This window comes from Rattus norvegicus, chromosome X (genome assembly GCF_036323735.1).
Source record: "Rattus norvegicus strain BN/NHsdMcwi chromosome X, GRCr8, whole genome shotgun sequence".
In the NCBI taxonomy this organism is placed as follows: domain Eukaryota; kingdom Metazoa; phylum Chordata; class Mammalia; order Rodentia; family Muridae; genus Rattus; species Rattus norvegicus.
The window spans coordinates 42,890,146-42,962,234 of record NC_086039.1 but is presented as its reverse complement, the minus strand read 5'-3'; positions in this window follow the sequence as shown (position 1 = coordinate 42,962,234).

Below are 72,089 nucleotides of genomic sequence, written 5' to 3'. Positions count from 1 at the left end.
CATTTTTAGAAGGAACATATTCCTTCAGTACTGTACATTTTAAGGTACTACTTATTTCCTTACACTATAATCCTTATTCACTTCCTCATGTAAAGAAATGACTTGTTATAGCTATGCTCTTTTTAGAGTGGTATGACCACTGTATTCTTGCCCATATCAATTAAATAGATAATGAATGAACACCATATTTAAATTAAATTAAACCTGATTTACAAGGATATGCAGTTGAAGTTGAAACATTATAGCCCAATCTAGTCTGATCCCACTAATAGAGCTGATTTCTATTGTATGCCTAGAGAAGTGGTAAAAGGTAGTTATTTTTTATTGGAAACTAACTTCCCACCAGAAGTGGATACTTGAAATGTGTTGTCTCTGAATCCTTGTCTTGCTCATTGATTCTCATTTGTGAAGAAGTATAAAATAACCTTGACACAAAATTCTGTTGCCATGATGTTAATTCCAAATAATGGGTCCAATCAACCATGGTTTATACTCATTGAAACAGGAGGCAAAAGAAATCCTTCTTCCTTTTAAGTCATTTCTGTAAGATATATGATCATGGTAAAAAGAAAAGTGACTAACTTAGAAAGGCAATTTGTAGTAGAAGAATGGAACAGATATGCTGAGACAAACAGTGGTCAAGAATATGTATAGTACTGACTGAGACTAAAACAGTATTTTCCTAGAGTAGTATAGATGAAAATTTTCCCACAGCCTCATAGAAATTTACACTATTAGGAGCTGTGGCCCTACTGGTGTATGTATGGCTTTGTTGAATGAAGTGTGTCACTAGGAGTACAATGTGAGGTTTCAGAAGCTCAAGGCAGGCCTGGTGTCTCCTTCTATCTTCCTGATGTCTTCTGATCTAGATTTAGAGCTGCCTTTCTAGCCCCATGCCTGCTTCTATGTTGCCATGCCTCCCACAATAATGATAATTGACTTGGCCTCTGAACCCATAGGCTAGCTCCAATTAAATGTTTTCTTTTACAAGAGTAGCCACGGCCATGTTGTATCTTCATAGCAATAAAACTCCAAGACACCTACCTTTAGTGATAAATACACAAACAAAAGCATTGTGCTCTTAAATTTGTAGCTTATGGTACTGAAAAATCCATTGACTTGGCCTTATAATTCATAAAGAAATGATTAAAATATCTATAATTTATAGCTAATTAAATCAATGTTAAGGCTTTTATATAACTTTCTTATGTTCATATGTAACTAGTTTTAGATTGCTAAATTGATTTATACTCTGAACTTCTGATTTCTGAAGCTATGACTTTAACTATTGCCCTTGTTTTGAATCTGTAGCCAGCAATTTTGATATTTTAAATGTGAATAAAGATTTTTGTTCTTTTTACACATGAACAATAAGTACAGTTTACTCTGTATACTCCATAATATTCTGAAATGTGAATAAATAAAGCATACATGAAAGAAGTCCGTAGTTATTCTGGACAAGTATTTAGCAAAACCAGACAGGAATTTTTTGCCAATGTACATATATGGCTGTGTACATATGCACTTGCATGTGTATGTTTTAGAAGAGTCAATAAGTGAAGATGTTTCTACAAATAGAAAATATGCACAATATTTAATTATCATCATTGTACACTCTTGTCCATGGCAGAAGAAAGTTTGAATGAATATCATGTGATGCTTCAAAAAGAAGTTTGAATGGCTATAAAATGGTATTTCATAAAATAAGGTTTTACTGAATATACTTCATAAAATATCCAAATGATTATCATATGGTGCTTCATATGAAAACTTTGAATGGATATTATTTGATTCTTTATAGAAAAGTATAGGTGGATGTACTTATGCAGGTGAAGGCAGAGATAAGATAAAACAAAGCCTGTTATTGACTGAGAAGAAAGGGAAGTGGGAACAGAGGTTTTAGAAGGAGAAGGGCGAGCAGAAGGGGACAAGCAACATGTAGGTAAATGTAAATGATTCATGCCATGAATCTCTACATAGATACAGATTGTTATGAATATTTCTTAAGGGATGGATTTCTATAGGCAAATTTATCTTATTTAGGTTGGTGGTTTACATCCTTATCAACTGGTTGTAAGTTAATTGTGTGGATGTATTGTACATTGAGTATTTAACATGTTACTCTGGTTGTTAGGTTATACTCTGTTGAGTTATGATTTCACTGGGTTGTTGGGAGTGCGAGCAGAGTCTGTGACAGGAAACTGTGCTAGGTTACAGAATTCTTAGGGCTAGCATGGCATAGCCTGCAGAACTCGATGTGTGTGTTAGGCATCATACCAACCCGCCAAGGGGACAGTGTATGAAAGCAGCTGGCAGAGAAACAGCTAGAGTACACGTGTAGATCTGTATGGAGTGGGAACTTGCAGGAACCAGACATGCACCATTTTATTAATTTTACCACAACAGAAAAGTACAATGAAATTGTGTGTGTGCTTCAACTACAGTTTACAATAGAGCCCCAAACACATAGGAATATTTTTTACTGGGAGTTCACCATGAATTGTAAATCTTAGAAGATTGAACCGATTTTATTTAAGCTGAGTAAACAATACTGCAGATGATTTGCCATGCTGAAAGTACTGGATGAAATTACTTAGATTGCACTAGGAGAGTGTTGTTGCCTTTCAAGGTAACATTTATATGTGATAGGAAAACAATGACACCCTTTAGGCTGGAGGTGAAGGGATGCATCAAAGCTTCCGTTTATTTTGTGAAGTGGAATGGCAAGTTTTGGCAGTAATTAGGAAATGAATTGGAGGAGTCATCACAAAGACAAGACCAGCCATTCTCACAACTTTCCACTTAATTATAGATTCTTATCCAATCAATACACCATGAAATCTTGAGTTACCATTCTTTTTTTAAGGGAAAGGCACTTGACTTATAAGGGGGAGAGAGACTTTTGTGTTGGTGGTGATTTGTTTTCTTTTGTTTTCTAAGGGAAGGGCACTTGGCTTATAAGAAGGAGGGGGAGAGAGATTTTTTTTCTGATGTTCTCAATATTGTTGTGAAAGTACTTGTTCTTTGCTTTTTGATAACTGGGTTTTTTTCAAGATCAGGTAGGAAAATAAAATAAACCATTTGTTCATCTCCCATATCCTCTTGTGTCAAAGGACTTTTCTGATTGTCTTGTGGTCTGGAGAAGATTCTTGTCACTTCAGGCTATGTGTCTCTATTAGGTTCTGTTGTTAACCCTGAGCTCCTTGAGGTTGTTTATTGCAATACATTCTTTGGTTGGCTACATTTCACATCTGTCAAATCCAGTAATTGCCTTAGGTAGAGCCAAGTATAAATACTCTTAAAGCTTTCTGCTTAGATGACCTTCATATTGGATTTTTTTAAAGTGTTGCTTGAATTTTATACCCTGTTGCTTGCTCACTTTTTCTCTAGTTGAGGCTGATTATTCACAAAATGGACTTATTTGATATGCTACCAATTTCTATAAAATTACAGGAATTCCTTATAGGATCCTGCAAGTTTAGTGTCCCTATAAACAAATATGCAGGGAAAGAGTTTAATTTGCTTATATTCAAATTTCAACTTGGCAAAGTAGACCTCATCAGACTGTCTCCATTACTGAAAATTTGCTACCTTGACAGAAGGTATATTGTGAATATATTCCCACTTTCCCCTTAATATAGTGCAACCTACTGGTAATATAACAGTCATTGTTTGGTCAAAGCACAATATTTCAATATGCGACATCATATGTGGATGATTCTTATATATGTTGGTTAAGTTTGCTGTAGATAGCACCTATAAAAGATCAGGTAAAATAGAAAGGCTAGACAGAAAGTCTTTCTGACTGCACTTTAGCCCTGACTCTGACACCTGTGAAAGAGAGGGAGGAAGGAAAGAGACCTGAGTTTGAGAAGCGTAAGTCTACAATGGACATTTGAAACATTAGAGGCCACCAAATAAGAGTTGTGTTGCAAAATGGGACCCATAAAAGTCTCAAATGTTGGATAAAAATTTCTGGGAACTGCTCGATCTGGAGTTCAGAGTTGATGTGGATCCTCAACTAGATTATTTGTAGGTTGGGGAATATCAGGTAATATCCTTCACTCCTGCTGAGCAACAAGCTCTTTTGATCGAAAGTATGAGCTGCACATATTCACAGAAGTCATATAGAATTTAATTCAGTGGCTCAGGTGTGCCATCCAGAATCAATGTCCTTTGCAATTTTCCTTTTAGATATGTTTAATATCCTGTAACCCTTAATTTCCTCACAAAACCAACAATACCAACCAACCAGGGCTCCGAGGGACTATTCCCCCATCCAAAGACTAAACATGGACAGACCCATGGCTCCAGTTGCATATGTAGCAGAGGATGGCCTTGTCTGGCACCAATGGAAAGAGAAGCCCTTGGTTCTGCGAAGGCTAGATCCCCCAATGTAGGGCAATGTCAGGCTGGGAATGGGTGGGTGGTTGGGTTGGGAAACACCCTCATAGAAGAAGGGGGAGGGGAATTGGATAGGGTGCTTACGGATGAGAAACCAGGAAATGGGATAACATTTGAAATGTAAATAAAAAAACATAAAAAATGACATCATAGCCTCATATTTTCATGCTATAAAGTATAAGAACATGACTAGCCTTTCAGATAAGGAAAGTTAGCTTTTCCATAACTTCCAGACATATTTTCTTGTTAATATTATCATGATCAAGCTTTGTGTCATATGCCTATGCCTTAGTCTCAAGAATGCATAAGAAAATGACATTTTGACTTCTTAGTTTAGATTTTATTGTTGTGAGCAGATAGTGTGACCAAGGCTCCTCTTATAAAGGCAAACATTTAATTAGGGCTGGATTATAGTTTCAGAGGTTTAGCCTGTTATCATCCTGGATAGAAGTATGGTCGCCTGCAGGTAGACATGGTGCTAAAGGAGCTAAGAATTCTCCATCTTGATCTGTAGTCAGGAGAAGACAGAAATTACGTACTGGGTGGAGCTTGAGCATAGAAAACCTTAAAGCCTGTCTCCCACAGTACTTCTTTCAACAAGGCCATACTCCTTAATAGAGCCACTACCTATGGGCTAAGAATTCAAACACATGAATATATGGGGGCCAAGCCTATTCAGACCACAACACTTACAGTATCAAAATATGCCAGCTAGTAAGAAGGAAGGAGGTAGTGGGGATGGAGATGGATGTTGAGTAAGAAAACCATTAGAATGTTAATGTTTAAATATTGCTAACGTAACACTTCATAATTTTGTTCCAAGAAATTCAGAAGTTTGAAGTTATATATCGCTTATTGAATTTATGACTTGTTATACTGGCAAGGTTTTTGCTTATTTTGTTCTGCCCAAATATTATCACCAATTTCTCACAGCCAGGAACTTGAAGGTTTTACTGCAGTTTTTTTTTTCCTGAAACCGTTTCTTTTCTTTTGATTGTTGTTATGCCTCATATTTTACTAAGTGCCTAAGTGCACAGATATCCAACCAGCCTATTTAGCCTAATCTTTTCGAAGTGCTTGTGAAAAGTCTGATTATTCACTGACTGTTATTCTTTCATTTTAAACTGTCAGTTTAGCATGAAGTTTTCTCAGTTGCTAAAAATGGCAAATGCTATAGTCCTAGGATGAATAAAAGCAAAAACACTACATAGTGTAAAAATCTGTACACAAAATAGATTTTCATATATTCTGAAGGTATATTCTGTAGATTTTATCCTTTTGTGTTTTTCTTTGTTTTTCTTTCTATTTTGTGATAAAATACAAGGCTTTTGTATGCTATTAAAGTGCTCTGACACAGCCACATATACATCCTATGGCATCATTATTAAATATGTTCTTTTCATCCCTAGATATTTACTCATGTTTTTGAACATGTAAAATCAACATGACCTAACAAGGTATCAGTCTCCTAATCTTCAAAACAAAATAAAAATATCCCTTCATGTGAGTGGCATGTGTAAAATGCGCAAAAGACATATACCCTTCTTTATCTCTTTATGGTAAAGTATACACTAAAAATGACATTGGGTAAAAAAAATCAGAAATGGAAAAGTTTACTTTTTCAATACATGTAAAATGTAAATTTATTTTGATACATTCAGATATTTAATATGCTTCTACATGCTGCAGCTATCATTTCTAGCACTGAATATTCAGTAATAGAAAGGGAAAATTTCCTATTAATGAATGTATATTTTAGTGTGGAAAGAAAAAAGATAATTTAATTTTGAACAACTTCAAATGCAAGGCTTAGGAAATGAATATTCCAGCAAAGCTGTCACACAGATACTTTTGAAAGTATAATTTTTAAATTATGTTCAAGATTTTATTTATTATAATAAAAGAATTTTCAAAATTTTTATAAAGTAAGCTAAAGATAAAAGCTACCCATACTGTAATAATATAGAAAAATATTGTTACCATCAATGTGTATATGTATTATTTCATTTATTTTGTCTATGTAGGTATATGAGCCAGTGCAATTGTCTAAAAAGTAAAATTCATGTTCCTCTATGATCATAGTACCCTTATTTATTATAGTCAGAAGCTGGAAAGAACCCAGATGTCTTTCAACAGAGAAATGGATGCAGAAAATGTGGTACATTTACAAAATGAAGTACTATTCAGCTTTTAAAAACAATGACTACATGAAATTCTTGGGCAAATGGATTGAACTAGAAAATATCATCCTGAGTGAGATAACCCAATCACAAAAAACCACACATGGTATGCACTCACTGATAAGTTGATATAAGTCCAAAAGCTTGGAATACCTGAAAAAAATTCACAGATCATATGAAGGCCAAGAAGGAAGACCAAAATATGGAAGCTATATTCCTTCTTAGAAGGGAAAACAAAATACTCATGGGAGGAAATCCAGGGACAAAGAATGGAAGAAGGACTGAAGGAAAGGTCATACAGAGACTGCCCCACCTAGGGATCCATCCCATATGCAGCCACCAAATCCAGTCACTATTGCTGATGCCAAGAAGTGCTTGCTGACAGGAGCCAGATATGGTTGTCCCCTGAAAGGCTCTGCCAGAGCCCTACTGATGATACAAATGACGATGGTTGCAGCCAACCATTGGACTGAACAAGGGGACTTCTATGGAAGAGTTGGAGTAAAGATTAAAGGAGCTCAAGGGGTTTTTAACCCCATAGGAAGAACAACAATATCAACCAACCAGCCCCCACCAGAGCTCCCATCGATTAAACCACCAACCAATGAATACACATGGGGGGGACCAATGACTTCGGCCTCATATGTAGCTGAGCATGGCATTGTCCAGCAACAATAGGAGGAAAAGCCCTTTGTCTTTTGAAGGCTTGTTTACCCAATGTAGGGGAATGCCAGTGTGTTGAGATTAGAGTAGATGAGTGGGAGTAGAATTCTCATAAAAGCAGGAGACAGGTAGAGAAGGTATGGGAGAGGGGGAAAAGAGGATAACATTTGAAAGATAAGTACATAAAATATACAAGAAAAATAAAATTAAATAAAGCAGAAAAAAAGAAAAATGCATTTCCCTCATACCTTAGAATATCATTTCTATTATTCAAAAAATCAAAAATGAATGTGCTATATTTACTTAATTACATTAATATTGAACTTTGTGAGGTTTTAAACTTTCAAATATTAACTTAATGAGCTGAATACTCTGTTTCTTGATGTAGGTGAGACTTGTTTTATTTAACTGATGACTCTGCCTCCTAATATGAACATCAGGGTTCCTGGAATTCTTTCCACCACACTTTTCAGCCTTTTCTTCATCATTTTCATTCCTTTGTGATACTATCTGTCTACAGAAACACTCTGCTAGGGACTCTGAGTGACCACACTAAGATGAAACTCAAGTAAGTGATCTCTCTTATCCTTCTTGTCTTCCATAACTATATCTTTAGACTTTTAGTCCTACTACAAATTGCCTGCAGGAGTCCCTTATTTCCTCCCTCTTGTGTTCCCTAAGGATTTCACCTCTTTCTGCCCATCCAGCTTAGCTCTTCTCTCCAGACCCTCCCAATTCTTCCTACTAGCCTGCCTCCATGGCTTTGTGGAACCTGCCGACCCCTAGAAACATTATCTATCAATGATCCCATGACCATTACAGAGTAACTACAGAACAGAACCTCCACCAAACAAAGGGGAAAACAGATTATCTACTCGAAGATACACTTCAAACATAACTCTAGATGCATAGATCCCATCACAAATGTACAGCCATCAGCAGTGAAGACAATATACTTCCTCAAATGCTAACAACTCTTACAGTTATAGGCTCTGACAAAGTCGTTAGTTAATGTATAATGAATCATGAACAGGTTCAATAACTTTAAAGATATAAATAAATGGCTTAATGAATACTACTACTACATAAATAGGTGGTTCAGTGTTACCTCTTTGTTGATATAAACTAACATAATATCAATGTCAGCATTATCTCCATGGTAAATGGGTTATGAAAGTTTTAAAATAAAGGGGAACAAATAGGAGACTGGTGTAATGGAAAAAATCTTACAATGTCCCTTTGACCCTGGGAGATTCCACTTAAATTGTTATACCTTTGTGTGCTGTTATTCATGAAGAAAATTAAGCCCACCAGAAAAATGTGCTGGCTGACCATGGCCGAGTTACATATTCTGCAGCTATTATTTTCTCATATATAGCTTGAGGATAATTAATACCAGTTTCAGATCTTTATTGTGAAAACTAACAATTTTATAACATTGGAATGTTTATAAAAACAATTAGATTTGTCAGAAAGAAAAGAAAAAAATGGGACTTCCAAATGAAAGAAACAACCCTATCAATACCATACCAAGAATATCAAAGAAACATTATCTATAAGAGGTTAGATTGCACAGAGGTAATGGGATCCACTCTGGGTTAAATGGCTACTAAATTATGATGCTAAGGATATCATAGTAATAACTCTGAAGTCAGCTGCCTTTTGACTCCGGTGTCAGTGCATGTTCAGGGCCTTGATGTTAACCTGATCCTATATACATAAAAAAACCAACTTTATTTCTTTGTGCTTCTAAAAACTAGCCCATTCTTACAAATAGTTTATTAGTTAAGGTATAGTACAATGAAGTACATGTTATTGACCTCCCAAATATTTTGGACTGAAAACTTTTTACTGAGAGCTGTTGCTCTGTACATTACATGCTGAATATTCCTGACTTCTGACCTCCTGCCATTTATAGCAATCTTGAACTATGGTAGGAACATTTTGAAATATTTCTAGACATTTCCAAGTCTCACTGTTGACTTAGATGATTCAGTTTTATTTGATAAAATAGATAATACCAACAAATTGATGTTTATAGAGGGTTTATATGGCACAGAGATCCACATAAAATGTCCATTTATACTTAACTCCCTAAAATATTTGTTTTCTTTTGTTGGTCTTCTTTTTATTTTGTTTGGTTAATCTATCACATGATTTATCAATTGTTTAACTACTAAGGTTTTAGGGCAAATCATCCTTTGTTGTATTGGAGAGGAAGTTTCCTATGTAATGTAAAATGTTTAATTTCAAAGGACGAAAGGGCTACCAATGCCACCGTGCTCAAAGTTGTGAAAGCAAAGTCTGTTTCTAGAAAACAGACCATGAAGGAAACCACCAATAAAAAATGTATCAAAAACAAGAAGATTATAGCATTTGCTTCTTTGAAACCCATAAAATGTGACTTAGAAATATTTCAGTTTTATTTTCTTTGAAATCTCTAGTTGGTAATTATTCCATTGTTTTTGGTTAATTTGTGTCACATATGCTTCTTCAAACACTCTCTATATTTTTTAACTTTTTTGCTAGGTGGGACTGTCCTATATATTAGCATGTGTAGCAGCCATGTTAGCATGTTTAGCTCCTTCCTGGGAACCATTAGCATCTTACCCCTTAACCAAAGTTGGATCAAAGATATTTGAGAAACAATTGTCAATGGTTAAGAACTATTGTTCTGTTTCTATTTACTTTGCTCCATATTCTGGGTCTTCTATTATTTTAGAAGAAAAGCACACTTATTACTTAGAGACATTCAGTGATAATTTTTGTTGCTATTTTACCATAATTGAAAAACCTTACTCTATTTTATGAGGCTTAATTTCTGCATTTTTCAAATAAATGTACCATTGCCCCTAACAGGAATTATTGCAACTAACATGTTCTACCATGCAGTGCATTAATCATTTTTCCTTGAGTGAGCAGCAAAGGACATTTGAGATTCTATTAGAGGTTCTGCTATAGATTGATTTTGTCTTAAAATGAATTCAAATATAATTCATTTCACTATACCCAAACTCATAGGCAATCACAAGATAAGCATATAATTTACAGCATAGTTACTGTATTAAATGTAAAGGATATATCTTTTGGAAACAGGCATTTCTGAGCTAAACTATGGTTTAATTCCTCTTTAATAAGATTTAGTGACCTTAGAAAAGTTAACTCTTCTCATCTTATTCATTATGTATAAACCAGAGGTAAGATTACCTTCTGAATGTTTGCTTAATACTATAAATCATTAGTGTACAAATGGGACACTTACTACTGACCATTTGGAAGTGTTATTTACTACAATTCTCAGGCAATATTTCAATCTACATTAAAAATCTTAAAAATTAGCCATTAACTTTCAAACATCTCTATTTAAACACCATTTCCTTAATTTTGGACTTATTTGTGTATATACCTAGGACAAGCTGGGAAAGACAGTGTTAAATTAATTTTTTCTTTATTTTCCAGAAACTGTACAGTCTGAGCACTACAGTATAAATCATTATCATGAAGAGTTCATTTTGCAATAGCTAGTTGTATATTGCTTCTCAAATAGGCATCAGAGATAGAATTACAGATAAATTAGAAATAGTTTTAGTGAAATTGGTTCCTATGTCAAAAGCATTAGCTTATTGTGTTTATAATATTTTCCCTAGGAAATAAGATAGGCTTTCTTTTATTTCCCATATAATATATAATATATGTTATATATTATATATGATTTTTAACATTTCAAGAACAATTGAATTTTAAAGTATGTGAAAGTAAAACCTGTAAGAAATATTATAAAAATCAAACTATTATTTCAGTCACTTCAAATGCTTTCCTTTCAATATGCCATAAAGATTCAACTTCCCGTAGCAGTACAGAACAGATATCAGGCTTGGTGCACTGTTTTAATCATAGAATTTTAGCAGTAAAGGAGACTGCAAGATTATCCAATATATACATTTTATAAGCAAATAAATTGAGATAGAGAAAAAGCAGATTACAACTACAGGTGTGTTAGCCCAGAGTATCAACATTAATGTATGGATCTGATTACCATTGGGAATAATACTCTGCTCTGTTGGTTTCATATATCTGATAAAATCAAACAGTGGAAAATTCGAATCTTCTAATAGACTATGATGGTTTGACCATGGGAGAAGTGCTATTAGGAAGTGTGGCCCTGTTAGAATAGGTGTACCCTTTTTGCAGTTAGTTTGTCATTGTGAGCATGGACTTTCAGACCATCATCCTAGCTCCCTGAAAGATATAGAACTCTCAATACTTCCTGCACCATGCCTGCCTAAATGCTGCCATACTCCCTCCTTGAGAATAATGGACTGAACCTGTAAACCAGCCCAATTAAATGTTGTCCTCATGGTGGCTCTTCAAAGCTATGCAAACCCTAAGACATAGACTCACCAATATTTTAGTGTACTAAAAAATAAAAATAAACAAGGGAATGGTAGTGGAGATATTTTTAGGGTTTATTATGTCACCAACAACCTTGGGGAAACAATAGTATTTTAATTGTAATAAAATCAATGAAAACTGATATTCAATCAAACCTAATCTTTCAAAGCAAGAAAAAAAAACATGGTTGCCATCCACCTTGTTTTAGAGAATATAAACAATCATGTCATGATTTTAAAATAATGAAGAATTTATCTAATGTCTAAAATTAAAAAAATTCCCCTTATAACCCCTTGTCAGTAATTTTCAATTTGTTTTTTTAAGTACCATGTACAACATTGGAAGCTCAGCAGTGTTTTTAAAGAATTGGTTTTCTTCAAACTGCCAGTGTTTTCTAATACTGTCTGTCTATATTAAGTAGTGCATATCAATAATATACCCAGAGTCTCCTTGTAGTCTTGGAGGCAGTTTAATATAAACATTAATAAAACACATTGTGTTTTCTTTGATAACTTCTAGGGATTCTTTTTTCTTCATACAGTGTTTTTTAAATTTATGTTCCTCTGTCAGGAATACAAGATATTCTGTGATACTCTTATTTTCTTTTTCTTGCTATGTCCTGGTCTCTAAAGTACACATTTTGTCCCTTCTCTGGAAATTATTTGTTGAGGACATTGTGTATTCTGGTGCATAAAGCTAAAATCCTAAATAGTCAGGGTAGGCAGAGATGACCTGATGAGTACTATTAAGGCCTTTTCAGTGAGTGTGGCAGTTTTGCAAACTCACTCTAAAAATTCCTAAGACACAGATTTGCTCACAGTAATGTAATGGACATTTAAGTCCATTTTCTTTTATTTTATGTTTAGTTTGGTGAATCTATTATAATCTGTCTAACTAAAATGTTACATATTATATTTATTCCATAAATTCTGTCAATTTATATATCTTTTTAAATACATAATGATTATTTTCCCATATGTTATTTACTAGGGTCGAACTTTGTGACAATTTAATGTCCTTCTCATTTTTTTTTCTCTTCAATCAAAGCTGTTAACAAAAATTGAATGTGGCTCAAAATGGGTTAGAGGTTGGAACAAAGCTTCTCTACATCCACACATCTCTAAAAAATAACTTTTAGAGAAAATAAAATATCGTTAGCCAAATATATTTGAGAAATATAATACCTGTGATTTCTATTCTAATAACAGAGTTTATTGGGTATCCCCCACATCCTGACAATTAAGAGCCTTGATAAAATGAAGTGCTTAACTCTAAATTTTTCAAAGAAGACTTTTAATAAATTAGCTCTTGCATATTTCAATAAATATTTTAATAAATATTTTGTCATTATGCTTTGTTCACATTTGCTCATCCATCAGCTGCCCAAATTCCCCCTTTCCCATTTGCCTACTAGCTACAGCTTGTCCCTTCCATCTTATCAAATAATCTCTTCATTTGAATCGAGGATGAACAACGGAATCTAAATTCTCTATTTAAGCAAACATATGTATTATTTTGTCTTTTATTCGTTATTATCCTAACTTCTCCCCCTTTTCTGCATTATGTCCCTCATTCCTCCAAATACTCTGATTCTACATTCATGTTACATATAAATTACACGTATATTGTCATAGATGTATGTTCTTAAACTTACACTTAAAATACAAGGGAAAATGTCTAAAACTGACTTTCTGAGCCCAGATAATTTATTCAACATGGCAATCTTAAATTCTGTCCATTTCCCGACAACAGTGACAACATTTACTTTTGAAGCTGAAATATATATATATATATTATATATATATATATAATATATATATAAATATACTCATTAATCTGTTGATGAGCACCTCAGCCAGTTACATTGCTTGCCTATCATAAATAGTGAGGCAATACACAGAAATGGTGATCTATTTATTTGATAAGATTATTTGACTTCCTTTTGGTAAATACCAAAGAATGGTATATATGGCACTTCTATTTTTAGTTTCCTGAAGAACCTTTTTACTGGTTTTCATTTGGCTGCAGAATTTACATGTGTGTGAACTGAATTTAAGGATACCTCTCTACATTTGACTTCGATAGAATTTCTTTTCATTTGTTGTCTTGATGATATCCACTAAGAAAATAAAAGGAAAAAAAATACAAATAAAAGACTGAGAGACGGAATCTCAACATACTTTTAACAGCTAAGTATATTGAACATATTTTCCGTATATTAACTGATGTTTTCATTTCTCTTCTGAGGAACTGTTTATTACATCCATTTGTCTATATATTTATTGGATGATTTGTTTTACTTAGCTCTTGATTTTTCTTCTAATAAATTTTAAATAGATATTTAATTTCAAATAACTTAAATATATACAATAGTGCTGAGAGTGCTCCTATGAACTTAACAGTCTGTTTATCCTAAACACAACATCTCTTAATCCCATTATGTGTTGATGAAGTACAGGAAATTGCTATAGTATTGCTATGAATATGCTTCCAGACCTAATGCCTTCAGTTGATCATCAATACATTATTTTATATTGCAGGATCCATCCCAGAACCTAACACTGCATTAATTTGACATTTGTGAGAGTTTGGGGGGCTTTCTTTATTCTTTATAACTTTGTCAGTTTTGAAGAATAATTATCAGGCATTTGTAGAATGTCCTTTAAATTGGGTAAGTCTGATGTAATTTCTCATGATTAGATGAAGGTTATGAGATTTTTGAAGAACTATAGCAGAGGTGAAGTGCCCTTCTCATCACATCTTTTTAGAGACATGGCTGCCTGTTATCACCATGACACATTATTCGTAAATTTAACCTTGGTCACTTGGTTAAGTGGTGTTATTCAAACTTTCTCCATCATAAAATTATATTATATTTTTTTCACTGACTTACAAAGTCCAGAAAGCCCTCAGCATCTATTTTCCATTTGTATGCAATTCATATGTATATTTTGTATGACCAGTAGTATTTCTGGCAATATTGTGCTGGTTCGGTGTAAAGTAAAATTTTTAGTTAGTCACTGAATCAGATGTACTCTTACCAAATGAAAACATAATGCTGATGAAGTTTTCCATGAATGGAAGTAGGAATTTTGAGGCATTCTCCAAATATATTAGTTCATAAATTATTTCAAAGGGAAATTTGTTTAGTGAAATGTGTTTTACTTATCAGAGGATATCTTACATCTTTCTGTTTTTCAATTATTAAGCATTCAGTTTTTTTTTCGATTTTCATGAAGACTTTTAAATTTTATTGTGTGTATCTTTGTTTTCAAATCCAATGACTTTAAGTTCAATATAGGATATTTGATTTTAATTACAGTTGCCACTTTTGTTTATCAGGTGGAGTAGATCTCATTTTCTCATCTGCTGAATTCATAAAACATGTAATTACAGTTTGGCTGTACTTTATATTCCCTTTTTTTTTTATTAACTTGAGTATTTCTTATATACATTTCGAGTGTTATTCCCTTTCCCGATTTCCGGGCAAACATCCCCCTCCCCCCTCCCCTTCCTTATGGGTGTTCCCCTCCCAACCCTCCCCCCATTGCCGCCCTCCCCCCATAGACTAGTTCACTGGGGGTTCAGTCTTAGCAGGACCCAGGGCTTCCCCTTCCACTGGTGCTCTTACTAGGATATTCATTGCTACCTATGGGGTCAGAGTCCAGGGTCAGTCCATGTATAGTCTTTAGGTAGTGGCTTAGTCCCTGGAAGCTCTGATTGCTTGGCATTGTTGTACTTTTGGGGTCTCGAGCCCCTTCAAGCTCTTCCAGTTCTTTCTCTGATTCCTTCAATAGGGGAACTATTCTCAGTTCAGTGGTTTGCTGCTGGCATTCGCCTCTGTATTTGCTGTATTCTGGCTGTGTCTCTCAGGAGAGATCTACATCCGGCTCCTGTCGGTCTGCACTTCTTTGCTTCATCCATCTTGTCTAATTGGGTGGCTGTATATGTATGGGCCACATGTGGGGCAGGCTCTGAATGGGTGTTCCTTCAGTCTCTGTTTTAATCTTTGCCTCTCCCTTCCCTGCCAAGGGTATTCTTTTTCCTCATTTAAAGAAGGAGTGAAGCATTCACATTTTGATCATCCGTCTTGAGTTTCGTTTGTTCTAGGGACCTAGGGTAATTCAAGCATTTGGGCTAATAGCCACTTATCAATGAGTGCCTACCATGTATGTCTTTCTGTGATTGGGTTAGCTTACTCAGGATGATATTTTCCAGTTCCAACCATTTGCCTACGAATTTCATAAACTCGTTGTTTTTGATAGCTGAGTAATATTCCATTGTGTAGATGTACCACATTTTCTGTATCCATTCCTCTGTTGAAGGGCATCTGGGTTCTTTCCAGTTTCTGGCTATTATAAATAAGGCTGCGATGAACATAGTGGAGCACGTGTCTCTTTTATATGTTGAGGCATCTTTTGGGTATATGCCCAAGAGAGGTATAGCTGGATCCTCAGGCAGTTCAATGTCCAATTTTCTGAGGAACCTCCAGACTGATTTCCAGAATGGTTTTACCAGTCTGCAATCCCACCAACAATGGAGGAGTGTTCCTCTTTCTCCACATCCTCCCCAGCATCTGCTGTCACCTGAGTTTTTGATCTTAGCCATTGTCACTGGTGTGAGGTGAAATCTCAGGGTTGTTTTGATTTGCATTTCCCTTATGACTAAAGATGTTGAACATTTCTTTAGGTGTTTCTCAGCCATTCAGCATTCCTCAGCTGTGAATTCTTTGTTTCGCTCTGAACCCCATTTTTTAATAGGGTTATTTGTTTCCCTGCGGTCTAACTTCTTGAGTTCTTTGTATATTTTGGATATAAGGCCTCTATCTGTTGTAGGATTGGTAAAGATCTTTTCCCAATCTGTTGGTTGCCGTTTTGTCCTAACCACAGTGTCCTTTGCCTTACAGAAGCTTTGCAGTTTTATGAGATCCCATTTGTCGATTCTTGATCTTAGAGCATAAGCCATTGGTGTTTTGTTCAGGAAATTTTTTCCAGTGCCCATGTGTTCCAGATGCTTCCCTAGTTTTTCTTCTATTAGTTTGAGTGTGTCTGGTTTGATGTGGAGGTCCTTGATCCACTTGGACTTAAGCTTTGTACAGGGTGATAAGCATGGATCGATCTGCATTCTTCTACATGTTGCCCTCCAGTTGAACCAGCACCATTTGCTGAAAATGCTATCTTTTTTCCATTGGATGGTTTTGGCTCCTTTGTCAAAAATCAAGTGACCATAGGTGTGTGGGTTCATTTCTGGGTCTTCAATTCTATTCCATTGGTCTATCTGTCTGTCTCTGTACCAATACCATGCAGTTTTTATCACTATTGCTCTGTAATACTGCTTGAGTTCAGGGATAGTGATTCCCCCTGAAGTCCTTTTATTGTTGAGGATAGCTTTAGCTATCCTGGGTTTTTTGTTATTCCAGATGAATTTGCAAATTGTTCTGTCTAACTCTTTGAAGAATTGGATTGGTATTTTGATGGGGATTGCATTGAATCTGTAGATTGCTTTTGGTAAAATGGCCATTTTTACTATATTAATCCTGCCAATCCATGAGCATGGGAGATCTTTCCATCTTCTGAGGTCTTCTTCTATTTTTTTCCTCAGTGTCTTGAAGTTCTTATTGTACAGATCTTTTACTTGCTTGGTTAAAGTCACACCGAGGTACTTTATATTATTTGGGTCTATTATGAAGGGTGTCGTTTCCCTAATTTCTTTCTCGGCTTGTTTCTCTTTTGTATAGAGGAAGGCAACTGATTTATTTGAGTTAATTTTATACCCAGCCACTTTGCTGAAGTTGTTTATCAGCTTTAGTAGTTCTCTGGTGGAACTTTTGGGATCACTTAAATATACTATCATGTCATCTGCAAATAGTGATATTTTGACCTCTTCTTTTCCAATCTGTATCCCTTTGATCTCCTTTTGTTGTCTGATTGCTCTGGCTAGAACTTCAAGAACTATATTGAATAAGTAGGGAGAGAGTGGGCAGCCTTGTCTAGTCCCTGATTTTAGTGGGATTGCTTCAAGTTTCTCTCCATTTAGTTTAATGTTAGCAACTGGTTTGCTGTATATGGCTTTTACTATGTTTAGGTATGGGCCTTGAATTCCTATTCTTTCCAGGACTTTTATCATGAAGGGGTGTTGAATTTTGTCAAATGCTTTCTCAGCATCTAATGAAATGATCATGTGGTTCTGTTCTTTCAGTTTGTTTATATAATGGATCACGTTGATGGTTTTCCGTATATTAAACCATCCCTGCATGCCTGGGATGAAGCCTACTTGATCATGGTGGATGATTGTTTTGATGTGCTCTTGAATTCGGTTTGCCAGAATTTTATTGAGTATTTTTGGGTCGATATTCATAAGGGAAATTGGTCTGAAGTTCTCTTTCTTTGTTGTGTCTTTGTGTGGTTTAGGTATAAGAGTAACTGTGGCTTCGTAGAAGGAATTCGGTAGGGCTCCATCTGTTTCAATTTTGTGGAATAGTTTGGATAATATTGGTATGAGGTCTTCTATGAAGGTTTGATAGAATTCTGCACTAAACCCGTCTGGACCTGGGCTCTTTTTGGTTGGGAGACCTTTAATGACTGCTTCTATTTCCTTAGGAGTTATGGGTTTGTTTAACTGGTTTATCTCTTCCTGATTTAACTTCGATACCTGGTATCTGTCTAGGAAATTGTCCATTTCCTGAAGATTTTCAAATTTTGTTGAATATAGGTTTTTATAGTAAGATCTGATGATTTTTTGAATTTCCTCTGAATCTGTAGTTATGTCTCCCTTTTCATTTCTGATTTTGTTAATTTGGACGCACTCTCTGTGTCCTCTCATTAGTCTGGCTAAGGGTTTATCTATCTTGTTGATTTTCTCAAAGAACCAACTTTTGGTTCTGTTGATTCTTTCTATGGTCCTTTTTGTTTCTACTTGGTTGATTTCAGCTCTGAGTTTGATTATTTCCTGCCTTCTACTCCTCCTGGGTGTATTTGCTTCTTTTTGTTCTAGAGCTTTTAGGTGTGCTGTCAAGCTGCTGACATATGCTCTTTCCTGTTTCTTTCTGAAGGCACTCAGCGCTATGAGTTTTCCTCTTAGCACAGCTTTCATTGTGTCCCATAAGTTTGGGTATGTTGTATCTTCATTTTCATTAAATTCTAAAAAGTTTTTAATTTCTTTCTTTATTTCTTCCTTGACCAGGTTATCATTGAGTAGAGCATTGTTCAATTTCCACGTATATGTTGGCATTCTTCCCTTATTGTTATTGAAGACCAGTTTTAGGCCGTGGTGCTCCTATAGCACGCATGGGATTATTTCTATCTTTCTGTACCTGTTGAGGCCCGTTTTTTGACCAATTATATGGTCAATTTTGGAGAAAGTACCATGAGGAGCTGAGAAGAAGGTATATCCTTTTGCTCTAGGATAGAATGTTCTATAAATATCCGTTAAGTCCATTTGGCTCATGACTTCTCTTAGTCTGTCAACATCACTGTTTAATTTCTGTTTCCATGATCTGTCCATTGATGAGAGTGGTGTGTTGAAATCTCCCACTATTATTGTGTGAGGTGCAATGTGTGTTTTGAGCTTTAGTAAGGTTTCCTTTACGTATGTAGGTGCCCTTGTATTTGGGGCATAGATATTTAGGATTGAGAGTTCATCTTGGTGGATTTTTCCTTTGATGAATATGAAGTGTCCTTCCTTATCTTTTTTGATGACTTTTAGTTGGAAATTGATTTTATTTGATATTAGAATGGCTACTCCAGCTTGCTTCTTCTGACCATTTGCTTGGAAAGTTGTTTTCCAGCCTATCACTCTGAGGTAGTGTCTGTCTTTGTCTCTGAGGTGTGTTTCCTGTAGGCAGCAGAATGCAGGGTCCTGTTGCGTATCCAGTTTGTTAATCTATGTCTTTTTATTGGGGAGTTGAGGCCATTGATATTGAGAGATATTAAGGAACAGTGATTATTGCTTCCCGTTATATTCATATTTGGATGTGAGGTTATGTTTGTGTGCTTTCATTCTCTTTGTTTTGTTGCCAAAACGATTAGTTTCTTGCTTCTTCTAGGGTATACCTTGCCTCCTTATGTTGGGCTTTACCATTTATTATCCTTTGTAGTGCTGGATTTGTGGAAAGATATTGTGTAAGTTTGGTTTTGTCATGGAATATCTTGGTTTCTCCATCAATGTTAATTGAGAGTTTTGCTGGATACAGTAACCTGGGCTGGTATTTGTGTTCTCTTAGGGTCTGTATAACATCAGTCCAGGATCTTCTGGCCTTCATAGTTTCTGGCGAGAAGTCTGGTGTGATTCTGATAGGTCTCCCTTTATATGTTACTTGACCTTTTTCCCTTACTGCTTTTAATATTCTTCCTTTATTTTGTGCGTTTGGTGTTTTGACAATTATGTGACGGGAGGTGTTTCTTTTCTGGTCCAATCTATTTGGAGTTCTGTAGGCTTCTTGTATGTCTATGGGTATCTCTTTTTTTAGGTTAGGGATGTTTTCTCCTATGATTTTGTTGAAGATATTTACTGGTCCTTTGAGCTGGGAGTCTTCACTCTCTTCTATACCTATTATCCTTAGGTTTGATCTTCTCATTGAGTCCTGGATTTCCTGTATGTTTTGGACCAGTAGCTTTTTCCGCTTTACATTATCTTTGACAGTTGAGTCAATGATTTCTATGGAATCTTCTGCTCCTGAGATTCTCTCTTCCATCTCTTGTATTCTGTTGGTGAAGCTTGTATCTACAGCTCCTTGTCTCTTCTTTTGGTTTTCTATATCCAGGGTTGTTTCCATGTGTTCTTTCTTGATTGCTTCTATTTCCATTTTTAATTCCTTCAACTGTTTGATTGTGTTTTCCTGGAATTCTTTCAGGGATTTTTGTGTCTCCTCTCTATGGGCTTCTACTTGTTTATTTATGTTTTCCTGGAATTCTTTCAGGGATTTTTGCGATTCCTCTCTGTAGGCTTCTACTTGTTCTCTAAGGGAGTTCTTCATGTCTTTCTTGAAGTCCTCCAGCATCATGATCAAATATGATTTTGAAACTAGATCTTGCTTTTCTGGTGTGTTTGGATATTCCGTGTTTGCTTTGGTGGGAGAATTGTTCTCCGATGATGCCATGTAGTCTTGGTTTCTGTTGCTTGTGTTCCTGCGCTTGCCTCTCGCCATCAGATTATCTCTAGTGTTACTTTGTTCTGCTATTTCTGACAGTGGCTAGACTGTCCTATAAGCCTGTGTGTCAGGAGTGCTGTAGACCTGTTTTCCTCTCTTTCAGTCAGTTATGGGGACAGAGTGTTCTGCTTTCGGGCTTGTAGTTTTTCCTCTCTACAGGTCTTCAGCTGTTCCTGTGGGCCTGTGTCTTGAGTTCACCAGGCAGCTTTCTTGCAGCAGAAAATTTGGTCTTACCTGTGGTCCTGAGGCTCAAGTTCGCTCATAGGGTGCTGCCCACGGGCTCTCTGCAGCGGCAGCAACCAGGAAGACCTGTGCCGCCCCTTCCGGGAGCTTCAGTGCACCAGGGTTCCAGATGGTCTTTGGCTTTTTCCTCTGGCGTCCGAGATGTGTGTGCAGGGAGCAGTCTCTTCTGGTTTCCCAGGCTTGTCTGCCTCTCTGAATGTTTAGCTCTCCCTCCCACGGGATTTGGGTGCAGAGAACTGTTTATCAGGTCTGTTTCTTTCAGGTTCCGGCAGTGTCTCAGGCAGGGGTCCTGCCGCTCCTGGGCCCTCCCCCACGGGAGCCCAGAGGCCTTATACAGTTTCCTCTTGGGCCAGGGATGTGGGCAGGGGTGAGCAGTGTTGGTGGTCTCTTCCGCTCTGCAGCCTCAGGAGTGCCCACCTGACCAGGCGGTTGGGTCTCTCTCTCACCGGGTCTGGGAGCAGAGAGCTTCTGCGGGCCGGGATCCGCGGGTGTGGGACTTCTGGTAAACACAGAACGTGCCCGGTCCTAGAGAAATTCTGCTTCCGTGTGTCCCAAGCTCACCAGGCAGCTTTCTTGCAGCAGAAATTTTGGTCTTACCTGTGGTCCCGAGGCTCAGGTTCGCTCGTGGGGTGCTGCCCAGGGGCTCTTTGCAGCGGCAGCAACCAGGAAGACCTGTTCCGCCCCTTCCGGGAGCTTCAGTGCACCAGGGTTTCAGATGGTCGTTGGCTTTTTCCTCTGGCGTCTGAGATGTGTGTGCAGGGAGCAGTCTCTTCTGGTTTCCCAGGCTTGTCTGCCTCTCTGAAGGTTTAGCTCTCCCTCCCATGGGATTTGGGTGCAGAGAACTGTTTATCCGGTCTGTTTCTTTCAGGTTCCGGCGGTGTCTCAGGCACAGGGGTCCTGCCGCTCCTGGGCCCTCCCCCACGGGAGCCCAGAGGCCTTATACAGTTTCCTCTTGGGCCAGGGATGTGGGCAGGGGTGAGCAGTGTTGGTGGTCTCTTCCGCTCTGCAGCCTCAGGAGTGCCCACCTGACCAGGCGGTTGGGTCTCTCTCTCACCGGGTCTGGGAGCAGAGAGCTGCTGCGGGCCGGGATCCGAAGCCTTCAGTTTTTTATTAATTAAATGATTAATTTGCTTTACATTCTAACAGCTTCCCTTCCTTGTTCTCCTTCATGCCCTTCCTTCTCTTCTCCCACCTCACTCCTCCACTTCACCTGAGAAACTGGGAGACCTCCCACAGATATCAACAAGCTTTGGCATATCAAGTTACATAAGCACATCTTCTATCGCTCCTGAGAGACACAGCCAGAATACAGCAAATACAGAGGCGAATGCCAGCAGCAAACCACTGAACTGAGAACAGGACCCCCGTTGAAGGAATCAGAGAAAGAACTGGAAGAGCTTGAAGGGGCTCGAGACCCCATATGTACAACAATGCCAAGCAACCAGAGCTTCCAGGGACTAAGCCACTACCCAGACTATACATGGACTGACCCTGGACTCTGACCTCATAGGTAGTAATGAATAGCCTAGTAAGAGCACCAGTGGAAGGGGAAGCCCTTGGTCCTGCTAAGACTGAACCCCCAATGAACGTGATTGTTGGAGGGAGGGCAGCAATGGGGGGAGGATGGGGAGGGGAACACCCATAACGAAGGGGAGGGGGAGGGATTAGGGGCATATTTGCCAGGAAACCGGGAAAGGGAATAACACTCGAAATGTATATAAGAAATACTCAAGTTAATAAAAAAAAAAAAAAAAGAAAGAAACAAATGCCGGTACGATCAACCAATTTTCAGTTATGTTGTCCTATAGAATTTTGATGAATTTGAATTGCAAATTTAATTATGTTATATATTGTATATTAGTTTTATTAATAGGTGTTTGTCTGTACATGCTTGTGTATATCCCTTCTTTCTTGGTTTTCTACTTTGTCTTGTTGATAATGTCACCCCTTAATATGATACTGAACTGAAGTATTAGATCTTTATTTTTAAAAATCTTTACATTAGGTAATGCTTCATTTTCAACTTTGTTCATCAGTATTTTTGTCTGTATGAGTTGTTCATATTTATATAAAACTTTATTATGAACTTAAAAAAAAAAACTAGTCAAGCCAGTTCAGTTAGGGAAAGTGATCCAAAGGCAGGCAATAAATTCAGAGACAGCCCCTGCTCCTGCTTTAGGATTCCTATGTGAAGACTCATCTGCACAACTCTTAAGTGTGTGCAGAGGACCTAGGTTTATCCATGCATGCTCTCTGGCAGTTCAGTCCCTATGAGCCCCCAAGGGCCCATATTATTTGATTCTATACGTTTTCTTACGGTGTCCTTGAGCACTTTGACTACTAAAATACTTCCTTCCTCCCCTTCTTCCTCAGGATTTCCCACGCACTGCCTAATGTTTGGCTATGGGTCTATGCATCCGTTTTCATCAGATGTTAGGTGAAACCTCTATGATGTCATTTGTGCTAAGTTCTGCTCTGCAGGTATGGCAGAATATCATTAATACTGTCAGTAATGCTACAGAATTCTAAAAATATAAAACAAATCAGAGGTTATCATATATTTATTAGTCACAGAAGAAATGAAGCTGAGGTCCTTATGTTTTTCTGAACTTGACAAAGTCCAAAATGTTTCAGAAAAATCACTGAGAGTATAAATCATAAACTCTTACTTCTCTAGTATTAAGTGCTTTTCTTCTCTTGTTTACTCTGGTGATATGAAAGAATAAAAGAAGCTCTGAAGGTGAAATGAAGGTTGATCAAGTCTTTAAGGAGATGCCATTGTAAAATCTATGTCTAGAATAGAACTGAGGAACATTTCTCTTTCAGAGTCATTTGTTCATTACTATGGCTAGACTTATTGGTTAGAAAAACATGGTATATTGCATTATTTGCTGAAGATATCTTTAAAATACATATATGTGTTTTACTTGAAATGTTTTCACTATATATAGCTTCCTATAGCTTATGACTTGATACTTATCCATATGCTCTTGAAAACAATGGAGACCAAAAATAATGTTAATTTCTTGCTAAATGAATTATTTTGGATCACCTGGCTAAAAAGTTCTGCAGGTTAAAGGGAAAAAAATAAAGAAGAGTTTACCCTTCTGGTAATGTGTGACTATACCTAGTCACAAAGTTAATAGAAAGGTAATGCAGTGAAAGAAAAAAGTATGTTTAAGATAATTTTCAGCATTCAGTTTAGTGTATTTCCTATAACCTTTTAAATACTACTAAGAGAATGAAATATTATAGACAGTATATTTTACCAAATTCCACAGAACTCTTCTGTATAATAAATAGTTAATGCTAGTACCCTCAAATGTCTAACAGTGGAAATGTCTTTGGAATCATCTTGACAGTATTTCATTTAATAAATCCGTGTTTATCTGAGGCAAACTTTACTTGTGATTTTTTTATTAGTTCTTTGAAGATTTTGTGCAGCATATTTAATCATATTCACCCTGCTCCTGACTACCCTAATATGCAACCCACTTTCTCTACCCACAGAACTTTCTCGCTTTTAGAAAACCCAAGGTTGGGAATTTAGCTCAGTGGTAGAGCGCTTGCCTAGGAAGCGCAAGGCCCTGGGTTCGATCCCCAGCTCCGAAAAAAAGAACCAAAAAAAAAAAAAAAGAAAGAAAACCCAAAAAATTTCAATTTGTCTTGACTATATATATTCTCACATATGTGGTCTTCCACGGAAGTGTGGCCAACCCACCAAAGACAGCTGCTATACAAATCTAACTCTCATGCTCCCAGCTTCTATCAATTGCCAATAGCTCATCAGTTAGTGCTGGGACTTCATTCCCATCTTTGCTCTCCAAGCTAGGTTTTTTTATGGCTTAAGTTGTCATAGGTCTTATGCATGCTGACTTAACCATTGTGACTTTGTATATGCACCTTCCCTGCTGTGTCAAGGAAAACACTGCTTTCTTGTAGTGATATTCTGCCTCTGCCTCTTTCATTCTTACTGTCTCTGAGTGCTCTTCCATGTTCTATAAATCAAGAATGTGATAACTTCAGCAGGAGTGTGTTATAAATGTCATATTTAAGGCTGAGAATTTTCTATCCTCCTATTTTCTAGATATTGACCATTATAGATCCATTTTTTAAAAAATGTCATCAACTTCAAATGTAATTGTTTTCTGATGAAAGTTGGAAGATAAATTAGTATTAGGGTATAATAATGTTATCAAGAGTTTGTTTAATATGTCCATTTATCTGAGTGGGTTCTTTCCTAAGCTTATGATCTATCTGGTTGCAGATTCTTACCCAGACAATGGTGCCAGGTATAGATTTCATCTTGTGGAGTAGTATTAAAATCCAATTCAAAAGTTATTAGTTATTTCCATGATGTTTATGCCACTATTGGACCAGTAAGCACATCTTGCCAGGCCACTTATTATTATAGATCACAGGGTTCACTTAACAGTAAGACCCTATTGCTGAAATTGTCATACTTCTTAGTTATTGAACATGGAAAACACATGCAAGAATGTATAGGCAGTACAAATTGAAATCTGTGAGTTTTCTGTCTCTTTTCATTTACAGTCTTCTTTTTTTATTGGATAGTTTATATATTTACATTTCAAATGCTATCCCCTTTCCCAGTTTCTGCCCTCCAATCTCTCCTGGCCCTGCTTCTATGAGGAAGCTCCCCCTCCAACCCATCCACTCCCATCTCAACACCCTGGCCTGGCACTCCCCTACGCTGAGGAAAAGAGCCTTCACAGGACCAAGGGCTTCCCCTCCTATTGATGCCAGATAATGCAATCCCCTGCTACATATGCAGGTGGAGCCATGAGTCCCCCACAAATGTACTATTTGGTTTGTGATTTAGTCCCTGGAAGCAGTAGGAGGTCTGGATGGTTGATATGGTTGTTCTTCCTATGGGGTTTCAAACTCCTTCAGTTCTTCCAGTCCTTTCTCTAACACCTCCATTGGGGACCCCATGCTAAGTCTGATGGATAGCTAAAGAGAGTAAGACTGGAGATTAGTTTTCTCCTCCAATACCATGCATAACACCTTGCAACACTATAAAACCTAGCTATATCAATAACAGCATGGTTTTCCATGTTCTATAACTCAAGAACGTGATGACTTCTGCAATAGGGTCTTTATGTCAGGATTTGGAGGGTAAGCAGTAACAGTAATAACCTGTAATGTTTAGAGGAACATCACTAGCTAACAATTCCAAAAGGCATAACCTATTATTCATAATTTGTTAGGGACATTATTGTTTAGTTAAAGTATAAGTCCATTTCCTCTTATTTTATATTTGATAAAGCTTAATCCATTTGGGATTGACCTTTGTACACAGTCTAGTTTCATTCTTCTATACATGGCCAAAGAGTTTTAGCTACACCATTTGTTGAAGATGCTGTCATTTCTCCAATGTACGTTTTTGGACACTTTGTCAAACTCAGGGGATTTTAGAAATGAAATTATTACTAGAATTAATTATTGTAATAGTTATTACAATTTAAAATGGCTGCACACAAGGCAACTGAGTGCCAGCTAGTCTGCTCCCCTGAAGACACTGCAGCCTAAAGACATTCCAGGTGTTCCACTGCACACAGGGCAACTAGTAAGGGACTATCCCTAAAGCCCACAGCTGCTTTTGGGAACCCAATGAATTCGGGACCAATCACTTCCCAAAACACCCACCCAAAAATTCCATTACTCATCTGGCCTTCACATTCTGCCTAAGCAGATTGCCAGCTAGTCTACTCCCCTGAAGACACCACAGCCTGAGGTCATTCCAGGAGTTCTGTTGCACACAGGGCAACTGGCACCACAATCTGAAGTCATTCCAGGAGCTCTATTGCAAGCAGGTCAATAAACCCAACAGTCTGAAGGCCTCCTGAGTTCTTCCACACACAGGAAAACAGAAACTGCAGCCCAAGTTCCTCTCTCGAGAATAACTACACACAGGGCAACATCTTAACTGTTTCTCTGAAGACCCAACAGTCTGAAAGCCTCCCAGGAGATCTGCTGCAGCCAGCACAATAGATCAGCAGCTTCTCTGGCCCTCTGAAGACTCCACAGTCTGAAGGCCTCCCAGAAGAGCCACTGTTACGAGGGCAACAAGCCACCAGTGTACATATCCCTCTGGAGACCCCAAATTGGAAGGCCCCCACAGGAGGTCTGCAACAGCCAGGGCCACAGGCCTACCAGGAGATCTAAAGTAGCTGAGGGTCAAAAGAAGCAGGCTCTAGACAGAGTCATCAGAACAGTAAAAACCAGGGATAACCAGACAGTGAGACACAAGTACAAAACCATAAGAAACAAAAGCCAATAAATGTGGGCATTTTCAGAACCCAATTCTCCCAGCACGACAAGCCCTGGACACACCAACACACCTGAAAATCAGAAAGCTGACCTAAAATCCTAGTTCAGGGAGGTAATAGTCCTTTAAGGAGGATATAAATAACTCACTGAAAGAAAGACAGGAAAATAGGTAGAAGCCATTAAAGAGGAAAGAAATAAATCCCTTAAAAATACAGGAAAATACAACTAAATCTGTGAAATAATAGAACAAAATGATACAAGATCTAAAAGTGAAAGTAGAAACAATAAAGAAAACGCTGATAGAGGCAAACATGGAAACAGAAAACCTAGGAAAGAGGTCAGGAATTGCAGATATAAGTATCACCAACAGAATACAAGAGATAGAATAGACAATCTCAGGTGTAAATGATACCTTATAAGAGATTGATACAACTGTCAAAACATAAAAACTACTAAACCAAAAATATTCAGGAAATCCAGGATAAAATGAAAAGACCAAATCTAAGAATAATAGGGATAGAGGAGAGTGAAGATTCCCAGCTCAAAGGACCTGAAAATATCTTCAACAAAATCATACAAGAAAACTTCCCCAACTTAAAGAAAGAGATGGCCCTAAATGTACAAGAAGCCTATAGAACACCAAATAAATTGAACCAATAAAGAAAATCTTCTGGTCACATAATGATCAAAACACTAAGTGCACTGAATAAAGAAAGAATACTAAAATCAGCAAGTGAAAAGGGCAAAGTAACATGTAAAGGCAGACCTATCAAAATTACACCTGACTTCTCAACAGAGAAAATAAAAGCCTTAAAAGCCTGGACAGAGGTCATGCAGACACTACGAGAACACAGATGCCAGCCTAGGTTACTATATCCAGCAAAACTGTCAATCAACATAGGAGGAGAAACCAAAATATTCCAGGACAAAACCAAATCCAAACAGTATCTATCTATTATTCCAGCCCTACAGAGGAGTATAGAAGGAAAACTACAACAAAAGGAGAGTCCATACACAAAAGAAAAATATATTATCACAAAGCAAAGCCAAAAGGAGAGAACCACATGCACACCATGATACCTACAAAAACAAACATAATAGGAACTAATAATAATTTGTCTTTAATGGAACAACTAATCTATTAAAAAGACATAAGCTGACAGACTGGATATGCAAACAGGAACCACCATTTTGCTACATCTAAGAAACATACCTAAATAACAAAAGCAGACACTACCTCAGTGTAAAAGGCTGGAAAAGAGTCTTCCTAGCAAATGTTCCCAAGAAACAAGCTGGAGTTTCCATCCTAATATCCAATTAAGTAGACTTTCTACCAAAAGTTATCAGGAAAGGAAACTTCATATTTGTCAAAGGAAAAATCCATCAAGAGGAAGTCTCAATTCTGAACATCTATGCCCCAAACACCCACACTCACAAAAGAAACTTTACTAAAGCTCAAAACATACATTGAATGCCACACAATAATAGTGGGAAACTTCAATACCCCACTCTCACTAATGGGAAGGTCATTATAATAGGAACTAAACAGAAACACAGTGAAACTAATATGGATTTAACGGCTATCTACAGACCATTGCACCCTAAAACAAAAGAATACACCTTCTTCTCAGCACCTCATGGTACCTTCTCCAAAATTGACCATATAAGCAGTCAAAAAACAAGCCTCAACCAATACAAGAAAATTAAAATAATCTCATGCATCTTATCAGATCACCATGACCTAAGGCTGGTCATCAATAAAAACAAAAGCCCACATATATGTGGAAACTGAACAACTCTCTACTCATTGATAATTTTGTCAGGGAAGAAAAAGGAAAGAAATTAAAGACTTTCTGGAATTAAATGAAAATGATGACACAGCATACCCAAACTTATGTAATACAATGAAAGCTGTGCTAAGAGGAAAATTCGTAACAATAAGTGCCCTCATAAAGAAATTGGAGAGACCCTACAGTAGCAACTTAAAAGCATACCTGAGAACTCTAGAACAAAAAGAAGCAAGCATACCCAAGAGTAGTAGAAGGCAGGAACCAGCTAAATAGAAACATAGAAAATTATAAAGAGAAACAATAAAACCAAAAGCTAGTTCTTTGAAAGAATCCCCTAAATAGATAAACCCCTAGCCAAATTAACTGAAGAGCCCAGAGTTAATATTGAAATTAACAACATAAGAAATGAAAAGGGAGAGATAACAACAGAAACAGAGGAAATTCAAAAGTATAATCAGATCCTACTACAAAAGTCTATACTCAACAAAACTGGAAAATCTAGATGAAATTGATAAGTTTTTGGAAGATACCACATACCAAAGTTAACTCAAGACCAGGTAAATTACCTAAAAAGGCCCATATCCCCTACTGAAATAGAAGTCATTAAACATCTCACATCCAAAAAAGCCCAGGGCAGAATGGCATTAACGCAGAATGCTAACAGACTTTCAGAGAACACTTAATACCAATATTCCTCAAACTATCCCATAAAATAGAAACAGAAGGACCATTACTTAATTCATTTTATGTAGACAAAATTACTCTGACACCTAAACCACACAAAGATGCAACAAAAAGAGAACATTATACCAGTATTACTTATGAATATTGATGCAAAATTAGTCAATAAAATTCTTACAAACTGATTTCAAAAATACATCAAAACTATCATCCATCATGATCAAGTTGGATTTATCCTGTGAATGCAAGAATGGTTCAATATGTAAAAATACACTAATGTAATCCACTATAAAATCAGACTCAAAGAAAAAAATCACATGATCATCACTTTAGATGCAGAAAAAGCACTTGACAAAATATAACACCCCTTCATGGTAAAAGTATTAGATCAGAAATTCAATGCCTGTGCCTAAATATAATAAAGGCAATTTACAGCAAACCAACAGTCAATATAAAATTAAACAGTGAGATAATTGAAGCAACCCCACTAAAATCAGGGACAAGACAAATACAACAACAACAAAAAAACATCAAGGGGATAAAATTTGGCAAAGAAGAAGTAATGGTATCACCATTTGAAAGTGATAGGGTAGTATACATAAGCAACCCCAAAATTCTACCAGAGAACTTCTCAATCTGATAAACAATTCTAGCAAAGTGGCTGGGTATGAAATTAGCTCAAATAAATCAATAGCCATTCTTTATACAAATGGTAAATAGGCTGAGAAAGAAATTAGGAAATCACTACCCTTCACAATAGACATAAAAATATAAAATATATCGGAGTAATTCTAACTAAACAAGCGAAATATCTGTATGACAAGAATTTCAAGTCTTTCAAGAAAGAAATGGAAGATCTCAAAAATTGGAGAAATCTCCCATGCTCATGGATTGACAGAATTAACCTAGTAAAAATAGCCATCCTTCCAAAGGCAATGTACAGATTCAACAGAATACCCATCAAAATCCCAACATATTTATTCAAAGATATGAAAAGGAGCATTCTCATATTCATCTGGAAAAGCAACCAACCCAGAATAGTGAAAACAATTCTTTCTTTTCTTCTTCTTCTTCTTCTTCTTCTTCTTCTTCTTCTTCTTCTTCTTCTTCTTCTTCTTCTTCTTCTTCTTCTTCTTCTTCTTCTTCTTCTTCTTCTTCTTCTCCTTCTCATTATATTATTATTATTATTATTATTATTATTATTATTATTATTATTATTTTGAGGCTCAAAATTTTATGTATGTTTTTATTTTTACTTTTTTAGATTTTATTTAAACATTTTTTATACTCCCAGATTTTAGCCACCTCCCAGGCTACCCTCTGATTGTTCCACATCCCAAACCTCCTCTCTTCCACAGTCTCCACAAGGAAGTTCCCGTACCTCTACCCACACATCCTACCAGACCTCCCATTCCCTGGGGCTTCCCAGCCCCTTGAGAGTTAGGTGAATCTTCTCTGACTGAACTTAGACCCAGACTATATATGTGTTGGGGACGTCATATTAGCTGCTATATGCTGCCTTGTTGGGGAGTCTAGTGTTTGAGAGATTCCAGGGGTAAAGGTGAATTGAGACTACTAGTCCTCCTATAGGGCCTCCTTCCTCCTCAGCTTCTTCCAGCTTTCCACTAATTCAACTGCAGGAGTCTGCAGCTTCTGTCCATTAGTTGAGTGTAAATATCTATATCTGACTCTTTCAGCTCTTTGTTAGATCTTTTGGAAGGCAGTCATTATAGGCTGCTTTCTGTGAGCACTCAATAGCCTCAGTAATGGTGTCAGATCTTGGGACCTCCCTTTGAACTGGATCCCTTGAGCCTGACTCTGTACCTCCTTTTCCTCAGGTTCTTTTTTTCATTTTTTTTTCTGTGCAGTTCTTTCAGACAGGAACAATTATGTGTCAGAGTTTTTGACTGTGTGATGGCAACCCCATCTCTCACCTGATGCACTGTCTTTCTGTAGAAGGATTGTTCTAGAATTTCCCTCTTCGTACTTTGGGCATTTCATCTAAGGTCCCTCACTTTCAGTCCTGAGTGTCTCTCAGCTCCCAGGTCCACTTCTGGGGGAAACACCATCCCTCACCTCAAGCTATAGTAATAAAAACTGGTCCTCACTGGTACCTGTATTGGTACAGAGATAGACAGGTTGATCAATGAAATAGAATTGAAGGTCAAGAAGTAAAACCACACTCTTATGCACACTTGATCTTTGACAAAAAAGCAAAAACTACACAATGGAAAAAGAAAACATCTTCAATAAATGGTGCTGGTTTAACTCACTGTCTGTATGTAGGAAAAAATGAAAATAGATCATTATTTGTCACCTTGTACAAAACTCAAGTCCAAGTGGATCAAGTACCCCAAGAGAAAACCGGAAACACTGAATCTGACTGAAATGAAAGTGGGAAAGAGCCTTGAACTCATTGGTTCAGGGGCTAATTTCCTAAACAGAACTCCAGTGGCTCAGGCTCTAAGATCAAGATAAATGGGACCTCATGAAACTTGGAAGCTTCTGGAAGGCAAAGGACTTAGCCAATATGACAAGTCAGTAACTTAAGGATTGGGGGAAAAATCTTCACTAATATCACATCTGATACAGGGCTAACATTCAAAATATATAAAGAACTCAAGGAGCGTCCAACACGAAACCAAACAACCCAATCAAAAAATGGGGTATAGAACTAAACATAATTTACAACAGGAATCTTGAATGGATGAGAAGCACTTAAAGAATTGTTCCACTATGTGCATAGTAGTCTTATTTGTGATAGCCAGAAGCTGGGAACAACCCAGATGTCCCATAACAGAAGAATGGATACAGAAAATGTGTTTTATTTACACAATTGAATACTACTCAGCAATTAAGAATGAGGATATCCTGAGATTTGCAGGTAAATGGATCGAACGATAAAATATCCTGAGTTAGGTAACTCAGACCCAAAATGACATGCATGGTATGTACCTACTAATAAGTGGATATTAGTCAAAAAATGTAAAGAATTCTCAGGATATATGATCAGGTATTAGGTGGGGCAAACAGGACTGAAACTTTGAGGGCCAACAGAATGAATGGAAACAGACAACCTCAGGAGGTAGGAGGTGGGGGACCTTTTAGAATATACCAGAGACATGGGAGGTGAGGGACTGGAACCTTGGAGGAAGTTCTCTACACTGGACATGGGGAACTTGTAAAGTCCACCTCCAGTGGAGGGGCAGGAGATAAAGTGGAGGGATGTGGTTGTCATCCCAAAATCAAAAACTCTGACCCAGAATTGTTTTTGTCTGAAGGAAATGCAGGGTCAAAAATCAAGAAAAGCATGCAGAAAGAAGGTACAGCAACAGACCCAAATTGGGATCCAGCTCAAGGGGAGGCCCGGTGCCCTAAAACTGTTACTGATGCTCTTGTGTGTTTGCAGTTAGGAGTTTAGCATGGCTGCCCACTGAGAAGTCCAACAAGCAGCTGAGTCAGATGCAAATTCTAGCACCTAACCTATGGACAGAAGACTGAGACCCTTGTGGATGAATTGGAGAAAAGCTGGAAGAAGCTGAAGAGGAGAGCAGCCCCACAAGAAGACCAGCTGTCTCAACTGACCTGGACCCCCAAGATATCTCAGACACTGAGTCACCAACCAGGCAGCATACACCAGCTGATGTGAGGCCCTCAACATATATACAACTGAGGACTGCTGGATCTGTACTCAGTAAGAGATGATTCACTTAATCCTCAAGATATTGGAAGCCCCAGGGAGTTGGGAGATCTAGTGGGGTAGGGGTAGGGGTAGGGTGGAGTGTGGAAATATCATCTTTTAGATGGGGGTAGGGAGCAAGTATGGGATATGGAACAGTCAGAAGGTGGAGGGGGATGGAGTCTTGAATATAAAAAATAAGATAAAATAAAATAAAAACAATTTAAAGTTTACAAATCCACTTTTTAAAAGTAGTCTCCTTGGAAATTTGTGTGGTTAGTCATTGCTCTGTTCAGCAGACATGTGGAGCAAGGCTTCTAAGAAACAAAGCTTTCATGGATAGTTTATTGCAACTGTTCTCTTAAGAATTCAGTGACTTAATGTGTCAAGACATGTTGGTACCCATTGCGGGACTTTGATTTCTCTTAGGAGAAGGGGAGGGAAGGGCTCATGGTGGAGGAATATGTGAGGATGAAATAGAGGGAGAGTGAGGGGGCTGTGATCAGGATCAAAACTGTATGAATAAATAAATAAGGTAAAAAGAATCCAGTGAGTTTCAAGAAACTTTTCATGGATATTAGAACACAATGAATTTTACTAATATTTGGGAGAATGAAGGACAAGGGAACACATCATAAGGATACACAAACAGTCATCAGTAGTTTCAGAAAAGGAAACCTGTTTTAAGGGAGGGAGAAGAGTTCTCAAAGTTCTTTAAATTGCATTAGTATGCTATTTTTTAGCTATGCATTAAACTTTATCAAATTGAATACATTTATCAGAGAATGAAGGAATTCATTATTTAGGTATATGAATAAGTAAGACTTGTGAGATAATTAATTTTTGTTCCATCACAAAAATTAAAAATTAAAGATAATTAGCACTTATAATAAGTTGAGGAAAATTCTTTCTTACCAACTACTTCCTATGGAAATGTTAGCATAATGAGTTTATTTTAAAAATAATAAATAATAAATTTTAATAATCCCTTATCCCTTTTGAGGTATTTTGTATGCTTTCTAGGATGATTTCTTGTTTTAATTTTATTTTCCTTGGATATTTTATGTATTTACATTTCAAATATTATCTCCCATTCCCTGTCCCCTTCTGACTGCTTCTATGAGGATGTTCCTATTCCCACCCAACCACTCCTACCCCAGGGCCCAGGCATTCCACTACTTTGGGGAAATGAGCCTTCACAGGACCAAGGGCTTCTCCTCCTATTGATGCTGGACAATGGCATCCTCTGCTACATGTCGAGCTGGCATCATGGATCCCTCCACGTGTACTCATTGGTTGCTGGTTTAGTCCCAGGGATATCTGGTAGGGTCTGGTTGGTTGATATTGTTGTTCTTCCTATGGGGTTGAAAGCCCCTTCAGCTCCTTCAGTCTTTTCTCTAACTCCTCCATTGGGGTCCCCTTGTTGAGTCCAATGGTTAGCTGCAACCATCTTCATTTGTATCAGTAGAGCTCTAGCAAAGCCGCTCAGGGGACACCTATATCTGGCTCCTGTCATTGAGAAACTCTTGGCATCAGCAATAGTGACTGGGTTTGGTGGCTACATATGGGCTAGATCCTCAGGTGGGGCAGTCTCTGGATGATCATTTTTTTCAGTCTCTGCTCTACTCTTTGTCCCTGTATTTTCTCCAGTGAGTGTTTTGTTCTCCCTTCTAAGAAGGAATGAAGCACTCACATTTTGATCTTCCTTCTTGAGCGTCCTAAGATCTGTGATTTTTTTTCTTAGGTATTCCAAGATTTTGGGCCAATATCCACTTATCAGTGAGTGCATACCTTGTATGTTCTTTCATGACTGAGTTTCCTCACTCAGGGTGATTATTTTCTAGTTTCATCCCTTTGTCTAAGAATTTCATGTAGTCATTGTTTTTAAGAGATGAATAGTACTCCATTGTATAAAAGTACCACATTTTCTGTATCCATTCCTCTGTTGAAGGACATCTGGGTTCTTTCCACCTCCTAGCTATTATGCATAAGGCTGCTATGAACATAGTGGAGCATGTGTTCTTCTTATATGTTGGAACATCTTTTGGGTGTATTCTCAGGAGTCCTAAGATAGTACTTTCCCCAATTTTCTAAGGAACTGCTAAACTGCTTTCGAGAGTAGTTGTACTATCTTGCAATTCCACCAACAATGGAAGAGTTTTCCTCCTTCTCCACATCCTTCCAGCATCTGGTGTCATCAGAGTTTTTGAACTTAGCAATTCTGACTGGTGTGAGGTAGAATCTCAAGGTTGTTTTGATTTGCATTTTTCTGATGACTAAGGATGTTGAACATTTCTTTAGGTGCTTCTCAACCATTTGGTATTGCTCAGTTGAGAATTCTTTGTTTAGCTCTGTAGCCCATATTTATTAGGATTATTTGATTCTCTAGAGTCTAACTTCTTGAGTTCTTTTTATATATTAGATATTAGCCCTATATTGGATATAAGATTAGTAAAGATCTTTTACCAATCTGTTGGTAAACTTTTTGTCCTATTGACTGTCCTTTGCCTTACAGAAGCTTTGCAATATTACGAGGTACCATTTGTTGATTCTTGACCTCAGAGCATAAGCAATTGGTTTTCTGTTATGAAATATTCCCCTGTGCCTACATGTTTGAGGCTCTTCCCCACTTTTTTATATTAGTTTCATTGTATCTGGTTTTATGTGGAGTCTTTGATCCAGTTGGACCTCAGCTGTGTACAAGGAGATAAGAATGGGCCAAATTGCATTCTTCTACATGCTGACCTCCAGTTGAACAAGCACCATTTGTTGAAAATGATGTCTTTTTTCCATTGGGTAGTTTTAGCTCCTAGGTCAAAGATCAAGTGACCATAAGTACATGTGTTCATTTCTGGGTCTTCAATTCTATTCCATTGATCTATCTGCCTGTCTCTATATGCATACCATGCAGTTTATTGCTCTGTAATACAGCTTGAGGTCACAGATGGTGATTCCCCAAGAAGTTCTCTTATTGTTGAGAATAGTTTTTGCTATCCTGGGTTTTTTTTTGGTTTTACAAATGAATTTGCAAGTTGCTTTTTCTAGTTATATGAAGAATTGAGTTAGAATTTTGATGGGGATTGCATTGAATCTGTAGATTGCTTTTCCCAAGATGGCCATTTTTACTGTAGGCATTCTGCCAATTCATGAACATGAGGGATATTTCCATCTTCTGAGATCTCCTTTGATTTCTTTCTTCATGGACTTGAAGTTCTTGTACAGATCTTTTACTTTCTTGCTAAAAGTCACACCAAGATATTGTATATAATTTGTGACTATTGTGAAGGGTGTCATTTTCCTAATTTCTCACCCTGATTATCCTTTGAGCAGAGGAAGGCTACTGATTTGTTTGAGTTAATTTTATACTCAGCCACTTTCCTGAAGTGGTTTATCAGGCTTAGTAGTTCTCTGTTGGAAATTTTGGGGACACTTAACTATACTATCATATCATCTGCAAATAGTGATATTTTGACTTCTTTCTTTCCAATTTGTATCCCTTGATTTCCTTTTGTTTTCTGATTGCTCTGGCAAGGACTTCGAGTACTATATTGAATATTTAGGTAGAGAGTAGACAGCCTTGTCTAGTCCCTGATTTTAGTGGGATTCCTTAAAGTCATTATAACTAGCTTTTCTGTTGGTAAGTATTAAGAGTATCAGTATAAGTTACATAGTTTCATAATGTTTAAAGAAATCAATTTTTTTTAGAATTACAAGATTTAAGATTTTTAAACCTATGTTATATTTCTTTGAACTTGCCAATATTCAAATGATAGACCCAATATCTCAAGTAGCTTTCTATCAAAAGAAATATGGAACAAAGTATAGATGCAATTTTAAAAAATAATTTCTACACTGTTAATAATTAAAGAAAAATATAATTTTAAACCAGTGATCCAAAGTAAGAGTAGTTTAACAAGGAAGTGACATTTTAGCATAAACCTCTATATCCATAAAGAATTAAACCAAACCAGAAAAATCTCTCATGCTCCTTCCCACTTCTCTCCCAAAAACAGCAGACAAGAAGCCTAGATTTCTACTTGTATTCATCCATAATAGTGCTTCTCTCTTTCCTGATTGGAAAATGTCTAAAGAGACCAAATAAAGACACTGAGTTTTTAGCACTTCAAGGAGAAAATCTGATATCTCTGTTTACCAACTCCTCTATTGTTAGCACATACTCCATGGGCACCTTCAACTTCTGTTTACTAGGAATGAGCTACAACTGTCCTTTTATACAATGTAGGTGAAAACTAAATGACAAGTCCAGACTTTTACATCTTCTTACCGCCAATGTGGCAGGATACACATCCCTAACAAATATGGTTTTAATGAAGACCAAAAATAAGTTCGAAGAAAACTCCAACCTTTCAAAATTTTAAATATGTAAGATATAAGTGAAATATTTCAGCATGTCAAAAACAGTGTAATCATAATTTAAATAAGAAACCACAAGTAAAAGGCATTAATATTTAGTCAAGAAAGACATAAAAAATCTTTTAAGATGACTTAAAAGTACTTTTCAATGACTTTATTGGGAATCCATGGATGTGCTTGAAACAAATTAGAACCAGAGACTCTTCTCAAGCAATAGAAAATATAATGTAACTAATACAAGTTCTACAAGTGAAAACTATAAAATTACCCCAGTAAAATGACTCAAATGAGAAAGGAATGGAACAATGAACTTCAAAATAGAATATTATGGATGAACTAACCTTAACAGACTATAGACAGAAGAAAATTGTAACATCAATAGTAAGTCAAATATTCATGTCATTGGGCATTCAGGAGAAGGGAAAGAACAAAATAAACAATTAATAATTACTAGGATTTTCCAGTTTGATGAAAATTATAATCTTTTAGATTAAGGAATATCAACAAACCACAAATATAATAAGCCAAATGAAGAATATGATGAGGCATATCATAGTCATACTTCTGTAATTAAAAATGAAATATTACTGAAGTAGCTATTGGGAAATTGTATATGAACTATTGCATGGAAGCATATCAACTGGTAGTAGCTTGCTCTATAGAAACCGTAGAGTCCAGAAGGCTGATGCATGGGATTTGTTAGATTGGATTACAAGCTACGGCTTTACTACTCTAATAATGGCTAGCCCTTTACAAAATCTCCAAGAATCCAAGAGTTATGTCATGACCGTGGATATCTCAGCTGGCCTTTAGTATATATGAGAAGGTCAAAGAAGTAGGGCTCTAATACTAGTGATAAAAGAACTTGCCATCAAAAATGAGAGCATATACTCTTCTTCCATGTCCCTTATGTAGGCCATCACTAGAAGGTGCAGCCCAGATTTAAGGTCGTCATCCCACCTCAAATAATCCAATCATGAAAAAAAAACTCTTTCAAATGTACCAGCATCTTGAGATTCAGTTAACTGTAGATGTAGTTAAGCTTAATAATCAAGATTAGCCATCACAATCACATATAGCACAATAATTTCCAAGCAGACAAAGGTAAACAATACCAACTAAGAATTCTGCGTAAATGAAAATACCTTCAGAAAAATAAGTGAGATTAAGCTATTCCCAATGATGGCAAACTAAGAGACTTTTTCTTAGTAGATCTACTTTAAAATAATTGCAAAATGACATTGTCTAAATGAAAAAGAAATGATGCAAGGAACAGTGGATGAGGAATGAGGAAGGGAAACAATAAACCTGGTTGTGAATGAATGCAATAGTCCAATGTTTTGGGGTTTTCTCAAGTTTTTAAATTGATTTAAAAATTACAACCATATCCAATGTGGTTTTGAGCTACTGCTAAAATATTTAAGATAATTATAAATGGAGGATGGTTAGAAGCATAAAATGGGATAGATTATATATTTCATCAAGCCACAAAATAGTGACACTAGGAAACATATTCTTTATACACACACACACACACACACACACACACACACACACACAGTTACACCTCGATCAACTACTGGAAATGCCACTACAAAGTCCCATAGGTAAATAAAAATAAAATTTTAAAATAATAATTATAACTAACACCCAGTGAATCATGAAATTAGAAATGAGAAATGCACAAAATTTAAAACAATAAAGAATAATAAATTTTCAGAGTGAAATGGTAATAAATCAATAATTAATTTAAATTTAATGTAGTTTAAATGTATACCATTTCAAATTATCAAATACCATAGCTGGAGATAGAGTTCAGTTTGATACATGCTTATTTGCAAGCTTGTGGACCTAGTTTAGTCCATAGAACTAACATAAAATTTTCCTTAACTTACTTGCAGACCCAGATTGAATGGCAGAGACAGTCAGATACCTAGGACTTGTGGACCATTTTACTCTTCTCAGCAAGTTTTCTAGGGAATCAAAGATACCCGCCCCCCCCCAAAAAAAAAGTCCCACAGAATGAATTATTACAGCTCATAGATGCTCACCAAGACCAAAACTACAATCAGGGAACCTGTGTGAGGCTGAGGAAGGTTCTTAGTATGTTTTGGTTGTGTAGTTTGATTTTCTTTTTCTTTTTCTTTTTTTTTTCTTTTTTCTTTTCTTTTTTTTTACAGAAGGATTCTCTGAAATATTCAGAGTCCTTAGAGATTAGATTAAGTCCCTGGGACTTCTGAACCCTTAGGAGTCTTCAAACTATTTCCAGGGGTTTCTTTTTTTTTAATAATTTTATTTTTCTTGGCTATTTTACATATTTACATTTCTTTTTTTTATTTTTTTATTAACTTGAGTATTTCTTATTTACATTTCGAATGTTATTCCCTTTCCCGGTTTCCGGGCAAACATTCCCCTAATCCCTCCCCCTCCCCTTCCTTATGGGTGTTCCCCTCCCCACACTCCCCCCATTGCCGCCTTCCCCCCAACAATCACGTTCACTGGGGATTCAGTCTTAGCTGGACCAAGGCCTTCCCCTTCCACTAGTGATCTTACTAGGATATTCATTGCTACCTATGAGGTCAGAGTCCAGGGTCAGTCCATGTATAGTCTTTAGGTAGTGGCTTAGTCCCTGGAAGCTCTGGATGGTTGGCATTGCTGTTCATATGGGGTCTCAAGCCCCTTCAGCTCTTTCAGTCATTTCTCTGATTCCTTCAGCGGGGGTCCCGTTCTCAGTTCAGTGGTTTGCTGCGGGCATTCGCCTATGTATTTGCCATATTCTGGTTGTGTCTCTCAGGAGAGATATACATCCAGTTCCTGTTAGCCTGCACTTCTTTGCTTCATCCATCTTATCTAGTTTGGTGGCTCTATATGTATGGGCCACATGTGGGGAGGCTCTGAATGGGCGTTCCTTCTGTCTCTGTTTTAATCTTTGCCTCTCTATTCCCTGCCAATGGTATTCTTGTTCCCCCTTTTAAAGAAGGAGTGAAGCATTCACATTTTGATAATCTGTCTTGAGTTTCATTTGTTCTATGCATCTAGGGTAATTCAAGCATTTGGGCTAATAGATACTTATCAATGAATGCATACCATGTGTGTTTTTCTGTGATTGGGTTACCTCACTCAGGATGATATTTTCCAGTTCCAACCATTTGTCTATGAATTTCATAAAGGCATTGTTTTTGATAGCTGAGTAATATTCCATTGTGTAGATGTACCACATTTTTTGTATCCATTCCTCTGTTGAAGGGCATCTGGGTTCTTTCTAGCTTCTGGCTATTATAAATAAGGCTGCTATGAATATAGTGGAGCACGTGTCTTTTTTATATGTTGGGGCATCTTGTGGGTATATGCCCAAAAGAGGTATAGATGGATCCTTAGGTAGTGCAATGTCAAATTTTCTGAGAAACCTCCAGAGTGATTTCCAGAATGGTTTTACCAGTGTGCAATCCCACCAACAATGGAGGAGTGTTCCTCTTTCTCCACATTCTCGCCAGCATTTGCTGTCACCTGAGTTTTTGAACTTAGCCATTCTCACTAGTGTGAGGTGAAATCTCAGGGTTGTTTTGATTTTCATTTCCCTTATGACTAAAGATGTTAAACATTTCTTTAGGTGTTTCTCAGCCATTCGACATTCCTCAGCTGTGAATTGTTTGTTTAGCTCTGAACCCCATTTTGTAATGGGGTTATTTGTCTCCCTGCAGTCTAACTTCTTGTGTTCTTTGTATATTTTGGATATAAGCCCTCTATCTGTTGTAGGATTGGTAAAGATCTTTTCCCAATCTGTTGGTTGCCATTTTGTCCTAACCACGGTGTCCTTTGCCTTATAGAAGCTTTGCAGTTTTATGAGATCCCATTTGTCGATTCTTGATCTTAGAGCATAAGCCATTGGTGTTTTGTTCAGGAAATTTTTTCCAGTGCCCATGTTTTCCAGATGCTTCCCTAGTTTTTCTTCTATTAGTTTGAGTGTGTCTGCTTTGATGTGGAGGTCCTTGATCCACTTGGACTTAAGCTTTGTACAGGGTGATAAGCATGGATTGATTTGCATTCTTCTACATGTTGACCTCCAGTTGAACCAGCACCATTTGCTGAAAATGCTATCTTTTTTCCATTTGATGGTTTTGGCTCCTTTGTCAAAAATCAAGTGCCCATAGGTGTGTGGGTTCATTTCTGGGTCTTCAATTCTGTTCCATTTGTCTATCTGTCTGTCTCTGTACCATGCAGTTTTTATCACTCTTGCTCTGTAAATATTGCTTGAGTTCAGGGATATTGATTCCCCCTGAAGTCCTTTTATTGGTGAGGATAGTTTTAGCTATCCTGGGTTTTTTGTTATTCCAGATGAATTTGCAAATTGTTCTGTCTAACTCTTTGAAGAAATGGATTGGTATTTTGATGGGGATTGCAGTGAATCTGTAGATTGCTTTTGGTAAAATGGCCATTTTTACTATACTAATCCTGCCAATCCATGAGCATGGGAGATCTTTCCATCTTCTGAGGTCTTCTTCAATTTCTTTCTTCAGAGTCTTGAAGTTCTTGTTGTACAGATCTTTTACTTGCTTGGTTAAAGTCACACCGAGGTACTTTATATTGTTTGGGTCTATTATGAAGGGTTTCATTTTCCAAATTTCTTTCTCGGCTTGTTTCTCTTTTGTGTAGAGGAATGCTACTGATTTATTTGAGTTAATTTTATACCCAGCCACTTTCCTGAAGTTGTTTATCAGTTTTAGTAGTTCTCTGGTGGAACTTTTGGGATCACTTAAATATACTATCATATCATCTGCAAATAGTGATATTTTGACTTCTTCTTTACCAATCTGTATCCCCTTGATTTCCTTTTGTTGTCTGATTTCTCTGGCTAGAACTTCAAGAACTATAATGAATAAGTAGGGAGAGAGTGGGCAGCCTTGACTCCTAAACAGTGGAGTCGTCAGCTGTCTCTGACCGTTTTGCCTCATTTGGAAACTTTTCCCTTCTACTTGGTTGCCTCACCCAGCCTTGATATGATGTTATATCTAGTGTTATTGTATCTCTGTGAGGCCTTCTCTTTTCCAAAGGGAAATGGAGGAGGAATGAATCTGGGGGAGAGGAGATGGACCGGAAAGAAAGGAGAGAGAGGAATCTGAAATCAGGATGTAATATATGAAAGAAGAAGAAATACATGAGTGGAAGTAGTTATCAAATAAAGTGGCTGATACAATATTTTATATAGACAGTCCTAAACAATTTAGCAGGAAGTTTCTAGAATTTATGGACCAGGGTAGTCAGCTTTCAATATACAAATAACATTTGTCATATTTTTATATATGAATAATGTACCCATCTGAAATAAAATGTGAAAAGTTATGTATAATAGTATAGAAAGAAGGAACTACAGAAAACATTTGAGATGACACTATGAGGTATACAGTGTAAAAAATCATAAAAATAAAAATTAAATATACCAGAAGTTCATGAATCAGAACACAGTAAGCCTATTCAGATTATAGTGCTCCTCAATTCATCAATAAATTCAATACCTCTTTAAGAATCTCAGATAACTTTTTAGTAGAAACTGAAAATCTGATCCAGAAATTTGCATGGAGGTGCAAGACCTGAAGTGTGTGTGTGTGTGTGTGTGTGTGTGTGTGTGTGTGTGTGTGTGTGTGTGTATTAAATATACAATTTGAAAAAAAGCACACTGCAGTTTCAAAACTAAACAACAAAAACAAAATACTAAAGAACACATGGTACTGACATCAGACTATGCTGATAATGTCAATGAATTCAAAATAAGTCCAGTATAAACACTTAGACTCTGGTTTATTAATTTTTGATAAGGTTGCTAAGGATAAGTCACTGGGAAATGAATACTTTTCTCAGCAAACGAAGTTGGTATAACTAAATTTACTCAGGCAAAATTCAAGTTAGACCTGTACTACTTCAAACCTTATACAAAACTTAAGCATCATTGATACAGATGCAAATTTGATGACTAAAGTTATGACATTTATACAATATAGGAATAAATTATCGTGACCATGTATTAAGTAGTGGTTTCTGATACATGTCTATAAAGACAAGAGCAATACCAAAATTAATAAATTGAACTTCATCAAAACAAAAGTATTTGTTTTTCAAAGAAAGCTCAAGAAATTATAAATATGGCAAAAATTTTTATAAATCATTTATCTCATACTTGTATGCAGATGACATACACATTTACAGCTCAACAAAACTGAGGCTCACTCAAATCAATACACTATGGTCAAAAAAGTTAGCTAGTCATTTTCCACAAAATTATATACAGTTAGTTAGCCCTTAAAAGGGTATTTGAAATTGTCAGCCACAGTGTGGTGGCACCTGGCTGTTATCACAACAAATATATATATATGAAGAGAGGGTAATAGATAATGGCAGCTCAGCATTTAGGTGATACAACTAAAAGGTAGTAAATTGCATATATGCAATTTAACTTTACAAAAACTTTGCTTCCTTTTTATGTGTTATTTAGTTTTAGCATGCAATCATTAGCTTTAAAAACAACAGTGTTACTAATGCAAAATCAGGGCTACAAATAAAAAAAATATTGACTTGTAAAGGATTCATTGTTCTAAAATGACTTGTGAATACTGATAAAATCTCACTAGCATAACTGCCTAAACAGTTGCTGAGCAAGGTCAACAACAATAGATATGCTTTTGAAGATAGGAGAAAGTCAGTAAGGCCTTAACCTTACACAAAGAACTACAAGCAACTAATAAAATCTGGTAGTGGGAGACATAGACTCCCCAGAGAAGAGCAAACCTATCCTTTGTACAATTCCAAATGGCCAGCCCTAAAAGAATGCAAGCAAGTAATAATGTATGAACATTATTATGAATATATTTATGTATATAAGATAACATATGTATATACATATATACATGTAATGTAAAAACAACTACTGATAAAAGAAAGAGACAATGAATTTGAAAGAGACGACAGAGGTGGGTATATGGGAGGTTTTGGAGGGAGGAAATTGAAGGAGAAAAACGGAAAATATGTTCAGACCCTGTAGGTAGATGAATTGTATGTGAATTATATTACAAAAACTATTAAACAAATCATATATGCAATTTAACTTTCTAAAATTATTGCCTCCATTATAACATGTTATTTACTTTCATCATGCAATCATTACTTCTAAAAGCAATAGTTTTACAAATGCAAAATCAAGGCTACAAATAATTTGCTGACTTCAGATTAGCACAAATCAGATACCAATTTTCAGATTCTACATGGCTATTAACAATATGCTTGGAAAACATGGGGATGACAAAAAAGGGAAACGATTTTCAATAAACATATTCAGTTGTGATAACCTGGGATTTTAAAAAGAAAATCAATGTGACAGAAGTTTTAATGCCTTCCTTGGGAGCTATGGAACTGCTTGTAGGTGATAAAGTCATTCAAACCAGAGGATTTGGGTCAAAGCTTAAGCTCAGTTCTTTGCAGTGTGAGCCACTACAGTGGGAGCTATCTGCAGTCTTAAATCCATAGTTATAAGTCTTTGTAAGAGAAGAGAAACACCAAGTGACAATGGTAACAACCACCAGAGCTTCTTTTTAAAAATGTATTGATATTTCTAAATGATAGGAGTAGAAAACAGATGGAATGAAACTATGGCTTTTAAGGGCAGATTAATTTCAGATCCTCCTTTACTGCCATTCTCATTAGAGCAGTTGACAGGAAAATAAATGCATTCAGTGGCATTTATTGTTTTTAACATAGCCATTACTTTAGAAATATTACCACTTTAGAATTTTCAATTCTTGCCAAATAGTGTTCTGTATCATTTTGTTCCCATTATTGAGTCCCTATCTTAATTTACTGAAAAATATTTTAACTTCAGTGAAGTACAACAGAAAATTAATTAATGTGTATGGCTATCTTAAGATAATTCAAAGATAGCATCCAAAGGTATTTTCTAGATGCATCTTGATTTGAATATACTTGCTGCTAGCTGTTTTAGGAACATGATTTAATGCTGTTTTTATAATCTATCTATCATCTTTCTATCCTCATACTTGCTATATATACTTTTAGTTTAGCTTTCTATGTGCTTAATACACCCATTCAAAACCATAAGTATGGCTACTATGCATAATTTTCTAGGATTATAGAACACTTGCATCCCTCCTTTTATAAATACTACTTATTGATAAGGATGACTGCAAATATAAAATAAGATGGCTGATATCAGGTGTACTTAATAAAGTGTCCAGACTAGTTATAGTATATTACATCATTTCCCTTTTCTCTTCCTCTCTCCAAAGCCTCTCATATGAAGCTCCTTGCTTTCTTTCAAATTCATGGCCTTTTTTACATTACTTGTTTTACATATATATATATATATGTCTATATATGTATATACATAAATATAATGTGCTGAGTCTGTGTAATATTTCTTTTATTGATATTTTCAGGGAAAAACATTAGATAACCAATTGGTGCTCTTTTCTTAAATGTTCATAGTTCTTTGTATAAGGTTGAGGCATCCTGGGATAAGCCCTGGTTGACTTTCACATGTCTATTTTTGCTGTACTTGGTCGATTTTTATTAGGCAGTCATGTTGAGGGGATTTTTAGTTGTAGCTTCTAAATTTCTAGGAGATACAATATCAAAGAAAACTTCTTTATCCTCTGGCTCTTACAATCTTGACCAACTTCTACAATGATTACTGAGCCTTAAATTTAGGAGTTGGTTTTCAGATGTATCCATTGATACTGAACTCCACAACTTTTTATTTTGATTGACTATTGTTTTCTGTAATGATCTCTGTTGCCAAAAGATGTTCCCTTTTTGATGTGTAAGAATTGCATTTATAAGTGGGTATAAAAATTATTTAGAGTTTAGTTTAGAATTGCTGTGGTTTAGTAAATTGATAGATGTGGATTTTTTTCAAGGTTCATTACTCCAGTTTCCAAGAGTACTTAGCTAGATTATCAGTACCAGAAATGATTTTCCTTTTGTTAAGCAGGTCTTAAGTCCAATAAGAGGACTTTTGTTTACCATCAGGTACTATTTTTAGTATTATTGTACCACAGAGTTCATTTTGTGGTTCATAGGCAATATAGCTGCATAGGACTTTTTGTTTTTCTCCTTTGGTGATTTATCATACCATGGAATCTAGTCCTAAGAGGGAGAAAGCATTCAGGTCCATTCCTGGTCAAGGACCTCTGGACCCTGTTTTAAAGTGCGTAGGATCTTCAACAATAGGATAACCTCCTACATCTGGGCTTAACCACGGGAAGTAACAATAGCCTGAAATGTATTGGGAAATTTCATGGACAACCCTGAGGAAGAACTCAAATGAGAGTCTATTATTTGTTTTGTTTTTAAGGTGTTCTTTTGCTCATAGGGGGAGCACTGTCTGCCCAGATGAAACTATTTCATTTAAACTAAATCTGCTTACTTATACACAGATTATGTATATTGGAAGGGTTTTTAGGTACATCAATAATAGTATGATTTTGTGAAGTTTTCTGACATGCTTACTGTTATTTTACCATACTACTTCCTTCTTCTGTATTTTCTCACTCTACCTCCCTAGTTAGAGTCTCACATTTGTTTTTTTTTCCATTTCCCCACTCACATCACTAGTATCTTGATTTGTGCAAGTCGATTTTGTATCTTGCCACATTCTAGAAGTTTTCTAATAGAATTTTTCAGAGTTTCTGATGTATACCATCATTTGAAAATAAGATGGTTTCATTTTGTCTATCCCTAATTATATCATTTTAATTTCCTTTTCTTGCCTTATTGCTCCATCTAGTACAAAATTTAATACAATGCTGAAAAGGAGTGGGGATAATGGACATATCAGTCTCATTCCTGAAGTCAATGGTATTTGTTTAAGCCGTTCTCTATTTAGGATGGTGTTGGCTTTGAGTTGCTCATATATAATTTATTATATTGATATATTTTCCTTCTAGACCTATATTCTATAGGACTTTTATGATGATTGTATGTTGGATTTTGTTAAATGCTTTCTTTGTTTATTAAGATGCTCATGTGATTTTCATTTTTAAAATTATAATTTATAAAATGTATTGACTTCCATGTGTAAATCATCATTGCATTTCAGGGATAAATTAAACATAGTCCGGGTAGATAATGTTTCTGATCTATATCTGTATTATGTTTGGAAGTATTTTATTGATTATTTTTGGATCTATGTTCATTTCAAATATTAACCAGTAGTTTCTTTTTGTTGTTTGCATTTCTTTATCTGGTTTTGCTATTAGAGTTATATTGACTCAGTTGGGAGTTTGTGAGTTCTCTGCTTCTTTTCCTTTTCTTTTCTTTTCTTCCTTCTTTTCTTCTTAACTTTATTTCTGTATGAATAACAAAATATTGGACATAGATCTTCTTTGAAAGTCTTGTAGAATTCGTTTTGGAATCCATCTGACCATGAATAACTTTTAGCTCAAAGGATTTTTATTACTATTTCAATCTCTCCACTAATTATACAACTGTTTAGATAGTTGACTTCATGGTTGAAACATGGGTATGCCCCCCAACACACACACACGTGTGTGTGTGTGTGTGTGTGTGTGTGTGTGTGTGTGTGTGTGTGTGTGTAGAAGATTGAAAACATGGCATGTGCCATTAGGATTTGCTGAAGTAGGTGAAGGCAGGAAGATTGTGAGTTTGAGGCTAGTCTGGGTCTCAATTTAGGATTTTAAGTTTAACAGAATACAGATTTCAACAAAATTCCCTTATATTATTCTGAATTCTTTGCATCTGTTATAATGTTTCCATATTCATTCTGATTCTTTTAATTTGAGTCCTCTATTCTTTGTTAGTTGGGTCCAGAGTCATCAACATTTTTTTCTCTTGTTCTCACAGAACTGGCTCTTAGATTAATTGACTCTTTGTATTGCTTTCTGGTTTTGTTTTTTTCTTCCTATTTTTCTTCTTCTTCTTCTTCTTCTTCTTCTTCTTCTTCTTCTTCTTCTTCTTCTTCTTCTTCTTCTTCTTCTTCTTCTCCTTCTCCTTCTCCTTCTCCTTCTCCTTCTCCTTCTCCTCCTCCTCCTCCTCCTCCTCCTCCTCCTCCTCCTCCTCCTCCTCCTCCTCCTCCTCCTTCTTCTTCTTCTTCTTCTTCTTCTTCTTCTTCTTCTTCTTCTTCTTCTTCTTCTTCTTCTTCTTCTTCTTCTTAACATTTCTCCTCTTACATTATTTCTTGCTATTGGAAAGGTTTAGATTTGTTTTTTTTTCTTGTTTTTGCCTTTTTCAGTTCCATTATTAAGTAATTTATTTGTTTTTTTTTTCTCTCTTACTTTTTTAATGTAGGCTTTAGAGCTATAAATTTCTCTAAACATGTCCCAAAAGATTAGTTGTGTTGTGCTAGCATTTTCATTCAGTTCCAAGAAACTTTTAATTTTGTGTTCTTCTTTTTGGTTTATTCATCATTCAGTGATGGGTTTTGAATGGACATGTGTTTGTATATTTACTGGAGTTCTGATTTCAATTTTAAGTTATATTGCATGGTGATAAGATAGGAGAGAAGAAATTATTTCAGTCTTTTTGTATTTGTGACAACTTATTTTGTTTTCGACAATGTGGTCTATTTTAGAAAAGGTTCCATGTGCTGCTCATCATATTGGTTTTTTGCGTGGAAAATTCTGTAGCTATATATTAAGTTCACTTGATCTATGCTGTCAATCAATGCTTGTGATTGTCTATTTACTTTTCCTAGATTATCTATTTTAGAAAATAGAATATTGAAATTATCTATTATTGTTGGATTGATGTTAATTTGTATCTATAGATGTAGTTAGTTCATTTTTGTGGAATTGAACATCAGAGTTTGGCATGTAAATATTTAAGATAGTAATTTTTTTGCTAAAGGCTTCTTTTCATTAGAATGTAGTGTCCTTATTTATCTATTTTGATGTCGTTTTAGTTTGAAATCTATTTTGTGATGCCTGTTCATTTCCTGGTCCAATTTGATTAGATTATTTTTCCATCTATTTATTCTATAGCAGTACCTATCTTTCAAGCAAAAGTGTGTTTGATATAGACCACAGATGGTTGGATATTGTTTTTGATCCATTAGATCAGCCTATGTAACTTGACTAGAGAATTAAGGGCTTTGATATTTAAAGTTTTAATTGATCAGTGTGATGATTGTGGTCATTGTGTTGTTAATTTTTGATGCTGTGTTTTGTGTTCTCAGAAGTAATTTATGTTTTAATCACCATGGCTTCATATTTTTCCCACAAGCAGAATCCACTCAGAAATTAGCTGTGGCTCTAATCGTTTTTCCTTCACAGATGACTTTTTTTTCTCTTGCACCTTGCAATAAGCTTTCTCTGTTAGTACTTAGTATTTTAACTATAGCATGATGTGGGGATTTTCTTTTCTCCTCTTGTCACTTAGTGTTTACACTAGTTCTTATATTGTTTCACTGGTTTGGGTTACTTCAAGCACAGTCACAGGGTTTGTTACTTAGGTTTTCATATAGCTAGAAAGGACAAACATTTTCAAGTTTGAAAAAGCACAATACCTGTTGAGGCCCTAAAAGCCATATACAGCAAACCAGTTGCTAACATTAAACTAAATGGAGAGAAACTTGAAGCAATCCCACTAAAATTAGGGACTAGACAAGGCTGCCCACTCTCTCCCTACTTATTCAATATAGTTCTTGAAGTTCTAGCCAGAGCAATCAGACAACAAAAGGATGTCAAGGGGATACAGATCGGAAAAGAAGAAGTAAAAATATCACTATTTGCAGATGATATGATAGTATATTTAAGTGATCCCAAAAGTTCCACCAGAGAACTACTAAAGCTGATAAACAACTTCAGCAAAGTGGCTGGGTATAAAATTAACTCAAATAAATCAGTTGCCTTCCTCTATACAAAAGAGAAACAAGCCGAGAGAGAAATTAGGGAAACGACACCCTTCATAATAGACCCAAATAATATAAAGTACCTCGGAGTGACTTTAACCAAGCAAGTAAAAGATCTGTACAATAAGAACTTCAAGACACTGAAGAAGGAAATTGAAGAAGACCTCAGAAGATGGAAAGATCTCCCATGCTCATGGATTGGCAGGATTAATATAGCAAAAATGGCCATTTTACCAAAAGCAATCTACAGATTCAATGCAATCCCCATCAAAATACCAATCCAATTCTTCAAAGAGTTAGACAGAACAATTTGCAAATTCATCTGGAATAACAAAAAACCCAGGATAGCTAAAGCTATCCTCAACAATGAAAGGACTTCAGGGGGAATCACTATCCCTGAACTCAAGCAGTATTACAGAGCAATAGTGATAAAAACTGCATGGTATTGGTACAGAGACAGACAGATAGACCAATGGAGTAGAATTGAAGACCCAGAAATGAACCCACACACATATGGTCACTTGATTTTTGACAAAGGAGCCAAAACCATCCAATGGAAAAAAGATAGCATTTTCAGCAAATGGTGCTGGTTCAACTGGAGGTCAACATGTAGAAGAATGCAGATCAATCCATGCTTATCACCCTGTACAAAGCTTAAGTCCAAGTGGATCAAGGACCTCCACATCAAAGCAGACACACTCAAACTAATAGAAGAAAAACTAGGGAAGCATCTGGAACACATGGGCACTGGAAAAAATTTCCTGAACAAAACACCAATGGCTTACGCTCTAAGATCAAGAATTGACAAATGGGATCTCATAAAACTGCAAAGCTTCTGTAAGGCAAAGGGCACTGTGGTTAGGACAAAATGGCAACCAACAGATTGGGAAAAGATCTTTACCAATCCTACAACAGATAGAGACCTTATATCCAAAATATACAAAGAACTCAAGAAGTTAGACCACAGGGAAACAAATAACCCTATTAAAAAATGGGGCTCAGAGCTAAACAAAGAATTCACAGCTGAGGAATGCCGAATGGCGGAGAAACACCTAAAGAAATGTTCAACATCTTTAGTCATAAGGGAAATGCAAATCAAAACAACCCTGAGATTTCACCTCACACCAGTGAGAATGGCTAAGATCAAAAACTCAGGGGACAACAGATGCTGGCGAGGATGTGGAGAAAGAGGAACACTCCTCCATTGTTGGTGGGATTGCAAACTGGTACAACCATTCTGGAAATCAGTCTGGAGGATCCTCAGAAAATTGGACATTGAACTGCCTGAGGATCCAGCTATACCTCTCTTGGGCATATACCCAAAAGATGCCCCAACATATAAAAAAGACACATGCTCCACTATGTTCATTGCAGCCTTATTTATAATAGCCAGAAGCTGGAAAGAACCCAGATGCCCTTCAACAGAGGAATGGATACAGAAAATGTGGTACATCTACACAATGGAATATTACTCAGCTATCAAAAACAATGACTTTATGAAATTCGTAGGCAAATGGCTGGAACTGGAAAATATCATCCTGAGTGAGCTAACCCAAACACAGAAAGACATACATGGTATGCACTCACTGATAAGTGGCTATTAGCCCAAATGCTTGAATTACCCTAAATGCCTAGAACAAATGAAACTCAAGACAGATGATCAAAATGTGAATGGTTCACTCCTTCTTTAAAAGGGGAACAAGAATACCCTTGGCAGGGAAGAGAGAGGCAAAGATTAAAACAGAGACTGAAGGAACACCCATTCAGAGTCTGCCCCACATGTGGCCCATGCATATACAGCCATCCAATTAGACAAGATGGATGAAGCAAAGAAGTGCAGACCGACAGGAGCCGGATGTAGATCACTCCTGAGAGACACAGCCAGAATACAGCAAATACAGAGGCGAATACCAGCAGCAAACCACTGAACTGAGAATAGGACCCCCGTTGAAGGACTCAGAGAAAGAACTGGAAGAGCTTGAAGGGGCTCGAGACCCCATATGTACAACAATGCCAAGCAACCAGAGCTTCCAGGGACTAAGCCACTTCCTAAAGACTATACATGGACTGACCCTGGACTCTGACCTCATAGGTAGCAATGAATATCCTAGTAAGAGCACCAGTGGAAGGGGAAGCCCTGGGTCCTGCTAAGACTGAACCCCCAGTGAACTAGACTGTTGGGGGGAGGGGGACAATGGGGGGAGGGTGGGGAGGGGAACACCGATAAGAAAGGGGAGGGGAGAGGGGGATGTTTGCCCGGAAATTGGGAAAGGGAATAACACTCGAAATGTATATAAGAAATACTCAAGTTAATAATAAAAAAAAAAAAAAGAAAAAGCACAATACAAAATAATGGCTTGTCACACATTGTGATCTGCAAATAAACAGCATTACCTGTTGTGTGATGCTCTTGCAGGGGAAAAGGAACAAATACTCATCTTGTAGCAGATACTGTAAGTCTACAATAAGCTAATCTATGGATGTGACCAAAGTTTAACTTGGTGAACCAATAAGTTTCACTGGGATTACTTACAGAACTATGGGTGAAGGGTAACTGACATGAGTAGAAATAACATAGACAGTTGCATTACCAAAGCTCACCTCAACATGGGTGACAAATCACAAAATTCATAAACTACATACTGCCCAGAGCACAGGCAGATCAATAGGTTGGAGTATCCTTTTTAGGCAATTTGGTATCCATAAGCCTTTACTAGGCAACTTGGCTGGTTTTTGATTCTTTCAAGCTTCTTAAAGTATCTTGGCTCATCTCTAATACCCTGGAGCTTGATTCATCTGAGGCTCTTCTTTGAAGACAGTGATTGTGACTTTAAAAGTCTTTTTTTGTTTACTTTTGGGAACAAGGACCCTAGCCAATTTGGTAGGTTTCAGTGACTTCCTTAAGCTATTTTGAGTTGTTTGCTGTCTGCCTTAAAGTGCTTTCCTGAAGAATGGACTATTTCAATCTCAGAGAACACTGCTACACAACACCTGACAAGGGAATAAATGTGAAGACAAATAGAATCCACCTCAGATCCTCAGAGTCAGCATTCTTATTCTAACAAGATTCATGGGAAGCTTGCTTGTACTTTAAAGCCATGCAGAGGAAAAACAAATGGCTTTAGAACTCATGTAATGCAGCAAAACATTTAGCACAGTCACAATGGGTGTATGTTGGTTGAAGCATAGCCCTGAGGGCTACATGATTTGAGGACTTCATGCTGTTATGAAATTCTGCTCTGCTTGTTGACTTCACTGTCCTCTTAATCTAATCTAAGAAATGTATGAGTACTCTAAGGGCTTTCCAATCCTCGAATGGCACTATCTCTGGCACTTACAACAATAGTGATTGATCTCTCTCAGGCATTGCTGCTGGATTAGATAGATGACTCAATCACCACACTAGGAAAGAATTTAGAGATGTAGATTATCAGCAATGACTACCACCATGAGAAAATATTTGAGTCCTTCCAGTTTCTGCCTGTATCCAGAACTGACCTGCTCCCACAACTCTCTGTACCCAAATCCCATGAGGGAGAAAGCTGGACTCTCAGAAGTATAGATAATCCTTAGAGCTCAGAGGAGAACACTACTTCTGCTCACATTTCAGGATCCGTTTGGTTTCTGCCTATGCCTAGAGCTGAAATCCAGGTGCCAGGAGCGCTGACACACCTGAGAGCAGAGGAACACAACTTCTCCGAGGAACACCTGGAGCCCTCAGGACACAAAAACACTTGAGCAGCCTGGGGCAGGACCCTTTCGGTTTCTGTCTACACCCATCTATGACCTAGTCCTACAGTTCTCTGTACATAGATTCTGCTGTCAGAAGGCAGGTTTTCAGGAGTGCTGACTCACAGGATTACAGGAAGGTTGAGTCACTGTCAGAGACAGCAAGACCAGCTAACACTAGAAACAACCAGATGGGATGTGGCAAATACAGGAATCTAAGCAACAGAAACCAAGACTACATGGAATCATCAGAACGTAGGTATCCCACTAAAGAAAATACTGGATATCTCAACATACCAGAAAAGAAAGATTTGGATTTAAAATCATATCTTATGATGATGATAGAGGACTTTAAGTAGAACATAAATAACTCCCTTAAAGAAATTCAGGACAACACAGATAAATAAGTAAAAGCCCTTAAAAAAGAAACTCAAGGCCACCTGGATCCCTGGTGCACAGAAGCTCCCAGAAAGGGCGGCACAGATCTTCCTGGTTGCTGCCGCCGTGGAGAGCTCATAAGCAACACCCCACGAGCAAACTTGAGCCTCGGGACCACAGGTAAAACAAACCTTCCTGCTCCAAGAGACCTGCATGGTGAACTCAGGGCACACAGGGGCAAAATTCCTCTAGGACCGGGCACTTCCGGTGTTTAGCAGGAGTCCCAAACTGGCTGATCCCTGCCCGCAGCAGCTCTCTGCTCCCAAACCCCGTGGGAGAGAGACCTCACCACCTGGACAGGTGGGCACTCCTGAGACTGCAGAGCGGAAGAGACCACCAACACTCCATACCCCTGCCCAAATACCTGGACCAAGAGGAAATGGTATACGGCCTCTGGGTTCCCATAGAGGAGGGCCCAGGAGCAGCAGGTCCGCTGATTCTGAGACACCACCGGAACCTGAAGGGACCTACCTGATAAACAGTTCTCTGCACACAAATACCATGGGAGGGAGAGCTAAACCTTCAGAGACGCAGACACGCCTGGGAAACCAGAAGAGACTGCACTCTGCCCACATCTCTGACACCAGAGGAAAACACCAAAGGCCATCTGGAACCCTGGTGCACGGAAGCTCCCGGAAAGGGCGGCGCAGATCTTCCTGGTTGCTGCTGCCACTAGGAGCTCATTAGCAACAGCCCACAAGCAAACTTGAGCCTCGGGACCACAGGTAAGACAAACCTTCCTACTCCAAGCGACCTGCCTAGTGAACTCAGGACACAGGCCCACAGGAACAGCTGAAGACCTGTAGATAGGAAAAACTACACGCCCGAAAGCAGAACACTCTGTTCCCATAACTGGTTGAAAGAAAACAGGAAAACAGGTCTACAGCACTCCTGACACACAGGCTTATAGGACAGTCTGGCCACTGTCAGAAATAGCAGAACAAAGTAATACTATAGATAATCTGATGGCGAGAGCAAACACAGGAATCCAAGCACCAGAAACCAAGACTACGTGACATCATCAGAGCCCAATTCTCCCACCAAAGCAAACACTGAATATCCAAACACACCAGAAAAGCAAGATCTAGTTTCAAAATCATATTTGATCATGATGCTGGAGGACTTCAAGAAAGATGTGAAGAACTCCCTTAGAGAAACACAGGAAAATATAAATAAACAAGTAGAAGCCTATAGAGAGGAATCACAAAAATCCCTGAAAGAATTCCAGGAAAACACAATCAAACTGTTGAAGGAATTAAAAATGTAAATAGAAGCAATCAAGAAAGAACACATGGAAACAACCCTGGATATAGAAAACCAAAAGAAGAGGCAAGGAGCAGTAGATACAAGCTTTAACAACAGAATACAAGAGATAGAAGACAGAATCTCTGCAGCAGAAGATTCCATAGAAATCATTGACTCAACTGTCAAAGATAATGTAAAGCACAAAAAGCTATTGGTCCAAAACATACAGGAAATCCAGGACTCAATGAGGAGATCAAACCTAAGAACAATATGTATAGAAGAGAGTGAAGAGTCCCAGCCCTAAGGACCAGTAAATATCTTCAACAAAATCATAGAAGAAAACTTCCCTAACCTAAAGAAAGATATACCCATAGACATACAAGAAGCCTACAGAACTCCAAATAGATTGGACCAGAAAAGAAACTGTTCCCGTCATATAATAGTCAAAACAACAAATGCACAAAATAAAGAAAGAATATTAAAAGCAGTAAGGGAAAAAGGTCAAGTAACATATAAAGGGAGACCTATCAGAATCACACCAGACTTCTCGCCAGAAACTATGAAGGCCAGAAGATGCTGGACTGATGTCATACAGACCCTAAGAGAACACAAATGCCAGCCCAGGTTACTGTATCCAGCAAAACTCTCAATTAACATTGATGGAGAAACCAAGATATTCCATGACAAAACCAAATTTACACAATATCTTTCTACAAATCCAGCACTACAAAGGATAATAAATGGTAAAGCCCAACATAAGGAGGCAAGCTATACCCTAGAAGAAGCAAGAAACTAATCGTCTTGGCAACAAAAGAAAGAGAATGAAAGCACACAAACATAACCTCACACCCAAATATGAATATAACGGGAAGCAATAATCACTATTCCTTAATATCTCTCAACATCAATGGCCTCAACTCCCCAATAAAAAGACATAGATTAACAAACTGGATACGCAACGAGGACCCTGCATTCTGCTGCCTACAGGAAACACACCTCAGAGACAAAGACAGACACTACCTCAGAGTGAAAGGCTGGAAAACAACTTTCCAAGCAAAGGGTCAGAAGAAGCAAGCTGGAGTAGCCATTCTAATATCAAATAAAATCAATTTTCAACTAAAAGTCATCAAAAAAGATAAGAAAGGACACTACATATTCATCAAAGGAAAAATCCACCAAGATGAACTCTCAATCCTAAATATCTATGCCCCAAATACAAGGGCACCTACATACTTAAAAGAAACATTACTAAAGCTCAAAACACACATTGCACCTCACACAGTAATAGTAGGAGATTTCAACACCCCACTCTCATCAATGGACAGATCATGGAAACAGAAATTAAACAGAGACGTACACAAACTAAGAGAAGTCATGAGCCAAATGGACTTAAGAGATATTTATAGAACATTCTATCTTAAAGCAAAAGGATATACCTTCTTCTCAGCTCCTCATGGTACTTTCTCCAAAATTGACCATATAATTGGTCAAAAAACGGGCCTCAACAGGTACAGAAAGATAGAAATAATCCCATGCATGCTATTAGACCACCACGATCTAAAGCTGGTCTTCAATAACAATAAGGGAAGAATGCCCACATATATGTGGAAGTTGAATAATGCTCTACTCAACGATAACCTGGTCAAGGAAGAAATAAAGAAAGAAATTAAAGACTTCTTAGAATTTAATGAAAATGAAGGTACAACATACCCAAACTTATGCGACACGATGAAAGCAGTGCTAAGAGGAAAACTCATAGCTCTGAGTGCCTGCAGAAAGAAACAGAAAAGAGCATATGTCACGAGCTTGACAGCACACCTAAAATCTCTAGAACAAAAAGAAGCAAATACACCCAAGAGGAGTAGAAGGCAGGAAATAATCAAACTCAGAGCTGAAATCAACCAAGTAGAAACAAAAAGGACCATAGAAAGAATCAACAGAAGCAAAAGTTGGTTCTTTGAGAAAATCAACAAGATAGATAAACGCTTAGCCAGACTAACTAGAGGACACAGAGAGTGTGTCCAAATTAACAAAATCAGAAATGAAAAGGGAGATATAACTACAGATTCAGAGGAAATTCAAAAAATCATCAGATCTTGCTATAAAAGCTTATATAAAACAAAACTTGAAAATCTGCAGGAAATGGACAATTTCCTAGACAGATACCAGGTTAAATCAGGAACAGATAAACCAGTTAAACAACCCCATAACTCCTAAGGAAATAGAAGCAGTCATTAAAGGTCTCCCAACCAAAAAGAGCCCAGGTCCAGACGGGTTTAGTGCAGAATTCTATCAGACCTTCATAGAAGACCTCATGCCAATATTATCCAAACTATTCCACAAAATTGAAACAAATTGAGCCCTACCGAATTCCTTCTACGAAGCCACAATTACTCTTATACCTAAACCACACAAAGACACAATAAAGAAAGAGAACTTCAGACCAATTTCCCTTATGAATATCGACGCAAAAATACTCAATAAACTTCTGGCAAACCGAATCCAAGAGCACAACAAAACAATCATCCACCACGATCAAGTAGGCTTCATCCCAGGCATGCAGGGATTGTTTAATATATAGAAAATGATCAACATGATCCACTATATAAACAAACTGAAAGAACAAAACCACATGATCATTTCATTAGATGCTGAGAAAGCATTTGACAAAATTCAACACCCCTTCATGATAAAAGTCCTGGAAAGAATAGGAATTCAAGGCCCATACCTAAACATAGCAAAAGCCATATACAGCAAACCAATTGCTAACATTAAACTAAATGGAGAGAACCTTGAAGCAATCCCACTAAAATCAGGGACTAGACAAGGCTGCCCACTCTCTCCCTACTTATTCAATATAGTTCTTGAAGTTCTAGCCAGAGCAATCAGACAACAAAAGGAGGTCAAGGGGATACAGATCAGAAAAGAAGAAGTCAAAATATCACGATTTGCAGATGATATGATAGTAAATTTAAGTGATCCCAAAAGTTCAACAAGAGTACTACTAAAGCTGATAGACAACTTCAGCAAAGTGGCTGGGTATAAAATTAACTCAAATAAATCAGTAGCCTTCCTCTACACAAAAGAGAAACAAGCCGAGAAAGAAATTAGGGAAACGACACCCTTTATAATAGACCCAAATAATATAAAGTACCTCGGTGTGACTTTAACCAAGCAAGTAAAAGATCTGTACAACAAGAACTTCAAGACTCTGAAGAAAGAAATTGAAGAAGACCTCAGAAAATGGAAAGATCTCCCATGCTCATGGATTGGCAGGATTAATATAGTAAAAATGGCTATTTTACCAAAAGCGATCTACAGATTCAATGCAATCCCCATCAAAATACCAATCCAATTCTTCAAAGAGTTAGACAGAACAATTTGCAAATTCATCTGGAATAACAAAAAACCCAGCATAGCTAAAATTATCCTCAACAATAAAAGGAGTTCAGGGGGAATCAATATCCCTGAACTCAAGCAGTATTACAGAGCAATAGTGATAAAAACTGCATGGTATTGGTATAGAGACAGACAGATAGACCAATGGAACAGAATTGAAGACCCAGAAATGAACCCACACACCTATGGGCACTTGATTTTTGACAAAGGAGCCAAAACCATCAAATGGAAAAAAGATAGCATTTTCAGCAAATGGTGCTGGTTCAGCTGGAGGTCAACATGTAGAAGAATGCAGATAGATCCATGCTTATCACCCTGCACAAAGCTTAAGTCCAAGTGGATCAAGGACCTCCACATTAAACAGATACACTCAAACTAATAGAAGAAAAACTAGGGCAGCATCTCGAACACATGGGCACTGGAAAAAAATTTCCGGAACAAAACTCCAATGGCTTATGCTCTAAGATCAAGAATCGACAAATGGGATCTCATAAAACTGCAAAGCTTCTGTAAGGCAAAGGACACTGTGGTTAGGACAAAATGGCAACCAACAGATTGGGAAAAGATCTTTACCAATCCTACAACAGATAGAGGCCTTATATCCAAAATATACAAAGAACTCAAGACGTTAGACCGCAGGGAGACAAATAACCCTATTAAAAAAGTGTTCAGAGCTAAACAAACAATTCACAGCTGAGGAATGCCGAATGGCTGAGAAACACCTAAAGAAATGTTCAACATCTTTAGTCATAAGGGAAATGCAAATCAAAACAACCCTGAGACTTCACCTCACACCAGTGACAATGGCTAAGATCAAAAACTCAGGTGACAGCAGATGCTGGCGAGGATGTGGAGAAAGAGGAACACTCCTCCATTGTTGGTGGGATTGCAGACTGGTACAACCATTCTGGAAATCAGTCTGGAGTTTCCTCAGAAAATTGGACATTGAACTGCCTGAGGATCCAGCTATACCTCTCTTGGGCATATACCCAAAAAATGCCCCAACATGCAAAAAAGACACGTGTTCCAGTATGTTCATAGCAGCCTTATTTATAATAGCCAGGAGTTGGAAAGAACCCAGATGCCCTTCAACAGAAGAATGCATACAGAAAATGTGGTACATCTACACAATGGAATATTATTCAGCTATCAAAACAATGACTTAATGAAATTCGTAGGCACATGGTTGGAACTGGAAAATATCATCCATTAGTGAGGTAACCCAATCACAGAGAAACTCACATGGTATGCACTCATTGATAAGTGGCTATTAGCCCAAATGCTTGAATTACCCTAGATGCATAGAACAAATGAAACACAAGACGGATGATCAAAATGTGAATGCTTCACCCCTTCTTTAAAAGGGGAACAAGAATACCCTTGGCAGGGAATAGAGAGGCAAAGATTAAAAAAGAGACAGAAGGAACTCCCATTCAGAGCCTGCCCCACATGTGGCCCATTCATATACAGCCACCCAATTAGACACAATGGATGAAGCAAAGAAGTGCAGGCAGACAGGAACCAGATGTAGATCTGTCCTGAGAGACACAGCCAGAATACAGCAAATTCTTAGGCAAATGCCAGCAGCAAACCACTAATCTGAGAACAGGTCCCCCGTTGAAGGAATCAGAGAAAGAACTGGAAGAACTTGAAGGGGCTCGAGACCCCATATGAACAACAATGCCAAGCAACCAGAGCTTCCAGGGACTAAGCCACTACCTAAAGACTATACATGGACTGACCCTGGACTCTGACCTCATAGGTAGCATTGAATATCCTAGTAAGATCATCAGTGGAAGGGGAAGCCCTGGGTCCTGCTAAGACTGAACGTGATCACGGTTGGGGGGAGGGCAGCAATGTGGGGAGGATGGAGAGGGGAACACACATAAAGAAGGGGAGGGGGAGGGATTAGGGGGATGTTGGCCTGTAAACCGGGAAAGGGAATAACACTCGAAATGTAAATAAGAAATACTCAAGTTAAAAAAAATAAAATAAAAAAAAAAACTCAAACATTTCTTTAAAAATTACAGACAAACACAACCAAACAAGTGAAGGATTGGGGAAAACCATTCCAGATCTAAAAATGGAAATAGAAACAATAAAGAAATCAGAAAGAGAGAAAACCCTGGAGATAGAAATACTAGAAAAAAGATCAGGAGTCATATACACAAGAAACACCAACAGAATACAAGAGATAGAAGAGAGAATCTCAGGTGCAGAAGATATCGTAGAAAACTTTGACACATCCATCAAAGAAAAAGTAAAATTTGAAAAGCTCCTAGTGCAAAGCATCCAGGAAATCCAGGAAACAATGAGAAGATCAAGTCTAAGGATAATAGGCTTAGAAGAGAGTGAGAACAAAGATTCCCAACTTAAAGGGCCAGTAAATATCTTCAACAAAATTATAGCAGAACCCTATAAACCTCAACCTAAAGAAGATGCCCATGAATATTCAAGAAGCATACAGAACTCCAAACGGATAGGACCAGAACAAAACCTCCTCCTGCCACATAATAGTCAAAACACCAAATGCACAAAACAAAGAAAGAATAATAAAAGAAGTAAGTGGAAAATGTCAACTAACATGTTGAATCAGACCTATCAGAATTACACCAGACTTCTTACCAGAGACTATGAAATCCAGAAGTTCCTGGGCAGATGTCATACAGACACTATGAGAACACAAATGCCAGCCCAGGCTACTATATCCAGCAAAACTCTCTAACATATATGGAGAAACCATGATATTCCATGACTAAACCAAATTTACACAATACCTTTCCACAAATCTAGCCCTACAAATGATAAGAGATGGAAAACTCCAACACAAGGAGGGGAAATACATCCTAGAAAAAGCAAGAAGTAATCTTTTTGCAACAACCCCAAAAGAAAAGAGACACACAAACATACTTCCACCTCTAACTACAAATATAACATAAAAAAATCACTATTTCTTAATATATCTTAGTATCAATGGATTCAATTCCCCAATAAAAAGACATAGACTAACAGAGTGGATAAGGAAAGAGGACCCAACATTTTGCTGTATGTAGGAAATAAACCTAAGTGACAAAGACAGACAGTACCTCACAATAAAAGGCTTGAAAACAATTTTCTAAGCAAATGATCCGAAGAGACATGCTGTAGCAGCCATTCTAATATCAAATAAAATTGACTTCAAACAAAAGTTATCAAGAAAGATAAGAAAAGATACTTTGTATTCATCAAAGGAAAAATCTAACAAGATGAACTCTAAGTCCTGAATATATATGCTCCAAATTCAAGGGCACCTATATTCTTATGAGAATGCTTACTTAAGCTCAAAGCACACATTGCACCTCACACAATAAAAGTGGGAAATTTTCAACATGCCATTCTCATCAATGGACAGGTCATGGAAACAGAAACTAAATAGAGATACAGAGAAAATAACAGAAGTTATGAACCCAAAGGATTTAACCAATATCTATATAACATTTCTTCTTAAAACAAAAGAATATACCTTCTTCTCAGCACCTCATGGAACCTTCACTAAAATTGGCCTTATAATTCATCACAAAACAGGCCTCAACAGATACAAGAAGATTAAAATAATCCCACACATCCTATCAGATCACCACTGACTAAGGCTGGTCTTCAATAACAACAAAAAGGACAGGAATTCCACATATACATGGAAGTCAAACAACGCGCTACTCAATGATAAATTGGTCAGAGAAGAAATATAGAAAGAAATCATAGACTTTTTAGAATTTAATGACAATAAAGGCACAACATAGCCAAACTTATGGGACACAATGAAAGCAGTACTTATAGGAAAACTTATAGCTCTGAGAGCCTACAAAAGTAATTCGAGATAGCATATACTAGCAGGTTGATATCCACACATAAAAGCTCTTAGAACAAAAGGAGGCAAATACACCCAAGAGAAGTAGATGGAAGGAAATAATCAAACTCAGTAAAAACAAAAAGAACTATACACAGAGTTAACGAAACCAGGAGTTGGTTCTTTGAGAAAATCAACAAGATTGATAAACCCTTACCCAAACTAACCAGAGGGCACAGAGAGATTACCAAATTGAGAAAATCAGAAATGAAAAGGGATACATAACAACAGAATTTGAGGAAAATCACAAAATCATAAGATCCTACTACAAAAGCCTATATTCAACAAAAACGGAAAATCTAAGTGAAATGGACACTTTTCTAGAAAGATACCAGGTACCAAATTTACATCAGAAGCAGATAAACATCTTAACAGTCCCACAACTCCTAAAGAAATAGAAGCAACCATTGAAAGTATCCCAATCAAAAAAAAGCCCAGGACCAGATTGAATTTAGTGCAGAATTTTATCAGACCTTCATAGAGGACCTAATAACAATACTGTCGAAATTATTCCACAAAAGAGAGACAGTACCCAATTTCTTCTATGTAGCCACAGTTACATTTCTACATAAACCACACAAAGAACCAACAAAGAAAGAGAACTTCAGACAAGTTTCCTCATGAAAATTGACACAAAAATGCTCAATAAAATTCTTACAAACCGAGTACAATACATAAAAATGAATATCTATCATGATCAAGTAAGCTTCATCCTAGGGTTGAAGGGATGGTTCAATATACAAAAATCCATCAACATAATCCACTATGTAAACAAACTCAAAGAAAGAAAATGCATGATCAACTCATTAGAGGCTGAGAAAGAAATTTGACAAAATACAACACCCTTTCATGTTAAAAGTCCTGGAAAGAGCAGGAATTCAAGGCTCATATCTAAACATAGTAGAGGCCTAGCCAGAGCAATCAGACAACAAAAGGAGGTCAAAGGGATAAAAATTGGAAGCGATGTAGTCAAAATATCACTATTTACAGATGCTATGATAGTATGTTTAAGTGACCCCAAAAGTTCCAGCAGAGAACTATTAAGCCTGTAAACAACTTCATCAATGTGTGTGGGTATAAAATTAACACAAACAAATAAGTATACTTGCACTACTCAAAGGATAAATAGTCTTAGGTAGATATTAGTGAAATGACACCCTTCCCAATAATCCCAAATAACATAAAATACTTCAGTGTGACTCTAACCAAGCAAATAATAGATCTGTATGAGAAGAACTTCAAGTTTCTGAAGACAATGAAGATGATCTCAGAAGATGGAAAGACCTCCCATGCTCATGGAATGACAAGATAAATAGAGTAAAAATGGCCATTTTTCCAAAAGCAATATTCAGATTCAATGCAATCTCCATCATAATTCAAACTCAATTCTTCATTGAGTTAGAAAGAGCAATTTGCAAATTCATTTGAAATAACAAATAACCAGGGTAGTGAAAACTATCCTTGAAAATAAAAGAATTTCTGGGGGAATCACCATGCCTGAATATAAGCAGTATTAGAGAGCAATAGTGATATAAACTGCATGGTATTGGGACAGAGACTGGCAGGTACATCCGTGGAATAGAATTGAAGTCCCAACATGAACCCACACACCTGGGGTCACTTGATCATTGAAAAAGGAGCTAAAACCATTGAGTGGAAAAAGCAAACATCATAGCATTTTCAACAAATGGTGCTGCTTTAACTGGAGGTCAGCATGTAGAAGAATGCAAATTGATCTATTCCTTTTTTTTTTAATTTGTTTTTTACATATTTTTTCTTTTCCGTATTCATTAATATGGGTATTACTTATTTACATTTCGATTGTTATTCCATTTCACGGTTTCCAGGCCAACCCCCTCCACTTTTATATGGGTGTTCCCCTCCCCATCGTCCCCCCATTACTGCCCTTCCCCCAACAATCACGTTCACTGGGGGTCCAGTCTTGGCAGAACCAAAGGCTTCCCCTTCCACAGGTGCTCTTACTAGGCTATTAATTGCTACCTATGAGGTTGGAGCCCAGGGTCAGTCCATGTACAGTCTTTGGGTAGTTGCTTAGTCCCTGGAAGCTCTGGTTGGTTGGCATTGTTGTTCATGTGGGGTCTCAAGCCCCTTCAAGCTCTTTCAGTCCTTTCTCGGATTCCTTCAACGAGGGTCCCATTCTCACTTCAGTGGTTTGCTGATGGCATTCGCCTATGTATTTGCAATATTCTGGCTGTGTCTCTCAGGAGAGATCTATATCCAGTTCCTGTCGGCCTGCACTTTTTGCTTCATCCATCTTATCTAGTTTGGTGGCTGTATATGTATGGGCCACATGTGGGGCAGGCTCTGAATGGGCATACCATCTGCCTCTGTTCTAAACTTTGCCTCCCTGTTCCCTCCCAAGGGTATTCCTGTTCCCCTTTTAAAGAAGGAGTGAAGCATTCACATTTTGGTGGAAACTTGAGTTTCATGTGTTCTGTGCATCTAGGGTAATTTGAGCATTTGGGCTAATATCCACTTATCAATGAGTACACTTATCAATGAGTGCATACCATGTGTGTTTTTCTGTGATTGGGTTGCCTAACTCAGGATGATATTTTCCACTTCCATCCATTTGCCTATAAATTTCATAAAGTCATTGCTTTTGATAGCTGAGTAATAATCCATTGTGTAGATGTACCACATTTTCTGTATCCATTGCTCTGTTGAAAGGCATCTGGGTTCTTTCCAGCTTCTGGAGTGTTCCTCTTTCTCCACATCCTCGCCAGCATCTGCTGTCCCCTGAGTTTTTGATCTTAGCCATTCTCACTGGTGTGGAGTAAAATCTAAGGGATGATTGGACTTGCATTTCCCTTACAACTAAAGATGTTGACCATTTCTTTAGGTGTTTTCCAGCCATTCGGAATTCCTCACCTGTGAATTCTTTATTAGGTCAGAACCCCATTTTTTAATAGGGTTATTTGTCTCCCTACAGTCTAACTTCTTGAGTTCTTTGTATATTTTAGATATAAGCCCTCTATCTGTTGTAGAATTGGTAAAGATCTTTTCCAAATCTGTTGGTGACCTTTTTATCCTAACAACAGTATCCTTTGCCTTATAGAGGTTTGCAGTTTTATGAGACCCCATTTGTCGATTCTTGATCTCAGAGCATAAGCTTTTGGTGTTTTGTTCAGGAAAATTTCTCCAGTGCCCACATATTCAAGATTCTTTCCCACTTTTTCTTCTATTAGTTTGAGTGTATCTGGTTTGATGTGGAGGTCCTTGATCCACTTGGACTTAAGCTTTGAACAGGTGATAAGCATGGATCGATCTGCATTTTTCTACATGCTGACATCCAGTTGAAACAGCACCATTTGCTGAAATTGCTCTTTTTTCCATTGGATGGTTTTGGCTCCTTCGACAAAAATCAAGTAAACATAAGTGTGTGGGTTCATTTCTGGGTCTTCAATTCTATTCCACTGTTCTATCTGTCTGTCTCTGTACCAATGTCATGCAGTTTTTATCACTATTGCTGTAATAGTGCTTGAGTTCAGGGATAGTGATTCCCCCAGAAGTCCTTTTATTGTTGAGGATAGTTTTAGCTATCCTGGGTTTTTTATTATTCCAGATGAATTTGCAAATTGTTCTGTCTAACTCTTTGAAGAATTCGAATGGTATTTTGATGGGGATTGCATTGAATCTGTAGATCGCTTTTGGTAAAATGGCCATTTTTACTATATTAATCCTGCCAATCCATGAGCATGGGAGATCTTTCCATCTTCTGAGGTCTTCTTCAATTTCCTTCTTCAGTGGCTTGAAGTTATTATCATACAGATCATTCACTTGCTAGGTTAAATTCACACTGAGGTATTTTATATTATTTGGGACTATTATGATGGGTGTCATTTCCCTAATTTCTTTCTCAGCTTGTTTCTCTTCTGTGTAGAGGAAGTCTACTGATTTATTTGAGTTAATTTTATACCCAACCACTTTGCTGAAATTATTTATCATGTTTAGTAGTTCTCTGGTGGAACTTTTGTGATCACTTATGTATACTATCATATCATCTGCAAATAGTGATATTTTGACTTCTTCTTTTCCAATCTGTATCCCCTTGATCTCCTTTTGTTGTCCGATTGCTCTGGCTAGAACTTCAAGAACTATATTGAATAAGTAGGGAGATAGTGGGCAACCTTGTCTAGTCCCTGATTTTAGCGGGATTGCTTCAAGTTTCTCTCCATTTAGATTAATATTAGCTACTGGTTTGCTATATATTGCTTTTGCTATGTTTAGGTTTGGGCCTTGAATTCCTATTCTTTCCAGAACTTTTATCATGAAGGGGTATTGAATTTTATCAAATGCTTTCTCAGCATCTAATGAAATGATCATGTGGTTTTTATCTTTAAGTTTTTTTATACAGTGGTTTACGTTGTTGGTTTTCCATATATTAAACCATCCCTGCACACCGGGGATGACGCCTACTTGATCATGATGGATGATTATTTTGATGTGCTCTTGGATTCAGTTTGCAAGAATTTTATTGAGTATTTTTACGTTGATATACATAAGGTAAACTGGTCTGAAGTTCTCTTTCTTTGTTGGGTCTTTGTGTGGGTTAAGTATAAGAGTAATTGTGGCTTCATAGAAGGAATTCGGTAGCACTTCATCTTTTTCAATTTTGTGGAATAGTTTGGATAGTATTGGTATGAGGTCTTCTATGAATGTCTGATAGAATTCTGCACTGAACCCATCTGGACCTGGGCTCTTTTTGGTTGGGAGACTTTTAATGTCTGTTTCTCTTTGTTTCAGAGTTATGGGGTTGTTTCAATGGTTTATTGGTTCCTGATTTAATTTGGGTACATTGTATCTGTCTAGGAAATTGTCCATTTCCTCCAGATTTCAAGTTTTGTTGAATATAGGCTTTTGTAGTAGGATCTGATAAATTTTTTTTAATTTTCTCTGGCTCTGTTGTTATGTGTTCTTTTCATTTCTAATTTTGTTAATATGGACACACTCTCTGTGTCCTCTGGTTATTCTGGCTAAGGGTTTATCTGTTTCATTGAATTTCTCAAAGAATCAGCTTTGAGTTCTCTTGATTCTTTGTATAGTCCTTTTTGTTTCTACTTAGCTAATTTCAGCTCTGAGTTTGATTATTTCCTACCTTCTACTCTCCTGAGTGTATTTGCTTCTTTTTGTTCTAGAGCTTGTAGGTGTGCTGTCAAGCTGCTGATATATGCTCTTTCCTGTTTCTTTATGCAGGCACTCAGAGCTATGAGTCTTGCTCTTAGCACAACTTTCATTGGGTCCCATAAGTTTGGGTATGTTATACCTTCATTTTCATTAAATTCTAAGAAGCCTTTAATTTCTTTCTTTATTTCTTCCTTGACCAGGTTATCATTGAGTAGAGTATTGTTCAACTTCCACGTATATGTGGGCATTCTTCCCTTATTGTTATTGAAGTCCAGCTTTAGCCCATGGTGGTCTGATAGGACGCATGGTAATATTTCTATCCTTCTGTATTTGTTGAGGCCTGTTTTATGACTAATTATATGGTCAATTTTGGAGAAAGTACCATGAGGTGGTGAGAAGAAGGTATATCCTTTTGTTATAGGATAGAATGTTCTATTAATATCTGTTAAGTCCATTTGGTTCATGACTTCTCTTAGTCTGTCTACGTCTCTGTTTAATTTCTCTTTCCATGATCTGCCATTGATGAGACTGGGGTGTTGAAATCTCCCACTATTATTGTGTGAGGTGCAATATGTGCTTTGAGCTTTAGGAAGGTTTCTTTTATGTATGCATGTGCCCTTTTGTTTGGAGCAGAGATATTTAGGATTGAGAGTTCATCTTGGTGGATTTTTTCTTTGATGAATATGAAGTTTCCTTCCTTATCTTTTTTGATGAATTTGGTTGAAAATCGACTTTATTCGATATTCGAATGGCTACTCCGGCATGTTTCTTCAGACCATTTGCTTGTAAACTTGTTTCCCAGCCTTTCACTCTGAGGTAGTGTTCTTTGTCTCTGAGGTGTTTCCTATAGGTAGCAAAACGCTGGGTCCTCATTGCGTATCCAGTTTGTTAATCTGTGTGTTTTTATTGGGGAATTGAGTCCACTGATGTTGAGAGATATTAAGGAGTAGTGATTGTTGCTTACTATTATATTCGTATTTGGATGTGACATTATGTTCATGTGCTTTTCTTCTCTTTGTTTTGTTGCCAAGATGATTAGTTTCTTGCTTTTTCTAGGGTGTAGCTTGCCTCCTTGTGTTGGGCTTTACCATTTATTATCCTTTGTAGGGCTGGATTTGTAGAAACATATTGTGTAAATTTGGTTTTGTCATGGAATGCCTTGGTTTCTCCATCTATGTTAATTGAGAGATTTGCTGGTTACAGTAACCTGGGCTGACATTTGTGTTCTCTTAGGGTCTGTATGACATCTGTCCATGATCTTATGGCTTTCATAGTACCTGGTGAGAAGTTTTGTGTTATTATGATAGTTCTACCTTTATATGTTACTTGACCTTTTTCCCTTACTGCTTTTAATATTGTTTCTTTATTTTGTGCATTTGGTATTTTCACTATTATGTGACAGGAGGAGTTTCTTTTCTGGTCCAATCTATTTGGAGTTCTGTAGTCTTCTTGTATGTTTATGGGCATCACTTTCTTTAGGTTAGGAAAGATTTCTTCTCTGATTTTGTTGAAGATATTTAGTGGCCCTTTGAGCTGGGAGTCTTCACTCTCTTCTATACCTATTATCCTTGGGTTTGATCTTCTGATTGAGTCCTGGATTCCCTGTATATTTTGGCAGTAGCTTTTTCTGTTTTACATTATCTTTAACAGTTGTGTCAATAATTTCTATGGAGTCTTCTGTTCCTGAGATTCTCTCTTCTATCTCTGGTATTCTGTTGCTGATGTTTGTATCTAAGGATCCTTGTCTCTTCCTTTGGTTTTCTATATCTAGAGTTGTCTCCCTTTGTGCTTTCTTTATTTCTTCTATTTCCATTTTTAATTCCTTCACCTGTTTTTTTTCTTGTAATTCTTTCAGGGATTTTTGCGATTCCTCTCTATAGACTTCTATTTATTTATTTATGTTTTCATGTGTTTCTCTAAGGGAGTTCCTTATGTCTTTCTTGATCTTCTCCATCATCATGATCCAATGTGATTTAAATTCAAGATCTTGATTTTCTGGTGTGTTTGGATATTCAGTGTTTGCTTTGTTGGGAGAATTGTGCTCTGATGATGCCATGTAGTCTTGGTTTCTGTTGCTTGGGTTCCTGCGCTTGCCTCTCACCATCAGGTTGTCTCTGGTATTATCTTGTTCTGCTATTTCTGACAGTGGCTAGACCATCCTATAGGCCTGTGTGCCAGGAGTACTGTAGACCTCTTTTCCTGTTTCCTTTCATCCAGTTATGGGAATAGAGTGTTTTGCTTTCAGGCTTGTAGTCTTACCTGTCTACTGTTCTTCAGCTGTTCCTGTGGGTGTGTGTCCTGAGTCTACCAGGCAGGTCACTTGGAGCAGAAAAGGTGTTCTTACCTCTGGTCCTGTGCCTGAAGTCGCTCCTGGGGGGCTGTTTTTCAGCTCTCCGTGAGGGTGGCAACCAGAAGGGCAGGCCCCACCTTTTCTCGGGCCCCTGTGCACAGGGGTCCCAGATGACATTACGTGTTTTCCTCTAGAGTCAGAAATGTGTGCAGAGTATAGTCTCTTCTGACTTCCTAGGCGTGTCTGCCCCTCTGAAGCTTTAACGCTCCCTCCCACCGGATTTGGGTGCACAGAGTTGTTGACTGGATCCCTGCAGATCTGGGTGGTGTCTGGACCCCTGGATACCTGCCGCTTCAGTGCCCCTATCTTCCTGTTCCCAGAGGCCCTATACATTTTCCTCTTGGGCCAGGGATGTGTGCTAGGGTGGGCAGTACTGACAGTCTGTCACCCTGCAGTCTCAAGAGTGACCATCTGTGTGTGCAGTGAGCTCTCCCTCCCACAGGGTATGAGAGCAGGGAGCTGTGGGAAATTGATCCATTCTTATCACCCTGTACAAAGCTCACATCCAAGTAGATCAAGGACCTCCACGTAAAACCAGATATACTTCATCTAATCAAAGAAAAAAGTAGGGAAGTTTCTGGAAAACATGGGCATTGGGGAAATTTTACTGAACAGAACACCAATGGCTTATGCTTTAAAATCAAGAATCCACAAATGGGACCTCATAAAATCACAAAGCTTCTGTAAGGCCAAAGATGCTGTGAATAGGGCAAAACCGTTACCAACTGATGAGGAAAAGATCTTGACCAATACTACATAGGATAGAAGGCTAATATCTCAAATATACAAAGAACTCAAGAAGTTTGACTCCAGGGAGCCAAATAACCCTATTAAAAATGGGGCACAGAGCTAAACAAAGAATTCTCAGCTGAGGAATATCATATGGCTGAGCAATACCTAAAGAAGTGTTCAACATTCTTAGTCATCATGGAAATGTAGATCAAAACAACAATCAGAATGGCTAAGATCAAAACATCACATGACAATAGATGCTGGCAAGGATATGGAGAAAGAGGAATATTCCTTAATTGTTGGTGGGATTGCAAGCTGGTAAAACAACTTTTTTAAATCAGTCTAGTGGTTCCTCAGAAAATTGGGTGTGGAACTAACTGAGGACCCAGCTATACCACTCCTGGGCATATACCCAAAAGACACTCCAACATATAACGAGGACA